Genomic DNA, 68,480 nt, shown 5'->3' with positions numbered 1-68,480 from the left:
GGCGAGGGGGCTGTGCCGCGCAGGCACCGAGGCTCGGAGACCTGCGGGAGGGCAGCGCTTCCCCTTACGTGATCTCGGCTGCGTGACCGGGTCTCGCAAGGGGAGATATTTATAGCGCTGCTCCACTAGCCCGAGGTTTGCACGGCCTGGAACGGGGCTGGCAGCTGCTGCCCCCCATCCAGAAGCCTCTGGATGCAGCTGAGCCGTTCCCCGGCAGGGCTGGGGTGGGTGGGAGCCCGCAGGGCTGAACGGGCTGCATGGAACCTGCTGGGGCTCGCTGCCACGTTACAGGCTCCTGTGTGCTCTGCTGCCTGCAGTGCTGCCTGCAATGCTGCCTGCAGTGCTGCCTGCAGTGCTGCCTGCAATGCTGCCTGCAGTGCTGCCTGCAATGCTGCCTGCAGTGCTGCCTGCAGTGCTGCCTGCAGTGCTGCCTGCAATGCTGCCTGCAGTGCTGCCTGCGTGCTGCAGAGGCCTCGCAGGGAGGGTGCCTGGAGCAGCTTTTGCTTTGGCTTGGGCCAGCCAGGCTCTGGCAAAGGAATACACCCCTGTGCAAGGATGGGGACCAGAGGGAGAGTTCATGTTTTGACTTTGCCGTGAGACACAGATTGGCCAGAGCTATTGTGGAGGAAGGTGAGAAGGCAGGTGGAACTGCATACCCAGGAGTGTTTGCCACATGCTTTGTCCCTGTGATTCCAACTACCGTGTGTTCCCAGACCCCAGTAAAGGGAGATGAGAGGTCTGGGAACTGCCCTGAGTCAATCCATGCTCCTCCATACCCTGTGCATGGAGCAGCCTTCTCTTGGGTCCTGCTGGAGCCACCAGCACATGGTGACAGCCAGTGCTGGAGCCATGTTCCCTCTTTGTGTCAGATGGTCCCACAGACGTGGTCCTCTCCTGACCAGACATATGCTCTGCTGATGTCTCCAGGCTCTTGCTTCCCTGGCACAAAGCCTCGCAGTATGTGGGGACGCCTCTGTGCGTGCCCCGGCTCCTCTCCCAGTCCCCTGATCCTCACTGTTTGCACGTGCCATCCAGATGCCATTGCTGTGCTGCTGTCACCACCCCCCTCTCCATCTTTTTTACCTCCTCCACCCAGAAATGCCAGCACCAGGCCAGCAGCTGTGTTGTGCCCTCCTGCCATGCTCATGGGGTGTGTGGCATCTGCTCGCTGTTGGGTGGGGGGAAAGAGTAGGGCAGGGAGAGGCAGGAGTGGGAGATCAGGGTGAGGGATAAAGCCAGGCCTATTTTTATACTGCAAAGTAATTACCAGAGCTTTCCAATCCTTAATCTGCTGAGAGCACCCTGGTGCGATTGGATCCTTCCCCAAGCCTGGCAACAATTCCCCCATCACACATCTTCTGCGTCAAAGCCCCGTAAACTCCCACACTTGGGCTCACACTGGGATACATGTGCTGTAGAGCTGCCAGCTCGTCTGCCCCCCACTTCCAGCAGCCCCTGGCTCAGGAACAGGGATGGGACCCTGGCTGGAACCCTGCTTTACAGCTGGGAGGATCTCACTGCTAAGCCAGTGGAGTAGGATGCAGCCTTGGCCACCTGGCTCAGCTAGATTTGGGTCCCAGCACTGTGAACACACTAAATCCATGTTTTCCCCATCAGCTGCCTCCCAGGAGGTTTTGGTTGAGATTAGTGGCCCACACAGCACCCTCCAGCACCCATCCAGCTTGGCTTCCCACTGGCACAGACAGGGTTTGGGGTGCGTCTTTCCCGACAGCGCACAGGGTGGTTCTGGATGGCAGTGCCAAGTCTCGGCTGGCTCCTTTCCCAGCCTCTCCCTGCCCTGTCCCTGTTCCAGGGGGCTGCTGAAGAACCTGTTCCATAGCTCCCGCCATGGAGGAGGAAATGACGGGTGATGTTTGCGGGAACACCTTTCATCCTGGGGCTGGGGAACTGCTTTGCCTCTGCCTCTGTGCAGCTGGCCCCAGGGTAGAGCATGGCATCTCAAGAGCCCAGGGATGGAGGTGAGGACTCACCTTCCTCCACCTGCCCTGTGCCCACCAGCTCTCCGACACCTCACCCCAAAGTCTGACTCGGCTGTTCAGCCCTGTTCCATGACAGGAAAAGGGGCTTTTTGTGCCACAATTCTTCCACTGTGGAGTTTGCAACACTCTTGCCAAGTATTTGGGACTAGCCCTCGATCCATCTGTCTCAGTGTGCGGCAGCAGGCACAAAGTAAACTTGGAAGTGTGCAGGATGCAGTGCCCCCACAAACGCTGCTGTTCTACACAAGGACCCAGTGCCAGGCATTGCCTGGGTGAGACGCTTTCAGGGCATCCCCAGGTGACCCCACCAGTGTCCCTTCCCCCTGCCTGGCAGGGACCCGGCGCCCTGCCTGAAGCAATGGCCATAAAAGGCCCTGAAATGGAGAAGATGGGCTGGGCGGGGGGGCGGGCTGCTTCTCCAGCCTGAATGGGATCTTCCCGTCTGCCCACGCAGGTCAGAATTGCCAGGAAGTGGGAATGGGAGGCTGGACGGAGAAGAGCAGCTCTAGCAGCCTGGAGCGGGTTCAGGAGGCTGGGGCACACCGTGCTCCCCTCCACCTCCCCCTGCTTCCCTGGAGGGCCCGCTTGGACCTGGCCCAGGATGCCGGGGATTGCCTCCCACCAAGGGCTCAGGGGGATGGATAAAGCTGCCTTTTCACCTGAGCCGTGGGGCAGTGGGGGCTGGGGGTGAGGGGCGCTCAGCGGGCTCCCCCGCCGGCCCCCCAGTGCCTCTCCCCAGACAATGGCCACCCTTTGTTGGGGTTTTATGCGTCCGGCCCCCTTCCCCGTGGCCCAGCTGGTGACATTTTACCACCTCCACATTCCCATGGGGATTCAAAGGGCACAGATGCACCGTGAAACCACAAAGCGCAGCCTCCCCCCTCAACGCTCCCCCTCCCCTGTGCCTCAGCATCCCCAGGGAAGCAGAGCTGGGATGCGCAGAGGGGATGCTCGCACTGGGAACCTTCCTTTGGAGCTATTTCAAGGGTGACCTGCCAGCCCCTGGGAGTTCCCTCCATCTTCCTGCCCTTCCCTTGTCATCAGCTCTCCATCCCTGTCCCAAGAGGGCTTGGCATGCCAGACCCCCACTGATGGGAGAAGAAGGGAGGCAGTGTGGGCACCATTTCCAGGCTGGTGACACTTGACCTTTTGGAGCTGGAGCCGTGTGGGTGGTACCCACCCCTGCCCTGGAGGCGCCCGGCTGCCAGGGCAATGCCAGGCAGGGCTGGTGGTGGCAGACCTGGTGTTGCCTTGGGCTCCTGGGTGTAGCCAGTCTGTGGGTGTAGCCAGGCTGTGGGACACACAGTGGCCTCTGTCCCTTCAAGAGAGGTCCCAGCATGCAGGCATCCAGCCCCTGCCCCTTCCCTCCTGCTCCCAGACTTCTGGGGGCTTTCCCTCAAGGATCTGGGCAAATAGCCCAGTTCCTCCCAACCAGTCATTGCCTCCGCAGGGACCTTGGGAAAACAGCCTGTAAACAGGCAGATGGAGAGCGTGAGTCACAGTGACCGAGAGGGAAATAAATGCAGGAGGGGAATTTGCAGCATGCACTGGGTCATGGGGATGAATCCAGCCTCTCCCAGGGATGGTGAGTGGCTGGCACGTAGGTGCTCTCCTGTGGAGCCAGCTGTCCCAGGAAAGGGTGTTTATCCCACTGACGGGAATGTGTCCAGACAATGCGTCCAGACCAGCTGCAAAACAGATCCAGTCCTCTTCCCCCACCAAAAGCATCCCCTGATCCTTGCCACTTTCATCCCAAGGGATGAGCAGTCGCTGCCCTGGAGGCAGCAGCGTTTCAGCACGCAGCACCCTGCCCGTAGAGCCATGCAGATCATTTCCCCGCTGAAAGTCACCCTGCCGTGGTTATTTTTGGCTGCCGGCGGGGCCGGAGGAGCTGGCTGTCTCCCAGCTGCTGCAGCGCCTCCCGTTTGGAATTGCGTCTTGCGTGGTGGGTAGCGCTTGGGTGAGCAGGCTGCCTCCAGCATCCCGCTCCCTGCTGCCAAGTACCTGCAGCTCCCTCGCCCTGCGCAAAGCAAGAGTGCAATCTAGTGGCTAATCCCTCTGGGGACACCGGTGACGCTGGGAATTAACTTCTGTAAAGGTCCCCGGTGACACCGGGTGCCTCTCTGAGCGTCACCTCACCGTTCCAACTCGGGGACAGGGTGCCGAGAGGTTTATTGGGGGTCCAAAATCGCTGTCCTTTCCCTGGCCTCATTTGAGGCTGGAGGGACAGCCGGGGCTGGGAGCCACGGCGGTGTGCAGGGCCTGGGAGTGTGTTTGCCGCGGTGAGAGGTGCCCTCGCTGGGGTGGGGGGAAGGATGCAGCTCCCGGGGATGAAGGGTGCGCCTGGGTTTGCCTGGGGGCAGCGAGCAGCTCGCTGCAGGTGCTTCGCCCAGGACATGCTCTCACCCGCTCCGCCCCGGGAGCACCCAGCCCAAACCTTTCCGTGCTTCTCCATCGGGAGCCGCTGTTGCCGCGTCCCCCACAGCGCATCAGCTCCGTCCCCTGCCCAGCGAGGGGGGCACCCGGGGCGGGGCTGGTGCTCCCGGGCGGCGTTGGGGTGCTGCTGAGCGATGCCGAGAGTTTTGGGGGCGAGGGGTGTACGTTACCTCTTTTTGCCCCCCGAGCCCCCCGTGAGATCCGGCTGGGGCTCATTTCCCGCTCTGCCCTCCCCGCCCCCGCCCTTGGCCGCGCTGGGGGTGACGTCCCTAAGATACGCTGATTTATTCACATTAACCCTTTTCCCGCGGGGCTTGGGGGACCTCGGGCAGGGGGTGGCAGTGGGGCAGGGGGACTCCTTCGCTGCCCTGGCCCCTCCGGCCCGGGGTCCCCCGGCGAACGGGCCCTGCCTCCCTCCGTGCCCCGCGGGTTGCCGTGGGAACGGCGCCGGGCCTCTGATGTCACCGGGGCTGTTGCTACGCGACCGGCCGCTCGCCCGCCCCGTGTGAGGTCACTGTCGCCATGGCGACGGCCGGTGCGGCGGGGGCGATGCGGGGCCTCCCCCGGGGCCGCGGCCGCGGAGCTCCCCCCGCGTACCCCCGGGCGGGAGGCGGGCACGAAGGCGGAGAGGGTGGTGTCCTCCCAGGGGAACGGCAAAAGCTGCTCATTAAAAGAGTGAAAAAAGGAAAATAAAGCTTTTTTTTTTTGGCTTGTCCCGAGGTATTATTTTTAGAAATCCTGGCGGAAAAGCTGCCTGCGTCGGGAACGTCCTCTCGTTCCACGGGAAACGCGCTTCCCCGCGGGAGCAGGCAGCGCTGGGCTGGGCTCCGTGGGGAGGGGGCACGGCAGGGAGGGGGCATCGGGGGGCTCAGCCACGTCCCCGTGCTGCAGCCCATCTTCTGCTCTGCTCCCAGTCCCCGCGGCGACTCGGAGACCGTGGGTTTTACATCTCTCCGGCTTGCATTCCTGCTGGAGGCGGTTTATTCCTAAACCCTTGGACATCTGCTCCTTGGAAATCGATGGAGCTGCTCCTTCCGAGGAACAAATCCCTGCTCCTGTCCTGCCGCTGGCTCTGGGACCCCGGCCAGGCCAGGCACCATCACAGCCAGTGGCTTTGCTCATGCTCCTGCGGGCATGTCCACTCACTGCCCCTTTTCCCTGGGGACCTGCCCCATCCCTCCCCGCTGCCGCCCCCAAGGCTGCTGCCCTCTGGTGATCCCGCTGGCCATGGAGCCACGGGGATTAGCAGCTTCCTCTGGACAGGGATTTAGCCAAAGCTACTCAGAGCCACACGGGGCAGGCAGCAGCCAGCTCGGTTGGAGAGAGGGAGATGGGGAAAGCCAGGACACGCAGCCTGAGCCCTCCTAAGGGTGCTGAGAAGGAAAGGGGCTTTCCCGGGGTTAAATGCTCAGCATCTGCTGGTGGAACTCTGGGTTTGGCCAAACCATGTGTCCTGCAGTGCCTTCCCTTGCCCCGGTGAGCCCTCAGCCTCTGTGTTATTTCCAAAGCTTTGTGGAGACCTTTGAGCCAAAAGTCCATCCTGTGCAGGCGGGCTGGAGAGGACAGAGGGACGGGAAGGGGCAGACGGCGCTCACATGGCGCTGCCAGCCAAGATGTAGGACAAGAGCTGGCAGATGGAGGCGGGCAGACAGGAGTGTGAGGCTGCACCCAGACGCTCTTTGCTGTGACGGGATCTTGGCTCACTGCTGTTCAACAGCTGCTGAGCTTCCCGGGGCTGGGGGCTGCGGGACTCCGGAGGGACAGAGGACATGGGGATGGGGAGCTCGGGCGGCTCCCCAGGGAAAGGAGCAGCTGGGGAAAGAGCAGGCAAAGGCTTTCTGCTGAAGCTGTGGAGATGAGGGGCCTGGCTGGAGCTGTGGCTGGGGGATGGAGCCGGGGGAGAGGGGGCTTACAGCCCCATCTGGGACACGTTCCTGTCCTGCCGATGGCACAGGGACCACCGTGTGCACCCCTGCTCTGTTGGACCTCCTGGATCACTGCGGAGACCACGAGGAAAACTCCACACCCAGCCTGTGTAAAACTTTGCAGCAGATGAAGCTGAGAGCAGTGGGAAGCCCCCACCCACCCTGCCACAGCACATGGGCAAAGCAGGAGCTCCATCTGAGGGACCCTGGGCCTGCTCTGGGCTCTTCAAAGTCCCCTCTGGTGGCCTTATCCTCTGCTAACAGGATCCTCTGGTACCTTATGGGGAGAAGTTCAGGGGAAAATCTGGCTGCAATGAGGGGATAGGAAGGATATCCTGTTTCCCTAGGGAAGAGGTCATCAGGTAAAGTAGCCAAGGGAATCCTGTCCTGCAGAGCAAAGGGCTGCTCTGGGGGTTGAGGAGAGCCTGACTGCCCACTGGAAGGTTTGGGGTCAGTCCTGCTGGCACTGAGCCTGTGCAGGCCCCACTGGGACCCTCACAGAGCCTGTGCTTCAACCCAGGTATTTGCAGGGTCACCATTATCACAGTCCTTACGCTCCCAAGCCCTCTGTGGTGGCTCCAGCCTGGCTCCTGCTCCTCACTCAAACTATTATGGGATAGCACAGGATGGTCAAAGCTCTCATCTGCCAGAGCCCAGGCAAGGAATCCTGGTGCTCACTGAGCAGCCCCCAGGTGCCCTGTCAGCTGCTGGAGGACAAGGGAGGACCCTCAAGCTCCAGCTCCCCTGCACCCACCTCTTCCACCCACTGCCTCCCTCTTTCCCAGGGGTAGAGGGAAAGAGGGTAGAGAGGTAGGAAGCTCTGTCCCTGGCAGAGAATCCCTGCCAGGCAGGGCAGCTCTGTGCACACCTGAGCCAGGTGAGGCTTTTAGAGAGGAGGCAGAAGATGAAACGGGGATGAAGCAGAGAAAAAGGGTCAGGCTTTAGACACCTCTCCACTGTTTTACACCTGGAGCAAAAGCAGGAAGATCCAAAGCTGGAGGGATGCTGAGAGGAGCTGCTGGCAGGGAGCTGCTGCACAGCTCGTACCCTCGAGTGGGGCACAGCCAAAAAAAGCCCCTAGATGAAGGATCACGCAACTCTAAGGCTCGGGGACAGGGTCCTGCCATGCCACTGTGGCTGGGGACACTGCTCCGGGTCTGGTGCCATCGTGTGGACACACGACACTCGCACAACCCCCTTGTCCCTTTCCCTGGTGGAGAAACCAAGCTTGGCAGCAGAGCTCCCCCGGGCTGTACCGGGCACCACAGTTTTTGTCCCACTCTCACCACCCCAAGTCTCCCAAAATCTTGCCCACTGTCTGGATCTCCCGCTCAGCTGTCAGTGCTGAGCCTTCCCTGTCCAACCCATCAACCCCATTGCTGTACCCCACCTGCTCTGGCCACCCCCAAATTGTGACTACATTCAGGGGTCACCTGCTGATCTGGGGGGGAATCCCCCAAACCCCCTGGGCAGGGGAAAGGGGGAAAATAAATGACAAGTGGCCAGAGATGGAAAGATATGATGGGACTGGGGGGAACCTGCTCTGCTCCCCGAGTCTTAAGAGAGGCTCTCTGCCACGTGTAAACTTTCTCTCCAGATTTTACATCCCTTCTTCCCCCGTTTAATACTCCTTCTTGCCCATTTTCCAGGAAATCCCGTGCACCTCTCCATGGACAAACCCAGATGTGCTCCAGGCCCCCCTTTTCCCCGGGGCTCACCGCGGCAGCACATCCCCAGGGTGGCCCATCGCCGCGCCCCGCCTTGGGGGTCCCGGGGGGCTGCACTGAGCGGCCACAACAGGCGGCCGAACGCCGGCCCTGCCCGGGAGCCCCATCCCGGCGGGGCCCCGGGGCTGCCGGACACGCCGGAGCTCCCAGCAGAGGGAGCCCCAAGGACGCGGATGGGGGGCGCGGCCACCGGGCACGCCACGGCCCGGGGAGCGAGCGGGGACTGCCACTGTCACCCCTCCGAGCGTGAACTGCCACCCCTCCGAGAGGGAACTGTCACCCCTCCGAGAGGGAACTGTCACCCCTCCGTACGGGGACTGCCACCCCTCCGAGAGGGAACTGTCACCCCTCCGTACGGGGACTGCCACCCCTCCGAGAGGGAACTGTCACCCCTCCGTACGGGGACTGCCACCCCTCCGAGAGGGAACTGTCACCCCTCCGTACAGGGACAGCCACCCCTCCGAGCGGGAATTGTCACCCCTCCGTGCGGAGACGGTCACCCCTCCGAGAGGGAACTGTCACCCCTACGAGTAGGGACTGCCACCCCTCCGAGCGTGAACTGCCACCCCTCCGTGCGGGGACTGCCACCCCTCCGAGCGGTTCGCAAATGCCCCCAGACCTCCTTCCAGCCGCCGCACACCCCGCGTGTCTGTCCCTCCGTGAGCCATCCCTGTCCGGGGCTGCACCCCCTGCCAGAGCTCTCCTCCAGCCCAGGTGCCTGTGCAGGGAATTTGGGGCCGGACATCGGAAAACAGCGGCTGTGGCAGCAAAGAGGGTGTTCCCAGACTCGGGACAGCCCCGAACAATCGCTGTGACAAGTGGATTTCCCCCAGTTGAAGCCATCACCCGACACCACGTCCAAACCCAGAACACGGTGAAGCCTCTCTGCTCTGATCTTGGATGTAGTTAGCCTAAATTAATGCAGACGCAAAGCAGCAGACAGGGAGGGTTTGAAATGATGCTCCCGGTGCTTTTGGAACGTCGGCTCGTGGCATTGCACCAGAAGATTTCCCGTTCACACCTCGTCGTTCCACAGGTTTGGGCACCGTTGGACACATTGTTGGGGGGAAAAGGGAGCAGGATGGAAATAACCTGCCAGATGGGGAGGGGAGATGGGAGATAGAAGAAATATCACAGGCAATGCTTCATGATGTCAGAGGAAAGTCCCTCCCATTTGCCCAGCATTTGCTCCTTTATTTAAAGCCCATCATTAGTGGCAGCCATGTGGAAAGGGATTTAAACCAGTCCCGAGTGAATTAGGTGCCATATTTTGACCATGTGTCTAATCTACCAAAGTCCTCTCCAAATCCTGCTTTCCCCTGAAAACTGCTGCTTTCTTCAGCAGCCAGGAGGTCTGGGGGCTCCAGCCCTTCCCCTGCATGAGGGAAATTTTGGGCACTTGAGAGGCTGGGGCTAAAAGCAGGAGGCTGCCACAGTGTCAACAAGAAGTAGAGAGGCTGTGGGCCAGGGAAAATCATGGAATAAATGGGATCTGGGCCAAATCCAGGCAGACAGTGCCAGGCTGCTACTCAGAACTGCTGCCAGAGCAGTCTGGCACAGACAAGGAGAGGAAATCCCAGCCAGACCTGGAATTTAATCCTGACTTCCTGGTGAAGTGGCTGAAAATGTTCAGCTTTCGGGGACTTTGGGGCACAGAAGTAACCAGAGGCCAAGGCACTTGAGGAAGGCCATGAAGCTTGGCTGGAAACCCCAACATGGCCATCAGGAAGAAAACACTTCTATGGGTTGAGTTTGTGCCCCAGACTCTTCACAGCAGTCCCGGAGATGCTGGAAGCAGGGTGTGCATGTCCCAAGCCTTGTGGTGAGACAGCTGAGATGGGGAAAGTTGCCTGTCCATCTGGGGAACACCTCAAGGAGGGAAGAGAGGAGAAAACAGGAATTTCCTTAGAACTGCCATGGCAGGCAGGAACACAAAGGGAAACTGAGGCAAAGGAGAGTGGACTGGTGGGACAGGGCAGTTGAAATGCGTGGATGCAGAGCTGTCCCAAACCCTCTCCTCTAGAGCTGCTGGTGAGGGTGGCATTAGGTGGCTGGCAAGCGTAGGGTTAACCCAGCCCATCCCTCCCCGGGTGCTGCCCAGCCTGGCCCAGGTGGTGCCAGGACTATGAAAGGGCTGGGGGAAGCCTGCAGGAAGGGCTGAGGGGGCAGAAGGGAGAGGCTGCTGGCTCCAGGCTTGAAAGGGGGTGGCAGCAGAGCTGTGCTGCCACACAGAGCCTGTTCCCTGCCTTGAGAGCTGTTGCACTGCACAGCACTGGGAGTTTTCCTGTGGTGTGACTGTGCCAGCCTGATGGCTCTCACCCACTCACCACCATCCTGCTGGAGATGGGAACTGGACTGGCTGGACCTGTTGTGCTTGTGAGATGTGGGTTTGGGATTATCCTTAGTGGGTGCAGGTGGGATGTTTAATTTTTCCTTCCAGTTTCCTTCAAAGTGTGAAGATCAGGCTGAGAGTCTCTCCACTTAGTGCCTCCACTTAGAGAAGAACTTCATGCTGAAGTTCCCATATTACTGTCTCTGAGAGCCCATGATGTTCTTTGAGCTTTAATTCTCTCTATATGCAGCATAAACTTTCTGATGGAAAAAATGAACATCTGCATGTGTCTTACTTTTTTGTTTTGTTTTTTTTTAGTGGATTTTCCTCTGGATGCAAAACAAGAGTGGAAAAGTACAGCCCTGAAGTTTATTGGAACCTGGAAACTGAGGCTCAGAGTAAAATCCTGTTACAGGGACACGGAGCAGAGTGTGATATTCTTGCACAGGGAAGGTGCACCCCAGCCCTTTTTTCTTCCAGTGGAGCAGCAAAAGTTCCAGCAACCAGTGAAAGATGCTCCCACCCTCCCCAGCTGCCAGCCGTTGCACTGCAGAGAACAAAGCGATAAGGAAAACTGTGGTGTCATTAATGTGATGATTAAATTGGCATCTGGAGGTGTCAGCATGAAGAACAAGGCTCTCACATCCTCATCCCTGCCAGCCCCATGGTCCTGCCCCTCAGCCCTGTCCCATGCCAGACCTGGGAGATGCTCCTTTGCAAATAAATTCATGTGAAAGAGCTGCAGGTCCTGTGCTGAGTTTCCCCCTCTATCCTGCATTTGCTGCCATGCTTGTGCTTCATTGGGATGTTGTTGTGGCTGATTGGGGTTTCTTTATGGCTGGAGGTTTTGATCTTGGCTTGCAGAGTGAGTCACCGCATGGCAAATGGGATCCCATCCCAGAGATGTCATTTCCTCACCCCATGTTCTTTGCAAATGAGGTTTTGCAGGGCTTGAGCAGCTGTTTTTCCTTCCAGCTGAAAGCCTCTTCCCAGGCACATTTAAAGACATGAATTGGGTGCTGATATTAATTCCCTGCTGCATAGGCAGGGAATTAATATCTACCATGGCCCAGTGGGAGATGTAACAGGTCCTGGCAGGCCCGGGGGCCACCATGAATCAACCTGTGAGTGCCAAGTGGCTCTGAACCAAGGGGAGGGGAGAGAGGCCATCCCTGTGCAGTGCCATGTTGTTACATGGTTTTGATCACTCAAAAAGGAGGAGACTTGGAAAGTAGCAAATAAAGGCATGAAGTGACTTCTTGGTGCCTGGTAAAATGCCCTAGACCCAGGCTCCATTTAAATGTATTTTGGAGATGGACTTGCTGTAGATGAGGTGGTCCCAAGCTCATTATGTGTTGGCCAAGATGATTTCAGCTGGCAAAATGCTCCTTTGGGTGTCCCCTGGCTTGGCTCTGCTGCTGAGGAAAGGCAGGGCAGCTTTGGCCCGGTGCCGAGTGTGCCACAGCTTTGTCACGGAGCAGATCTCAGCCAGGATGAGGGATTTCCATCACAGCTTGCTTGCTGCTTCTGGGGCTGGCAGAGCACTCTGCTGCAGCCGTGGGACCTGCTGCGGGCCACCTCTCAGCCTCCCCAAGCCTGGCTTTTTCAAGTTAGGAAAATGCGGTGGTAGTGTGGGACTGAGGCCCAGAAGACACCCCCTCCTTGCAGCTGCATCTGTCTCCTCCAGGTACAAAATGCCACCTCCATCACTGGTTGCAGTCCCAGTCTTGGCTCTGCTACCTCTGATGACCCTGCGAGGTGCCATGGAGCAGCATCCAACAGGAGCCCAGAGGTGGTCAGGGGGAGACGGGAAAACAATGTGCTATCAGCAAAGCCCTGGCCCACAGACACATCCACAGCTTGGGGTGAAATAATCTGACCCTTTTTTGATCTTGGGTGATTCATTCTGACCTCGGTAAAAAACCACGGTCCCCAGCCTCGTGCTGAATGGAGGGCACAGAGCTGGAACTGTGCAGATCCTGTCAGGGTGCCTTGGCCTGCAGCCAGCCCTCATCCAATTCCATCACTGCCCAGGGGGCACGGCCAGGGCAGCAGCCCTGGCTAACTCAGCCTAATGGCCAAAGCCCAGTGCCCCTGCCAGGTGAAAAAGCACTTCAAGTCTGTGCTGGCCCTGATTAGCAAAACTATGGTTGCCATGGAGCCTGAATACCTGCTAATGGAGTGCCTGCCTTCCCTGTCCCCTCTGCAGACCCGGGGGACACAAGCTGCGGAGCAGAGGCCAATTTTGCTGCTCCCTAAAAACATGATTGCTTCCATCCCGGTGAATATTGAAATGTCTCTTATGTTTTCTTTTTTCCTTCCTTCTTTCAGCCTCGTTTGGGGTAGAGGAGAAATATCCCTCCCCAGCTGCTCCTCAGATGAGCTGTGGGGCTCTGGGGGCAGACTCTGCAGGGAGAAGCGCCAGGCTGTGAGCAGGGCACCAGCCCAGGGGTGCTGTCCCAGGGCAGCAAAGGCTCCCTGCTGTTCCTTTACCAGATGCCTGCACTCTGGAAAAGGTGCTGGCCAGTTTATGAGCAGCTCAGAAAAAGGGATTTGGAGATCGAGAAACAACTGCCACTGCAGTGAGAGGTTAAGATGTCACCTGCTTAGGCCGTGTGAGAGGGGAAGAGAAGGTAAAAATGCTGAGGTGAGATTTTTGGGAATGGGCACAGCTGTTACAAAGTGAAAAAGGCCTCGGGAGAGTTACTGAGTGGAGATGCACAGGAGAGTGATGGCTAAAAAATTATTACAGGAGGGTGTCCCACACAGACAAGGATGGGTGGATGGGCTCTGCTGGGTAAAACACAGCAAGGCTGCTTTGAAAAGGCTGCCTCATTGACCTGTCTGTGCAAAATTATTCAGATCTGGGCCTGTTTGGCAGGTCTGTGTGGCCTTTCCTGGCCTCGAGGTCTAAAAAAAGCATCCTCCTGCTCTCTGAAATGCATCCTCTAGGCTTCTCATCTCCAGGTGACCAAAGAGGGGCAGCTTTGAGTAGGCAGCTCCCAGCAGAGAGAGAAGGCCCTTTTACATCCTCCCTGCAAAAGATTTGCTTCCTCTGCAAGGGGAGAGGGTTCATTCTTGCCCAAAATCTTCATGACCCTGTTCTGTCTGTGCTGGCTGTCCCTGCCCTGGAAAATTTGCTGCAGCAATTCCCTGAGAAGGGGCTGCTCACGTGCTTCCTTCTGTGGCAGCAGAATGCAACCCGGAGACTCTTGCCTGCTGCAGGATAGCATAGAGGGGACAAGGGACTGTCTGTGCCTCAGTTTCCCTCTTGGATGCAATGTTCCTCTGTGGCTTGGTGGCTTTTTGTGTTCAGAACCAGAGGGTGTTAATTAAATCTGCAAAGTGCAGGAAGAAATGGGGATGGAGCACAGACAGCTCTGCAAGGCTGTGCTGGGCTGCCCTGCAGTTACTGTGTGATGCCCTCTTGAGAGGACCCACACGTGGATGCAGTGGGTTATTAGGGATCTGCCTCTCGAGCTCTGAAACTGAGGTTTGCTTTCTCTTTTGGCTTCTTAATTCTCCTGGCACAGCTGCAGAGCTGGGCCTTGCTCAGCTTCTGTGTGGCAGCCTTAACCCACTCGTGGGGAGAGCCGGGTGCCAGCAGGGACAAGCTCTGCCCTGGCTGGCCCTCTGGGAGGGAGGGGGTACAGCAGGGAGCAGCAGCAACACTGCAGCTGGGCTTACAAAGGGAGCCTCATGGGTGCCCTTGCTTTGCTTGTCTTCTCCCAGCCTAACCCAGAGGTGCTCTGGCCATGGAGAGGGCTGGGGCTGACAGGCCATGAGGAGGAGCAGGTTTTGGTGGTGTGCAGCTTGCCATCCTCCCTGCCACCTCCCCAGGCAGGGTTAATATAATAAAATACCCAACCAGGGGAATGGGCTGAAGGATCAAGCTCCCATGTGCAGTTTACCCTCTTTTCAGCAGTGGGGGAGCAGTAGAGGAAGAGAGGTTGTCACTTGCTGGTCATTTTGCTTATCAGAAAATTAACAGAGAGAATGGATCGTTCTAAAGGACTGTTAGATTTGTGAGGACTTAGAGGTGGGATGCAGGAAGAAAGAGATCCAAGAGAAAGAAGTGGTATGCAGCCAGTCCCTGAGAGCTGCCAACTCTTCCCAGAGAGATATGGCAGCAGGTAGGGTGGGAGCAGCTATTGAGGCCCCAGTGATGTGGGATGCTCCAACAGGCTGATGTGAATGACGAGGGAAACGAGGAGGCAAAGGGAGAAGGATCCCATGTCCCGTGGTTCTGGTGTCCCAGAAAAACTGGGGCTGCAAATGGGACAGAGAGGTCTGCCACCACCTGGAATTCTGGATCTGACAGCCTGGTGGGGATGGAGGGACTCGTGGGTCATTTTGGAGAGAACCAAGCTTTGTCTTGTCCTCGCTCCTTGCAAACCATCCTTCCTACCTGCCTGTTGTCCTCAGGAAGGAAAGGAAGGTTTAGGAAAGCAGATGCTGAAGTTTGTCAAGAGCTCAGCAACATCTCCACTGCTTTGTTCCAATCCAAGCAACCTCCAAACACCCCAGTGCCTGCAGACATCCCCTCATGCTCCTGGGAGTGCAGGACACGTGAGCCATGGGCGTTCCTGCAGGGACAAGGACAGAGGTGCAGAGCTCAGGGGGCTCCCCAAGGGCTGCCTTGAGGCAAAGCCTGGACAGAGGTGAGGAACAAGACAAGAGGTTGAAGGAATTGTGGCTGTGTGCAGGGAACAGCCTCTGCCCCAAGGATGGGGAGGTGGCTGTGTAACAGTGCCCAGAGCTTGGGGAGCACCTGGACTGTGCTGGGAGCTGGCTGGGTGTGCCTGTGCTCAGCACCTGGGACTGTGCTGGGAGCTGGCTGGGTGTGCCTGTGCCCAGCAGCTGGGACTGTGCTGGGAGCTGGCTGTGTGTGACTGTGCTCAGCACCGGGGACTGTGCTGGGAGCTGGCTGGGTGTGCCTGTGCTCAGCACCTGGGACTGTGCTGGGAGCTGGCTGTGTGTGACTGTGCTCAGCACCTGGACTGTGCTGGGAGCTGGCTGTGTGTGACTGTGCTCAGCACCTGGACTGTGCTGTGAGCTGGCTGGGTGTGCCTGTGCCCAGCAGCTGGGACTGTGCTGGGAGCTGGCTGTGTGTGACTGTGCTCAGCACCTGGGACTGTGCTGGGAGCTGGCTGGGTGTGACTGTGCTCATCAGGGCAGTCAGAAAACAGGGGGGGAATGGAAGGGAGTGAGTTTTCCCGGAATGCTTCTTTCCACGTTGTAATCCCTGAAGTGGGCTCGTGCTGAGGCTCCTCGTGCCTCTGCACTGGCACAGATCTGTTCCCTGCCTTGGGCATCCCCCAGGGAAAACAGCCTGTGCACAGTCTGGAGGCAGGGAAAGAAATCCCTGCCTCATCACTTACTGTTTGTAGCTCTGCCACCCAGGGGGTGTGACCTGACGCGTGCCACTTCCCTGGCACTGTCACCCATCCTGGCATCTGCCGAAACAGCCCTGCTAAGCCCTTGCCAGCATCATCCTGCTGCTGTCCCTGTGTCCTGTCCCAGCTGTCACCAGCACCATGCCATAACCCTGTTCTACTGTGTCTCCATCCCCGGAGGGATGAAGTTTCATTTCCTCGCTTCCATAGGAGCAGGCAGCAACTCTTCTCCTTCTCCCTCCCAGTTTCAGACACCGTTTCCAGTTTGTTGATTTCTTCCCTTGAGTAATGTCTTGTTTACACTCATTTACCCTCCAGGCCTTTGGCTTCAGCAGTTCCTCTCCTTTGGGGGAAAAGATGGTTTCCTGAGGAAAGTCAAGGCTCAGGGCAGCCATAGACCCTTTGTGCCTTTGGAGTGTTTGCTCTGCCAGCTCCCCTCTGCTTGATACTTTTTTTGGGCAGGGAGCAGAGGTAGGTCCAGGTCAGGGGTACCAAGACAGCCCAGGGCTTTGCTGGCCTTGTCCTGTGATCCCTCGCCTGCTCTGGAATTTCTGTGAGCAAAGCCAAGGAGGAGCGAGTGGTACTGCTCCATCTGCTGTGTGCTCCGGCATCAGGAGGAGCATTGGGCCCTGCGGACCCCAGGGGCTGTGTCCTGGTGCGGGAGGCCACCAGATCCAGGTAGCTCCTCACATCCTGGCCACAGGCAGCAGGCTCGGCAGTGCAGCCAGCTGTGCTGGGGCTCAGCCCGGTGGGGCTGGCAGCAGGGCTCTCCTGGCAGGTCTCTCCAGGTTCCCTCTCCAAGATCCCTGGACTGCCCGCTCGAATTCAGCCCTGCTGGGGCTCTTTCAGCTCAGCCTCTGCGCAGGGTGGGATGGCGCTGGGACACGCAGAAGGAGGTAAGTCCCGGGATGCCAGAGCCCTTCAAGGTGTCATCCCTGGGGGGACCGGGTCCACCCGCGCCCTGCCACCCTCGGAGGGGATGAAGGGACCGGAGTGTGTCCCTGTGCCCAGGGGCGCCTCCCGGTCCCGCGGGGTGGCAGTGCCAGCAGCGGAACGATGCCGACCCCGCATCTCCGCCCCGTCCCCACCTGCGGGGCTGGGGCGGGCTGGAGAGCCGGAGCCGCGGAGCCCCCACCCCGCGGGCGGAGCGGGAGCCCGAGGGCTTCTCTGGCTCCGGGCGGTCTCGGACCGGGCCAGCACGTCCAGCGGAGGAGAGAGGAGCCGCGGGCGGAGCGGGGACACGCAGCCTTGACCCGCAGCCTTGACACGCGTCCGTGGGGCTCAGGAACCGTGAGTGGGTCTCTGTGTGCGCGGCGTGTTACGTGCGTGTGCGCGGGTCTGCGCGACGGCCGAGCAGCAGTTCCCTGCCACCGGGGTGTCACCACGGAGGACGGGCGGGAGCGGACGGACGCGGGGCGCGGGGCGATGCTGCGAGCGCAGCAACTTCCTCGCACCCAGGTGCGACGGGAGCCGGCTGGAGCCACCTGCTTCACGGGGCGGTGATTCGGGTGACCCAGGGATGGCACGTCTGGAAGTGGGAGACCTCGGGAACCCGCTGGGTCCACCTGCATGTCCCCGAGATGAGCCCGGACGAGCGGGCGCTGCACAGGCTCCCCGGGGCGGCCGCGGGGCTGATCGATGCTTTACTCACCGCCGAGGCCGCGCAGATGACAAATGCCGGCGTTGCGACGGCTGCCGGAGGGGCCGGAGACGTCTGTGCCGCCCTCCCCTGGGACTCTCAGAGTCGATGGAGTTTATTACCTTAACGTTATTTCCTCTCTCTGAAGGGCAGCTTTTTGGCAGTGCTGCTTTGCAGATAAGGACCCAGCCCCCGGCAGGGGCAGGGTCTCGGCACGGCGATTTGTTTGGCCAGCGGTGGGAAGGGAAGGAAGCCCCTGGCACAGCCCCCAGCCTCTCAGCTGACAGCCGACAAGAGGGAGAAGGTGGAAAAGGGCAGGCGGTTTCTCCGAGCCGAGCTCCGAGGGGAAAGCAGCGGCAGGATTTCATTTGCCTGCCTCTTAAGGCAGTGAAGTCCCCATCCCCTCCCACGTTCCCTCCCCAGCCCTGACCCTGGGCGGCGCAGGGGTGGTGGGACCTCAGCGTTCCTTCATCTGGAGTTTCCCAACGAGCCGTAAGTCCTTATCATGTTGGAAAATCAATTTTCCCTCTGGCTGTTTTATTGGTTGCCCTGCCAGCCCTTCTACATACCCAGTAGAATTGCTGCCAGGAGAGGTTTTTGGGGCTGTATCCTGCTCTGCTCACAGAGCAGGACAAGAGAACAGCCCTGCTGACATTCCCCTGATGGGGCAAAGGGGCTGAGGTGGACTGGGGAGCTGCCAGGGTTGTTTTCGGATGGGAAATGGGGCAGGAAGCACTTGGGAAGCCTGAGGGAGTTTAGGTGGAGGTTTTGTGTGGTTTCACAAAGGAAAGGCTGTGTCTGGGGCAGGATGGGTGCAGAGTGCAGAGCCCTGGTGATCAGCAGAATCCCAGCACCCTGACAGCCGTGGGGAGAGGGACAATGGGGGCAGGGGGAGCAGAGAAGTTGGGAAAGCATCCCGCAAACCTCTCCATCTCTCCACAGCCATGAATCCCTATGTCAATTGCTCCAGTTCCGAGCAAGACTTCCTTGTGGAGCCCATCAGCCCTGACCTCAGCAACAGGACTCACCCAGAGACCTTTTTCGACCCTAAGGATGCCAACCTGACAGAGGAGCAGCTGCGGGATAAGTACCTGGGACCTCGACGGTCCAACTTCTTTGTCCCAGTCTGTGTCATTTACCTGCTGATCTTCCTGGTGGGGGCTGTGGGCAACACGCTCACCTGCATCGTCATCCTCCGGCACCGCTTCATGAGGACGCCCACCAACTACTACCTGTTCAGCCTGGCCGTGTCCGACCTGCTGGTGCTGCTGCTGGGGATGCCTCTGGAGCTCTACGACATGTGGAGCAACTACCCCTTCCTGCTGGGGGCCAGCGGCTGCTATTTCAAGACGCTGCTCTTCGAGGCCGTCTGCTTCGCCTCCATCCTCAACGTCACGGCCCTGAGCGTGGAGCGCTACATCGCTGTGGTGCACCCGCTCAAAGCCAAGTACGTGGTGACCAGGAACCATGCCAAGAGGGTCATTGTCACCATCTGGGTCTTGTCAGTCGTCTGCTCCATCCCCAACACCAGCCTCCATGGGCTGCAGCCTCTCTATGTGCCAGGACGGGGGCGGGTGCCCGATTCAGAGATCTGCACCCTGGTGAAACCACGCTTGACTTACAATCTCATCATCCAGGTCACCACCATCCTCTTCTTCTTCCTGCCCATGGGGACCATCAGTGTCCTCTACCTTCTTATTGGCCTGCAGCTCAAGAAAGAAAAGATGCTGGAAGCCTTGGGAGCCAAGAATGGCAGCAGCCGCAACTGCCACAACCCCCAGGGGCAGAAGAAAGTCAAGAGGAGGCAGGTCACAAAGATGCTGTGTGAGTCGGTGCTGGGCATGGCAGAGCCAGGGACTGTCTCCCAAGGCTGTGTTGGGAGGGTGCTGGGGGGAAACTGAGTCATGGGCAGTCCAGAGCACCATGGCTGGGCCATCCCAGAGGAAGGCTGTGGGTCTGTCTTGTGGCGTGTTGGGGCAAAGGCAGATCTGGTGATTCTAGTCCAGCAGCAAGGATTGCTTGGCCCAGCTCCCTCCAAGCTATACTATATCCCTTCCTCGAGGCGAGTGCAGGGTGAGAAAGAGAAAGGAGGTGGGTTGGGGTGGGGGAATTCACTCCCCATCCCTCCACCCAGACCTCAAATGCTGGTGGCAGTGGTGGGGTTTCCCAGAAGGACAGCACTTCTGCCCAGCCCCACAGCCTCTGTGACCTCAACAGGGCAATGACCCAAGGCTGGATTGAAACATCCTCTTTCCCACTACTCTTCACTCTTGATCCCCTCTCCAGCATGGTTCCAGAGCCTCTGGCCTCCTTCCCAGGAGTGGGAGCTGGCTGCCCACCTCTCCCTGGCACACTGACCTCCACACGCTCCCAGTCCCGTGATGGCACAGCCATGGCAGACTGCCCAGCCCAGTCCAACAGCGTGGCGAGGCTGCTTCTCTGCCACCTCCCAGACAAGTGGTAACTCTGCTTTCCAAGGCACTTGGGCTGGGCTGGGGACAAAGGGGAAGCTGCCCTGCATGCCACAGAGACGCATTGTGGCATGGGTATGGCAGAGGACCCCAGGACTACCTGCACATATACATACCTGCACCCTTCCCTTTCCATCAGGAGAGCTGGGTTATAAAACAAAAAAACCAAAATCAAAACCAGAGCACAAGGAAAGGTCTCAAATAGCTCATGCTCCTTGGACTTTGCTGGTGAAGGTGGCAGGTTTCCTCAGGCTGAATGCTAACTGGGCAGTGAGTCCCCCAGCGGTGCTGCATGGCTGTGACAGGGCCAGCTGCCTGACAATGAGGAGTGGAGAAGTGCAGCACAGAATTAGCACTGGCAGGAGATGGAGGGAGGAAATCCTGTCCAGACCTCCAGCCCTCCCATGACGAGTCCAGAAGGCACTGAGGGGATCTTTCCCCTCTCCTTCCTCTCTCTCGTGCTTCTCTGCTATGGCCAAAGCTGAAATGGGGCAGTTCTTGGCCAGGGACTGGAGATCTCTGTGGGGTTGGTAATCCCCATCCCCCCAGTAACACCAGCTCCTTGTGTCCCCACAGTCGTGCTGGTGGTGGTGTTTGGCATCTGCTGGGCTCCCTTCCACACCGACCGCCTTGTCTGGAGTTTTGTATCCACCTGGACCAGCAACATGCTCCACATGTTCCAGTACGTCCACATCATCTCAGGCGTCTTCTTCTACCTGAGCTCGGCTGCCAACCCCATCCTCTACAACCTGATGTCCACCCGCTTCCGGGAGATGTTCAAGGAGGTGATGTGCCGCGCCGGCCGCCGCCCGCCGTGGGCACGGGGACACTCGCCCAGCGTCACCCGCACCACCACGCGCAGCACCGAGTGCGAGCCCGTGCCCGGCGCCAGCGGGCTGCCCCTCCCTGACGCCGAGGAGTACGAGCTGGAGGACGTGGAGAGGGGTCACCAGGCCACCACCCACGCAATGTCCCTCTGCTGAAGAGTGGGAGGACAGGGAAGGACTCTGGGACCAGCTTTCCTCACTGCCAACATCCGTCTGACTGTGGCGCTCATCCTGTGGCGGGGAGCGGGGCGGGAGCGAGGGGGGATCCCTGCCTCTCTGTGCTGGTTGTATCAGCAGCACTGCTCCAGGGACATGGTGGCAGTGACCTTGCAATGCATCCCACTGTCCTCAGCACCAGGCCTGGCCAGGGCCAGGGCATCCCTGGTGGTGTGGGGACAGCTGACTTTTATCAGGGATATGTCAGCAATCCATCCCTCGTGGCCCAGTGGGGTGAACCCACAGGTACTGGAGCTGGGGCTTAGGCATCCCAGGCTGTTTTAGGACACAGGCATAGATGGGTGCCCCCAGAGGTGCTTGCACCTGGGCTGAGATCCAGGGCTGTGGGAGAGGTTTGCATGGGACTGTGGAAAAACCCCCTTCATGGGGAAAAAACAGCCTGTGGGTGCCTTGTCCATTGAGAGCTCTTCAGAGCTGTCTGGCACCAATGTAACCCTGATTTTCTGGCACATCTCTTCAGTGGTGCCAGCTGGTGCCTGGCTGCAGGGTGCTGGAATAGCTCCTTGCTCCCTGCCTTTCTCATGCCCTGCATTCCCAGCCCTTTGAGGGCAAGGGAAGGAGCATGGCTGCTCCCTCCAGAGCTGGAGTCCAGGGCGGGAAAATATGGGACAAAGGGATGTCCAGGCTGTCTGTAGTGCCAAGGCAGAGCTCCATAGCTGTCACATGAATATGCTCCCCTCTCCCCTCTCTGACCAGCATGTGTTGGGTGCCAATCTCTTCTTCCTCTGCCCACCGTGGTCACCTGAACTTGTGGGGAGCCCTCCTCCATCCCTGCCCTGCATGGGCTGAGCCTCACTGAGAATTAAAAAAAGCCACTGGCCTGATTTGTGCCCTGCTCGTGTCCCCTAGCACCCAGCTCTGCTCCCAGCATGAGGCTGAGCCCAGGCCGTGCTCCTGGGGAGGGTGATGGATAAGCCACGTGCCAGGGTGATGGACACCTGGGCTGGTTCATCAGATCTCCCTGGGGGCTCTGCTGCTGTGGTGGGTCTGCGGGTCCAGGGACACTGAGGGCATGGCAGGGAGGGCACAAGTGGGATGCCTGCACCCTTCCTGGCCTCTCAGGCTGAGCTAGGGCTGGGCCCTGTGCAGAGGGACAGCTGCCTCTGGAGCTGTGGCCATCAGTCCTTCCCCAGACACACAGCTTAGAAAATGTCACGAAAATGCCAGGGAGCGTGGGCTGGCTGGTCATGCTCTCCTATGCTGGAGGGACCCATCGATTTCCTGTCTGAGATCAATGCTGCTGCCTTCCCCGTGTACACCAGGTCCTGCAGGATGAAATATTGAGGATCTGAAATGGGAGCTGAGGGACTGCCCAAGCAGTTTGAGCTCTTGTTTTGCACTATTTATTCAACCCCAGCTCCCTCACAGCCAGCTCTGGAGGCTCCCCTGGCTCAGCATCACATGGCCATTCCTCTGGTCAGCATGGCCTTGCCTGGGGCTTGCTTGAGCAGAAATACTGGATGAGCAAGCCCCAGGAGAGCGCTGGCAGCTGCTCCTCTGCTTCCAGCCCCTCCTAAGCACATTGCATGGGACCATAGCCGGGCCAGTGACCGAGAAGAGGCAGGGTTTGGGGCTGGCACACTCCCCCTGCCCCCATCTACCCAGTCCCTAGTTCAGAGGCAGTGCAGCTGGCTTCCCCTGCTCCCTATCCCACAGGCAGGTCTGCCATGGGCAAAGCCCTTCCTTGGCCCTTGAGGGGTCCTGGTGGGTGCTGCAGGGTGAGGGTGGGCATTGGGCAGCAGTAACTCTGTGTTTCAGGGTCCTGCTGACTGCTTGCAGCCTCTCTATGGAGGATGCCAGTGTGACCCAGGGCACTGAGATCTGTCTGTTTCATCCTCTGTCTCTCTCCTGTCGGTGATGGTCCTGGCAGGGCACAGCACCCTGGCAGCCATGTGGGGCCCCTTGTGGCTGCTGCGTGGGTGGATGTGACTGATGCCTCCTTGATGGCCATTACTGCCCCGTCTCACTTCACCCAGCTGCTTCCTCAGCCACAAATCTCCAGGGAATGGCTTTTTAATAGGCAGTCAATAGCATTTTATAATGCAGGGACAGACGCCCGTGTGGAGTTTCGGGTCCCTCGTGCTGCACGAGGGCAAACCTCTCCTGCTGTTCCTCAGCAGCCAGGCTGTGCAGGGATACAGCTATGGCTGCTGCAGCTCAGGTGCCTTGGCCAGTGGCAGAATGTCTCAGAGTGTGTGTTCCCAGGGCTTTTTTAAAGGATCCTTGGGTGCAGCACAGCTGGGATGGAGTACAGAGCAGCCAGAAAGGTGAGGCACTGGCTTTGCCTTTATCCAGCCTTGTGTTCCCAGCTGCCCAGACACCTCCTGACCTGCACTCCCCATCCTCCTTGGTGTCCCCAAATTCAGACATCTCCTGACCTGGGACTCCCCATCCTCCTTGGTGTCCCCAAATTCAGACATCTCCTGACCTGGGACTCCCCATCCTCCTTGGTGTCCCCAAATTCAGACATCTCCTGACCTGCACTCCCCATCCTCCTTGGTGTCCCCAAATTCAGACATCTCCTGACCTGCACTCCCCATCCTCCTTGGTGTCCCCAAATTCAGACATCTCCTGACCTGGACTCCCCATCCTCCTTGGTGTCCCCAAATTCAGACATCTCCTGACCTGCACTCCCCATCCTCCTTGGTGTCCCCAATTTCTCCTCTCTGAGACGCACAAGGGGAGTGTGCAGCTCAAGCCCTGATAAATTGGGTGGTGCTGCTGGGGCTGCCCCACCACCCACTCCACGTGCACAGCTGGGCCAGGATCACCCCGCAGAGCATCCCAAAAGCCTCTCAGGGATGTAGCTGCAGCACGGCTGGTGGCAATTCCTGGGTGGAGATGCACGGGCAGACTTTGCTCCCCCAGCTGGGTTTTGATGATGTGGAGGCTTCCCAGGTACCGCATGCCAGCCGGGCTCCCAGGAGATGCTGGAATCAAAGGCTGCTGGGCAAGTCCTTTAATCCTATAATTAATGAATGCACCAAACCTAATAAAAAAGGAACTGGTCTCCTCAGGGAGAATGGTTTCATGAAGAGCATTTTACACCTCTCCACCACTGGGAAGGCAGTGGTTGAGGACTCCTTCCTGCCTCAGGCTCCCTGCAGCCCCCAGGAAGGGAATTACAGAGCTGTTTGCTCCAAGAACGATGCTCCCCACTGCCCTGAGCCCTCAGGGCCAGGCTGGCTCTGCCACCTTCCCAGTATGAATGAGAGGGATTATTCCTCCCAGGGAGATGATTTAGAAGCAAAGGGCCCTGTGGGACAAGGAAGGCAAGGATGGGAAAGTTGTTCCCACTGCTCCCACCCCTGGCCAGGGGAATGACTGGTGCTTCAGGATGGTTGGGCAGAAGGAGCATTCCAAAACACTGCCTGGGCATCAAATAAATATTTCAGAGCCTAAGGGACCCCAGATGGGTCAGAGTAGAGGTAAATTGAGGGGCGAGGAGATGCAGGGAGCGTGTGGATTCCATTGCTCCGTGTCTTTGCTCGGAGCTGGGAGAAGCATCTCTCTGTCCCTGCAATATGGAGCACGTGGTCAGGTTGGGCTCCATGCCACCATCTCCTCTCCAAACACTTTGTTTCTGAAGAGCTGTTCCCCAAAACTTGTCCATCTGTCCTCCCAGACTTAGAGCAGCTTCTGTCCAACTGCCAGCTCCTGCCTAATCACCTGCTCTGGCTGCAGGAGAACCCTCCTGCCCCCCGTGCCAGCTCAGCTCCTGGAGCTGTTTCCCCCACGCTGCTGCATGCCCTGAGTGACACAGTGTCTCCAGAGCTTCCAGTGAAAAGATTTATCACCATAGCTTTGGGGATTAAAAAGCAATTCATCTATGAGGCTGCCCCAGCCTTGTAAGGCTTTTTTTTTGTGCTGTGATTATTTGCAACAAGCATGGGGTGGGGTTTTTTTCCTTTACAGAGCCAAACTCGAGTTTTACAGCAATTGCCTTGTATATCTGTAGCCATGATAAATGGCTCCACGGTGTGCCAGCAGATTTTTTGCTGCCCCTTTTCAAGGGAAAATGGTTTCAAGGGAAGAGTTGTTTTTCCCTTCCTTCACACAGCTCTGGGATGGGGTAAACTCATACAGTGTGAATTGGGAAAAGCCCTTGTGAGCCTGGGAATGAGCAGTCCCTGTCTAGGGCTGGGCAGGGGGGCAGGTTTGGGCTGCCCAGCCATGGATGCAGCACAGCAGCCTTTCCCATCAAGATCCCAGTCTTTGTTAATGGAGGAGGGAAGCAGGAAAATGTAGATGTCAGGAAACTGCGCTGGGTTTGAGCTTAGGCTGCTTTTGGAACCATATTTCATTTGTTCCCCTTGTTCCAGGCTGGTGGTGGTGGTGAAAAGCCAACACACAGTGCCTACAGATAGTGATGGGCAGCACGAGATAGGCAGGGAGGCAAACAGACAGCAAGAAATCACAGAATCATGGAATAGTTCAGGTTGGAAGAGACCTTTGAATGTTTTCTAGTCCAGCCCTTAGTGCCTATATGTAGAATTTGATTCCGCTCCTCAGGGACATGTCTGGGCTCAGTTTTAGGTCCATACCAGAGGCAGCCTCTCCTCCTGCCTGGCTCCTCAGTGGCTTCCCCAGGAGCCAGGATTCTCACAGAAATCAGCTTCCAGGCGGGCTCTGCAGGGAGGCTGGGAGGGGCAGGGTGGGGAGCACAGCCCAGCCAAGGGCCTGGATGGAGGAGCTCAGGTGCAGCTCTGGATGCTCAGGCTGACTCAGCAGTGGTGCACTGTGACTGTCACCTGCACTAGGGACAGTCTCCTCTATGTCACAGCAAACCCAACAGCCCTGCAGGGACGAGGCCACGTGCTGGGAAGCGATGGGGTCCTTGCACCCCACCTCTTCCGACCTTGGGGCACACAGGGGAGGAAAACACTAGAGCCAGAGGGACAAAGGGCATCTCTAAGGAGTGAAGGACTGTGTGCTGTTCCATGTCAGAAATCCCACTGTCCTGCTGGCAGGGTGAGGGGAAGGACAGAGGTGCCATGCACAGTGCCCTTCCCCACAGGCCAGCAGGGACAATTAAAGCCACTGGGCACCTCCACAGGCAGCAGCTGGGGCAGGGTTAAAACACGGGTTAGAAGAGAGAGAGGGGCTAGCCCACATCGTCTCCTGTAGCAATTGTGGTTGCTGAAGATGGCAGAATTTGTGTCAGAGAAGCCTGTGTGATGCTTAATTTTGTTCATGGGGACACTTTGGTTAAAAAAAATGAAAGTGAGGAAAGATAATTAGCACAGCAGTAAGTGGATTAAAGTCGGCCGGATGGCTGAGCTCTGAGGCAAGTGGGGACTGCTAACAGCTGGCTGTGATGGCTGGCAGGGCTGGGGGAACTGGGCTCAGGGCCCTGAGACTGACCCGGAGGACAACAGTCTGCAAAGGGCTTTCCTACAGCCCCACAGGCTGTGCTCAGGGTCCCCAGCACACACATCCCAGGCTCTGCCCTGGTGCCCTGGCTGGGATGTGGTGGATGAGGGGGCATCAGCCCTCCAGCTTTCATTGGGGTGGAGCAAATTCCAGCATGAAGAGGAAGGCTGGGAAGCCCAGACTGAAAAAAGCTAACTTTTATCTAGTGTTCTATATATTTAGGACCAGTGAAACTGGTCCCTGCCCAGTCCCTGTTGTCTCTGCCCAGGCTTCTAAGGACAAGGGTGTAGTACCTCAAGGGGAAATGCCTCCTTATGAACCATGTGCTTTTTTAGAAGGTCAGCCCCTCTTCAAATACTGTTTTGAGTGTGTTTGCTTCTGCTAAGGACTTCTCTGCGTTACAGGCAGGACGGGAACAACAGCCCTTGCTCCTCCACTCCACCATGCCCAGATGGCATTTCCCCTCCCTCCTGGCACCTGGCAGTGCTTGGGCTGAATCTCTCCAAACTAAGTTTGAATGAAAACAAGTAAAACCCAAGGTATGGACCCAGGCTCAGGGCTAGACTGCAGCTGTCTCTGCTGCAACGTTATTACAGTGGCAGACTTTAATTACGTGGGTTTATCACTCTTTGTGCTTATCGTGGCAGCCAGGGCGAGTTTGTCTTCTCAGTTCGGGACTATTTAATGTGGCACATTGGAGAAAGCTGTCTGAGAGGACTGGGAGGCCAAACCCATCTTTCTTGTTATCTTTCCTGGGCGGGTGGAGTGACTGTGTCACATTAATGACTATCTCACATTAAGGATGCTGAGACTGAGCATGAGACATCCCCCCCCTGCCCACCCCCGGAGCCTGCATCAGGCACAGGATGGTTCCAGCGTGCCCTGGGGCTACAAGCCAGGTCAAAAGCTGTATTTCACACAGCAATCAGCCTGGGGCTGCCAGGATGGGAGGACACAGGTTTCCAGCAGGTATTTGGTAGAGACTGATGGACTGGTTCTCCAAGACCGTCTCCATGCCCTGGCAGGGCAGGCAGTGCCTCAGGGGCAAGAGCTGCCAACAGAAAACGGAGACACAGACATAGATCTGTTTTTCCTCAGCTCCTGTGCCTGGCTTTTTCCAGGACAGATGATAAAAACTCCTTGCTGCCTGAGACCTGCTTGTACTGGCTTGCAAAGAAGCTCAGCAGCACTGTCCTCCTTCATCCCCAGGCAGGGAATGTTCCTTGGAGCGGGGAATCCCTGAGGGGCTTCCATGTGTCCTCCTGCATGACAGCAGCCTCAGCACACACAGGGCTGTCCCCTCCATGTGGCAGGAACCTGCTTTTCAGTGTCCTGCTTGCAGGGAGAAGCATGAGCCCTGAGCCCATTTCTCCCTTCCTGGCATTTCCTACCATCCCCATGACTGCATCCCATCCCATCCCATCCCATCCCATCCCATCCCATCCCATCCCATCCCATCCCCCCTTCCTCGTCCATCTCTGGCCCAAAGCACCCCCTCCCCTGCAGGCCAACCCCTCCAGCACTCGGCTTGTTTAATTCCTTTTAATTTCTCATCCCTTGCTCAGAGCAGCTGGGGCCAATTTGCTGCTGCTGTCACCAGAAAGAAATCAAGTTAATGACAAGAAAGACATTATAATTTAGGAGACCCATCAAGGCTCACCGCTGTATTAATAAGGAGCAGGGAGGATATTGCTGCTGCCTGCCCTGCTCTTGTCTCCCACACCTACAGCCCCAAGCCATCCTGGGAGCCAGCCAGCAATGCCAGGCTCATGCTGACTTTTTTGCATCGTGGTTTGCGAGCTCTTCACTCCTCTGGTGTTTTCCAGTGATTTCTGCTCTGGCTAAAGGAAGATCCACATCTCTCTACAGCTCTTCACTTCTCCAAACTTATCCTGGCGTCAGCGCCAAACCTCTCTGTATTTCAACAACCGCCTCGCACAGATGGAAAAGCAAATGGTTTGAGCTGGGTTTCGTTCCTATTTTTCCGTGGCAATCCCGACCGACAGGCGGTGAGTCCATCTGGCAGGACCCTGAAACACAGCAGCAAGTGCTGTGCTCAAGCATCATCTGCAAGATGATGGCTGGGTGAGGACTCCTTCAGGCCCTTCCCATGGAGGAAGGGAGATAGATAAGATGCATTTCTACTGATTCAGTCAAGGAGGGTTGAATTAGATGTACAGCAGCAAAAAGCTAAAAGAAAGACAACGCAGTAAGTGGTAATAATTGGGCTGAAAAGCACCCATCTGCACCCAGTGGGGTGGGGTGAGTGTGGCAGTAGAAGCATTTAAAGGTTTTTCTTCCTAGTGCAATTTTTGTCTCTGTGCTGGTTGTCTTTGGGCAGACATAGCTGGGAGATATAACAGTTTAACCCTATTCCAAAAGCCAGTCCTTGCAGTAGGAAACCACCTACCCTTGGAGCTGAGATTGGTCTGAAGGGTGATGCTAGGTATCTTAGGGTATCTAAGATACCTATATCTATACCTTAGATATAGGTATCTATACACCTAGATACCTAGATCTAAGGTATCTAGGTGACCTTAGATAAGATAAGGTCTCCTATCTTATCTATCTGTATCTGTGAGCATCTCCTCAGTTGTTGGGAGGAATTTTCTGTGTCTTCTTGCTGCTCCTCCCAGCTCCTGGTCTGCTTCCTTGCCTCAGAAGTTCAACATCTCCCCAGCCCAGCAGCTACAGAGCTGAACAGGTCCTTTGGCTAACACTGGTACAATTTTATTCTGCAGGCGTGTGTTGGGAGAGGCTGGGGTCAGCAGTGAGGCATCCTCTGCATTGTCCATGGTTTCCTCTCCAAACATACTAGAAACAGGTTTGGGGATCTTCAGCCCCGTGCAGGATGTCCCAACACTCTGCTTTTCTGTCACAGTGATGATTTTGGTCACTGTGCTCGAGCCAGGAATTGGGAGAACAATTTAAAACAACAGGAAAGACCAGGCCAAGCAATCTGGTATCCTTTTGATTTAATAGCCAGAGGGAGCCAGAGCATCTCCAAGCACAGACATGGTCATACTGCAGTCCTGCTCTGCCAAGGGACTTGCTTCAGCTGTGTCCCCTCCTTGCTGGTGAGGACAGGTCCCCTCCTGTGCTGCAGCACCAGAGGGTGTGAATTCACAGGTCACCCCACAGCAACTGCTTTTGGTAGCTGGGACACTCATAAGTGTGATGTGGCCAGAGGACACCTGTTGGCATCTTCAGGACCTTCTGCTTTAATTTTCCCTCCTCCAAGAGGCTGCTCTGTGCCCTACAAAACCAGGCTTATCTCACAAAAGAAGGATTTTTTTTTCCAGAAAAAAGGCATTTTGCTGTGACCCCCCCCCCAGGTTGCTGCTTTACCTCTGAACCCCCCTGTTCACTGCCTTCACTCCAGACCCTGGTGGCAGGAGCAGGATCTCCTTTCTGCAGGTGAGAGCAAGGGCAGCAGAGGTCAAAAAATGGGTCTTGATTTTGTGCCCCTTTGGTCTGAGGCACTGGGCAAAAGAGAGATGGCTCAATATGAGTAAGCAAGGTGTGACTATTCCTGCTTGGTGCATTTCTGCACCCTCCAGTCATTTCTGTGCTAAATGCACCTTTCAATACCAAGAGGGTGAAGCTCGGGCTGCACTAACCCTGCAGTCATGACAGTGCAAGTACAGCTTGGTGCTCCTTTACACTCACCAAGGTTTGCCTTGAGCTGGTTTTCCAGGAAAGCTGGTGTCAGGGCAGGGACCTGGGGATGCACTTGTCTCCTCTTTCTGTGTTAGAAGTGGGAACAGCTCTTGATCCCCCCATACCTGGCCAGTCTTCAGGACCTTTTCAATTGCCCCAGCCTGTTTTTTTGGCCAAGGATTTGGCAGGAGATGGTTGGTGAGACCAAGTTCTGTGTTAACCCCTGCACTGCTGCAGGTGTTCATGAGAGCCCAGGGCAGCACTGGACAGAAACTGCCTTTGTCCTCTCTGCACAGGCAGCCTTCCCCACAGTGTGATGGGGCCAAAGAAAACCCATTAAGATAGAGAAATCTGGCACCATTGTGGCTGGAAGTGTTTGGACTTTCCCTTAAATTTCCCCTTTTTCTTCTGGACCTTTCTCCCAGTGAGATATCCTTTTGCAAACAGGTTTGTTCCCTCCCAGGCTGTGGCTCATCCACCGGGGCTCTTTTATCACCTTCAAGGTCTGGAGGATGCTGGTGCTGCAGCAGGAAGCACTTTGTGTGGAGGAGCTCAGTTTCCCTGGGAGTGATACCCAGAGCCAGGGTGAGGATCAGGCACAGGATGAGCCTCAGCAGGTGGCAGGACTGGTTTGGGCACTCCTCAGCCCAAAGGCACAAGGTGATGCCACCTGCACCAATTTCAGCAAGTTTAGGCGTGAGGCTGTGAGGCTCCCAGCCCGGAGGGTGCAGGGTTTGGCACCCAGAGTGGAGATGATTCATTCTGCTCCTGAAAAAGGGTGCAGAGCAAGCACTGCTCCACAGCACATCCCCCAAGCTGCACAGGCACATCCCAAAGCCTCAGAGCAAAGGAGTGTGGAGACAGCGATGTGTTCCCTCACCCTCACAGCATCCTCAGGAAATGCTTCTTTCCTAATAACCCCACAACGAACCCTTACTGAGGCTCTTGTGAGGTGTGTATTCTCAGTGTCAGAAAGGCTTTTCTAGAGTGAATGCAGCAGCTCACCCAGTCAGGGCTGCCTTACCTGGGGAGGTGGGACACTGGGAAGCACCAATGCTCCTTCTCCCAGGGCTCAGTGTTCCCCTTCAGAAAAATCCAAAGCACCAGAGGCACCTTCTTCCTCATCCCTGAGGCTGTCAGAAAGCACCTTCCCTTCTTTCTCTCCAGACTTGTTTTTTTTAAGACTCTGTAAAGAAATATACTTAGACAGGTTCAGTTTCAAACCATGAATCAAATGTTTGGGAGAATGGCAACCTCAGGAAGATAAATCAAGCTACAAACAGTGCTCAGAGGTTATTTACCCCTGAGAATGACTGTGAAATCCACTTTTTCCAGTCGGCAGTGTACCCAGGGAGCCCGCCCTCCCAGACAAGGCAGGAGGTGCCAACTACTTGTAAATTACATTCATGGACCGTTTATTGGGCAGATGCTGCATTATTGGACTATGGCACAGGGCAGAGAAAGTAATGAAGGCAAACGGAGCCGAGCCACCAGAAAAACAAATCAAATAAGGGTTTGACAGCATGATCTGTACTTGGATTTGCTCAGAGAAAATTGCAAGTGCTTTTGGTTTTCATGCTGGAGGTCAGGAAGTGCTGTGTGGGCTCCCCTTACCCTTGGGCAGGGGGGTGTTGACATGAGGTGGAAATTTTGCCTCTGGTGGCTTTTTAGGCCATGTCTGCTGTGTCCCTGAAGTGGCTGCAGGTGGGGTAACCCAGTGTGCCATGGCTGGAGGAACAACCTCGATCCTGGAGAGGTGCAAAAGAACTCAGCAGAGGGTGTCTTGAAAAGGATTGCTCTCCCCGTGATGCTGCAGGTCCTTCCTTCCTCCATCTTCCATAAATGGCCCTTAAGCATCCCCCCCTGTCCACGGGACGTGGGATCCCTGCCCTGAGCTGGGCTCTGAGGTCCCTGCAGGTGGGAGGCAGTGCAGCCTCCATCCTTCACTGGTGAGACCTCCCTTGGGAAGTGTGCCATAGCCACCGGCACAGCACGTTCTGAGGGCTGGCTCTGCTTCTCCCAGCAAGCAAATCAGCCTCTCCAGCTTGGAGCAGGGCTCACTCAGCTCACTTTTATGTGCTTAATCCCAGGCAATGTGTAGCTCTGCCCTGTGCTCCTCATCATGTGCACAATAAACACGCTAAAGCAGACGGATAATTATTGGGAATGTAGAACCCAGCAGGGGGTGGGCAGATGTTCTCGGGCCTTTGCCATGGCTTGTTATAAAAGGGTTGTACTGCTCAGATTCATCTTCCTGATCCCATGGCTGACAACTTCCTAGAGCTGCGCTGGGGGCAGCACTGATGCTCAGAGCCCAGACTCTCCTCCCACTGCTATGGCCATGGGGAATTCCCTGGGGTAGGGGCTGCCCCATCCTCCATGGTCCTTCTGGCCCTTCCCTGCTCCCCTGCTCCCCGGGATGACTCTCACTCCTGCAGGCTGTCACAGCACTAATTCAGTCCCTGAGGTTTTTCACTATGTGCTCCCATCCCATGTAACTATCGTGCTCCTCAGGAGCAGCTCGTGCCCCTTCCCAGCCATGATATAAGTGATTATTAATGCATTAGTGTTGGGCTGCTGAACCATAATGTCTTTATAGTCAATAGCATTAAACATTTAATTACTCAGCGGGATGAATCGATGGGCTGCTTTCTTTGCTCTACAATTAAAACTGAGCAGGAGAGATGCAGTGCAATTCTCAGTGTAATTTTCAGTCTGCTTTAAGCTTCCTCTGCCATTTCAGACACAGGGAGATGAGCTGATGGCTGGTACAGGATGGGAAGGAGGGGACTTTTCCCCAAGAAACCATGTTCTCGCCTCCCTCCCAGGATACAGACATCATGATCACAGCTTGCCCAGCTAAATGAGACACCACTGGGTCGTTCAGGACTAGGTTTTTCAGGTCTGAGGCACCAACAGTGGGGAAATTATTGCTCTGAGTCTTATTTTTAACTATGGTCATAGGAAGTTTCAAAGCAATGGTTTCATCTCACATCCTGCAAGTGGGAATTTCTGTGGCGAGAGCTGGTAAGTGAAACAGCCCAGTGGGCTGCTGGGATGAGGCACAAACAGTCTGAGAGTGGTCTGGGCTGGAAAAGCACTTTCAGCTCTTACTTTTGACCTCCTTTTGATGGAGCTTGCTGCAGGGGGCAAGATGGATGGTGAAATCTGGATGGGCTCAGTCTCCCTGACTCCCAAGCTCCAACCTCTCCCAGGCTCACAGGTGATCTGTAGACCTTGACACCTGCCCAGGTTGCTTCAGCTCTGCAGGCACAGTCAAGTGCAAAGTAAGCCCTTCCAAAAAGCTCAGCCCATGGCTGGACCACGCAACCATGAGAGCCCTTGGGGTGGCTGTTCCCTCATAGAAGCAACTGGGACAGGGCCTTTGTAAACTGCATGGATGGGGCTCAGTGGGCAACTTTAGCTGGGAGGGCACAGGACAGAAGCTCTAGGGGGAATGATAGAACATTTCCCACTGAGCTTAAGAAGCCAGCCAGCGCTGGCACTGATGCCTGTTTCCTAGAGTAGTTTTGGCTCTTGCTCCCTGGCAGAAGCTGGGACATGCTACAGTGGGGACATGTGTGTGTTTGTGTGCGTGGCTCTGCTCTCCCTGATGTTATTTGGTTCTGTTCTGGTGCCAGAGGTGAGGACTCGGGGCAGCCCCAGGTTCACCATGCCATGCTGCCTACTGCCTTTGCTGAGTGATGGGTGCATGTGGCTCCCAAGCAGGGATGAGCTCACCCCCTCACTCAGATACAAACACAAAAATAAACTGATATCACAGAATCTTCTGAGTTGGAAAGGACCCACAAGAATCATTGAGTTCAATTCTTAAGTCAATGGTCTCTATGGGGACCAAACTGGTGACCTTATAAGGGGAGTGAAAAGAGACTCCTGCTTTTCCAGTTTGAACTCAACAAAGATTCAATTTTTTTAAATTTTTTTTTTTTTTGATTGAGGAGGAAAAAAAGAAAAAAAAATCCCCTGTTTTGGGTTTGTTCCAGGCAGAGCGTCTGCCTTCCACTGGCCTTGTGCCCGGGAGCTGCCGTGAAATGGAAATAGCCCAACACAGGCCTGGGAGCAGAGGGAGCTTCCAGCAGGTAAAATGGGAACAAACTGAGACAAAGCCCCAGGTCACTGCTCTGTGGAGTTGTACCAAGGGGCAGATGTGCTGAGCCACAAGAGTGTGCAGATGTTTTACCTGAATGTCTTGACAGCCATCCCTGGAGACCCAGTGCTTGTCTGGATTCTATTCCCTGTTACCCCAGCTCTGGGAGATATAGGATACACAGAAAATGCTCATGCAAAGAGGAGCTTCCTCCTCTGGGCTGTCTCCACAAAGGTCCTGGAAAGCCTTCCCAAATGCTGCAGGGCAATGCAGGAAGATGTGCAGTTGCATGGAGGTGTGATGTGCTCTGGCCGCTGGCCTGGCATTGCTGAACTGGGATCACCTGTAGCTTCACTCCAGATTGACTTCCCCTGGGTTATAAAGGATTTGCATGCATTGCTTCAAAATGCCTGCCTATTCCCATCTCACTGACTTTCCCCACTTGGAGTTTCTCTACTCCAATGGAGAGAGAAGGGTGCTCCCAAGGTCTCCTCTCACCACCCAAATCGCTCCACATGTCCCAGTCCTGGTTTGTCTTCTTTATCTCACACCTACTGCAAATCCTCTTCCAGTCCCACTTTTCTCTCACACATCCTTTTCTCCAGGGCTGCTCTTGTTCTCCTCCTGAGCAGATCCAGAGGGGACTCCACCTGGCTGGGAGGTTCTGGGTGGCTGGGTGGGCTTGCTGGGGGCTCACAGGCAGAGCACAAGATCCTGCTGCCAGCTCCAGGCAAGGGGTGTTCGGGAGAGGAATTGGCCTGCCAGAAGGGACATCTTAGGGGAATTGGCTCCTTCTGGAAATAAAATTCCCCCTTTTTTTCTGCAGTGTACCAGAAATCATCACTACCAGGAATACTTGGAGGTCATGTGGAGACTAAATCTGCATGTACAAAACTGCCTGTGGGAGTCACCTGTAGGCTTCCTTGTCCAGGAACCCTTGGAAATGGCACAGGGAGCTGCTGGGTTATCACCCAGCATCTGCCAGAGTGACAATGGATATGTCTGGCTCCAGGGGCCTGTGCCAATTCCTGCAGCATCCCACCTCAAGAAAGGATACTGGCCAGAGAAGAAATTCCATACTCTGCCAGGCACTGTTGACTTTCATCCCTGCAGGCCAGTGTCTCCCAAGCTGCCCATTTCAAGGCAGAGGATGTGCACTTGTCTGTGACTACTTGAATTAAGTGCCATTTGTCACCACAAGCCCTGCACCCACTTCATACTCATCATCCTTGAGGACTCTCCTCTTGGCACAGCCAGGGGGATAATGAAGAAAAGATTTAATTAGACTGCTACACAGCCCCATCTCATTTTCTGTCCTGCATTAATCAGGGCCTGGGGAACTGTGCAGTTGGGAAGAGAGAGGACAAGCCCTGAGTGCCTGGTGCTGCTGGGTCACCATCCATCAGCTGTGGTACCTGCTGGCACAGCAGCACCATGAATGGGTGACAAGAGGAGAAAAAGATTTGCCAGTGGAATGGGGTAGTTCAAGAGGTTTTGAACAGCACCTAGACCTGGGATTGGTAAATTTGCTTTTATAGTGGATTGGTGTGTTTTGGTTTTGGGGTTTTTTTTTGTCACCTTTGCCATGCCATATGCATCAGGGCACTGCTCAGACCACACAGCAGGTGATGTCAGGTTGGGATGCTCAGGGACACATTTCATTGCTTTTCTAGCTGGTTTCCCCTTCTCTGAGCACCCACTGGGTGTTGGCTGGAGATCCCGGGCAATTTTTTGGCAGCAGACGCCTGCAGCAGCCACAGGTAAAACTTTTCTCTCCCACCTGCACTTGGCTGCTGCTCATATCCGGCGAGTAACAAATGCGCCCCGGGCTGTCCCGGGAGCCTTGGAGGAGGCAGGGCAGGATGTCCCGCTCTGCTGCGCCCGGGAGGCGCTGGGGGAGCCGGGTGTCCCCGCGGGCTCTCACCCGGGACACGCAGCTTTTTGTCACCATCTAGTGGAAACACGCAGCTGCGACCGGCCACAGGCTGAACGAGGCGTTTGGAACACTCACCTCATCTGTGACTCCTGCGGGGTTCCCCTCGAGCTGCCCACCCCGCTTTCCTGGCTTTTGCCTCGCAGCCCAGCTCCCCCCCAGCCCTGGGCAGCAGCAGCCGGGTAAGGTGTTCCCAGCGCTGCAAGGCTCGGGAAAAGCACAGGAGTGAGCATCTGCTATGCCAGAAACTGAGAATCAATGGCGAATCCCTCCTGGGGTCTCCACTCAAGCAGCTAAATTCTCTTTAACTGGGGAATTATATCAACACTCCCAAGCCACAGACATGCAACAACAAGAGACAGCCATAAAAGGACCTGAAGTATATTTACTGCACAAATAGAGCTGTCAAACCTGCTCTTTTGGCCAAATTACCCTTCTCACTGATGCTTCTCTGTCAGACTTCCCTCGGCTTTGGAATTCCGGTGCTGCCTGCAGAGGAGATGGGCTGTGCAGTGCCACAGCAGGGACAGCCCTGCAATGTGGTGTGTCCCAGAAAAAGGCTGGCCTTGCTCCACTCTGGCATCATCCTGCCCAGTGCTAGGGCTGAAAAATCCTGGCCACACATGGGATACAGGGAACAGCCCAGCCTAAACACTGGCATCTGCAATGTCCTGGCTATTTTCCTCTCTGCAGAATCCTGGGCCATTTGGCCACAACAGCAGCTGGCAGGGTTGGGCCGTATCCGACCTGCTCAATGGTGCATGGATAACAGTGCATGGATTGACATGGAGCATGGATTAACACAGTGCATGGATTGACATGGAGCATGGATTAACACAGTGCATGGAGTGACATGGAGCATGGATTAACACAGGGCATGGATTGACAAGGAGCATGGATTGATATAGAGCATGGATTGACATGGAGCATGGATTGATATGGAGCATGGATTGATTTGGAGCATGGATTAACACAGTGCATGGATTGACAAGGAGCATGGATTAATACAGAGCATGGATTGACATGGAGCATGGATTGGCATGGAACATGGGTTAACACAGTGCATGGATTGACATGGAGCATGGATTAACACAGTGCACGGAGTGACGTGGAGCATGGATTAATACAGAGTATGGATTGACAAGGAGCATGGATTAACACAGTGCATGGATTGACAGACAGCATGGATTGACATGGAGAATGGATTAACACAGTGCACGGATTGATACAGAGCATGGATTAATACAGTGCATGGATTGACACAGTGCATGGGTTGACATGGAACATGGGTTAACACAGAGCATGGATTGACAAGGAGCATGGATTAACACAGAGCATGGATTAGCACAGCCCCGTGGGCAGCGCTGGTTCTCACTCCTCTGCACAGGGTGCTGTGCTCCTTCCCCCAAACACTGGGTTCTGCTGCAGCCTCACAGATGCCAGAGGCAAGGACAAGCTTCCAGCACACTGCTGGGGAAAGGGACAGAACACAGGCCATACTGAGAAGTCCCCTGCTGGGCTTGGGAACCAAGAGTGGCCAGCTGCCAGCCCAGCCCTGTGCAGATCCCACTGCTGGCACTGTTACTGGACACATGCAGTGTCCCAGCTGCCAAAACTGCCCCTGGCTAAAGCAACAGTTGTACCTTTCTCATGACAAACCAGCCTCCCACAGCACGTGGAGGAGCCAAGGCCAGCCCCAGCACAGGCAGCAGAGCTGTTCAGACAATCATGGTACACGATTTCGTTGCACCACATGCATGGTGAGGAGAGTGCAATCAGCTCTTGCTTCGGACAGTTAAAAATCACTTTCAGGTCTCTCTGTCTTCCATCACTTTGCATCCCCTTGGACCACACTTGGTCTGTGTCACTGCTTCCCCCATGCAGTGTCCCCACCTGGGGACAGCTCCTGCAGCACACAGTGGGACATGAGCCAGACATTGCTATTTCACAGGCAGAGTCCAGCTGTCCTACATGAGGGCTTTTCCCCGGTGGGATCCCCATCTGCCTGCACGTGTGTGACCAGGGCTGGAACAGGGGCAGTATCCCACTCCATTCCTGCTCCTTCCCTCCCCATACTGGCTGATGGTGGCAGGCTCTCCACAGGCTTGGCTTACTTCTGGAGAGGCTGATGATGAGGGTGCCTTTAACTGTGGCTCAGCTTGCCTGGAAACTGCCTCTCCTTACCCAGCAGGGGAGAAAGAGGCACCAGGACAGCCTAGGAGCCAGGTATACTGCCTCACCCACAGTGTGTCCCTTGCTTCAGGTGGCACTGAATAATGCTGGGGTGTGCCCTCAAGGGCATCAGGGCTGTGCAGGACAGCATTCATTGGGAGTCTGCATTTTTATTCTAGGACTCACTAGGATCTCATGTTCTCCAAGTCAGGTGCTTATCTCAAGTAGGCCTTGGAAGAGCAAACTGCTAGTCACCCGTGCCTGAGTCAGGAGCCCCCAGGAGCCGGCTGGATGCCCAGTTTGAAGTGGTAGGGGAGGTAAGGCAGTGGGGAAACCCCAGCAATGGAGGCCAGTCTGTGTCAGGTAGGGGCAAGGCAGCACCCAGCCCTGCCAGCAGAGTGACAAGTGAAACAGGGATACCGATTCTGCCCTGGGGTCATTTCTACCTCGACTTTACAGCCACCGGGGAAAAATCCGACAGGGAGAAAGGTGGTGTCTTCTTGCAGTGACTGAATTCAAAAGCATCCATCAGGCAAGCACAGGCTTATTTTTTTCTTCCACTTTGTGCCTTTTCTTCCAGCCTGAAGCAGTGGAGGCTGGCAGCTGCAGAGTGCTCCCGTGCCAACTGCAACCTCAGCAGCAGCAGCAGCACTCTGACCGGCACCTACTGATGCTTCTTCAAGCTGTCCCCGGGTGCTTAGTGCCTCCCGAGGGTCGGGGAGGGGAAGCGGGGCCGGGCGGAATGGGTGACAGCCCTGGGGCACAGACAGCGCCGCGGCGAACCCAGTTCCAAAGCGGAAGGCAAAAGCGTGTTCGGGCACAGCTGCACGCCGGACGCCGAGCTGCCGCAGGGCCGGCCGGCCGGGCCGCGGGACTGCCGGGGAATGGCAGCGTCTCTGCCCGACCCCCGGGACCTGCGGGACCCCCGGTCCCCGCCCGACCCCCGGGACCTGCGGGACCCCCGGTCCCCGCCCGACCCCCGGGACCCCGCCGGCCCCACCACGTGGCCGCCGCCCGCCACGTGCTCCCCCGCGGCCCGGCCGCGCCGCCCAATCGGCGCGCAGGCGCGGAGCAGCCCCCGTGCCATTGGCGGAGGCCGAGCCCTCCCGGGCGGGCGGCGCGTCCCCCCGCGCTCGCCCCCGCCGCCCGGCTGTAAGGCGCCCTCCGGTTGGCCGACCGCAGAGCGCCGGCCATTGGCGCGGCGGCTCGAGGGGCGGGGGCTGCGATTGGCCGGGCGGCGCGGCGCGCGCGGCGATTGGTCGGGGCGGGGGCGGTGGGGGCGGAGTCTGGCGCGGGGCTAGCAAAGGGGGCGGAAGGGGCGCGCGCTCGCTCTTTCGTGTCAGTGCCCGGCCCGGCCGCCCGCGCGTCCCCGCCGCTCCCGCCGCCCGCCCGCGGCCCGATCCCCCCGCGCCGCCGCCCCGCCGGACGCGCCCGCCCCGCTCCCGACACAGCTCGGCCGCCGCCCCTGCGCCGCCAGGCACCGCCGCCATCATGGTGAAGATTACCAAGGTGAGGGCGTGGGGGGCGCAGCCGCCTGGCGGGCGGCGGGCGGACGCCGCCGTAACGGGGCGGGCGGGTGCGGACGGCGGCGTACCGGGGAGGGAGCCGGGCCGCCTTCTCGCCGCCGTGCGCTCGGGCCGCGCGGTGGCTCCCGGCCTCCTCTCGCTCGCCGTGAAGATGGCGGCGAGGGGAGGGGCCGCGGGCCTGGAGGCAGCGGATTCGAGCCCCCCCCCTTGTCCCGCTCTGCTCCGTGCGGCGGGCGGGGGCGCGGGGCGGGCGGGGAGCGGGCGGCGGGGAGCGGGGTGCGGGTCCGTGCGTGTGAGGGGCGCGGGTGGGCCCCGCGTGCGAGCGCGCGCGGGGGGGGGGCGGGGCTACGTCACCGTGCGGCCACGTGGGGCGCGGGACAGCGAGCACGTGGGAGCGCGCGGGGCTCCCGGGAAGGCCCCCGCGCTCCCGGGAAGGCCCCGCGCACCGGCGGGCGCGACCCCGCAGCCCCCGGCCCGCCCCCTGAGCACCGCGGGGGCCGGAGGGCGGCCACGTGGTGGGGACAATTGCCCGCCGGAGCGAGCGCTCGCCGGCAACCCGGGTGAGCACGGGAGCTAAACGTGCTGCTCCCGCTCTCTTTCAGACCCCGAAGAATCAGATCAAACAGAAAAAAATGGCTCCTCCCCCGAAAAAGTTTGAGGAAAGTGAGGAAGAGGAGTCCTCTGACCTAGAAGAAAGCAGCGGAGAAGAGGTGATTGAGCTAGACATGGAGTCAAAAGGATGCACATGTTACAGGAGTGTCGTGAGGGTTGTGGGTTACACTGTAACAGGGCATTAATAAACAGTCGGTGTTCCTCACTAAACTGGCTAAAGAATAAACTGGATTTTATAAGGCTAAAACAGCGTGGGGAAAAATAGCACAACTGCTAAGTCTGTACTTCCAGGCTTTTGGAAGTACTGCTGGGGTCTTAAAGCTGTCCTAAAGCTGATAAGCAAGTGGGTACCTGATTACCCTAGTAATCAGCATATTAATACCCTATCAGCATACTGATACCCTAGTAATGAGCAGTATGGCATTTGTCACATGTGGTTAATGTGCAAGTGTAAAAATTCCAAGATGCTGTATGCAAATATACACTGCTGGTTTGGTTCAGGAGCAGGGAATTTAGAGGTGCTTTGATGTTCCATAAGTAGGCTCCTGAAATCATGAAAAAGCTGAGTTTAAGCTTTACTGATTCATCAGGGTGAACATTTGAGGGAACTTAACAGAAACTGTCAGAAGGATATTCTTTAGATTTCACTTGCTGTATGTTTGTCTGATAGTGATGTTCTGGTAGATTAAAAAGACCAGCATGAGTTTTACACTAATGTGTCTTTCAGATGATCCCCCAGAAGAAACCACAAAAAGTTGCTGTTACCCCTGCCAAGAAGGCTGCAACTCCTGCAAAAAAAGTTGCTACTCCTGCGAAAAAGGCAGTTACACCTGCAAAGAAGGTTGTGGCTACTCCACAGCCCAAAAAGGCTGTTACTCCAACTCCTAAAAAGGCTGCTGTCCTAACCAAAGGAGCAAAAAATGGAAAGAATGCCAAGAAGGAGGAGAGTGAAGAAGAAGATGATGATGAAGATGATGATGAGGACGAAGAGGAGGATGAAGAAGATTCTGGTAAGTTACCTTTGAAATATGCATTGATTTAAGGTGGTTCAATCAAGTAATTAAATATGAGTACCTTTTGAATTGAAGGACTTGTATGATTTATTACGCGGGTGGGGGGTTCATTGATTAAAGATGGGTTATGAAGGAGAGGTGGGCAGTGGGTGAAATTTGGAGGAGAGCTTTTTGCTGCAGCTGCCTTACACATACCCTCTAAAACATCTCCTCGTTTCTTGATTGCTCTTTCCTGAACTTATGGACAAAATTTTGGGAAGTACCTTTTACCTATACCACTCATTCATTGAACCTTTGTAGTAAAGACTTGTACTGTTGGTGCAGATGAGGAAGAGGAACCACCAATGCCTGTGAAGCCTGCAGCCAAAAAGCCTGCAGCAGTACCAGCCAAAAAGCCTGCAGCTGTGCCAGCAAAGCAGGAATCTGAGGAGGAGGATGAGGATGAAGAGGACGATGAGGAGGACGATGAAGAAGAGGATGGTATAAGATGTTTATTGTTTATTATCAAACACTTACAGGGACCTGGGGGAAGGAGGTAACTTAAAGGATAATGGGAGTGATGCAGTGTGTGCTCAGCTGGTTTTAGCTGGTTGCTGTTGTCCATGTTGCTGAATGGGTGTTAATTTCCCTATTGTCAGTAAAACTTTACTGCTGGTGAACAGGTTTTGTGGGGTTTTTTAATGCAGTAAAAGTCAAGGGAAAGACACATCTTTTATAAAAATCAAGTGTATTAAACTTTTTTCCTGGGAACATAAAAATTTCAGGAGGCATAAATATTTTGCTCCAACAGCATTTTGTTTTCTTAGTTTAAAAAGATGCTTAATGTGGAATTGTTTAAATACTGTGCTCATCTTGTTTCAGAGTCTGAAGATGAAGCCATGGACACAGCCCCTGTTCCAGTGAAGAAAACCACTCCAGCCAAAGCTGCACCAGTGAAAGCCAAGGCAGCAGAATCTGAAGATGAGGAAGATGACGAGGAGGATGATGATGAGGATGATGATGAAGAGGAGGAGGATGAAGAGGATGCTGAGGAGGAAAGTGAAGATGAAAGTGAGTTAAAGTTTAAAATCTCACAGCTGCTGAGTAACAGGAGGTCTTGTGTATGACTGGTGTAGAGATTAATGCTCCTGTGTTGATTCTGTTTAGGAAAAGTTCTGTATTTTTCAATGGTTTTTGTTTTCTGGCACAGAACCTGTCAAGGAAGCACCTGGAAAGAGGAAGAAAGAAATGACCAATAAAAGTGCACCAGAGCCCAAGAAAAAGAAAACAGATGGTAAGTGGTGTGGGATCATGATGCTTGTTTAACGGACTGTGATTGGACTCTGTTGCATGAGGAATGTAACTGTGAAGGTCCAGGATGTCAGGGGTGGGGTTTTCCAGCACAAATGATGATTACAAGGGACTTAATACTGAAATATGATGTCACTTTTGAGCAAAAGCTGATGTGCTAAAGCTGTCTGGACTCTGGCTCCCAGTTTTAAAAGCTGCCTTAAAAACCCCCCACCTTATTGTCTTTTTGTTTAAAGGGCCCATATCAGCTTTCTCTGTATTTGTTGGAAATTTGGTCTGCACGAAGGAGTTTGAGGAGCTGAAGACTGGCCTCAGAGAATTCTTTGGGAAGAAGAATATTGAAGTTGTAGATGTCAGAATCGGTGCTTCCAAGTGAGTTCATCTGTGGAATTTTGCTGTTAATTTCTTTTATTTGGCACTAATTTGTTCACAGGGGTCCAGGTGTGCTGGTTCCCCTCAAGATGCTGGGGTGGTTGCTTGGTGGTGCTGAGGGTTTAACTTTGTGTGGAACTTGACCAGCCAGGACCTCTCTGGTGCTAGGTTTGTGTTTGTGGTCTCTGCTGCCAGAGATGGATCAGAGATCTCAGGGATATTGTTCTTTCAGACGGTTCGGCTACGTGGACTTCTCATCTGCTGAGGATCTGGATAAAGCTCTCCAGATGAATGGGAAGAAGTTAATGGGTTTGGAAATCAAACTGGAAAAAGCAAAGAGCAAGGAAGCTATGAAAGAAGACAAGAAAGGTACGGCCCAATTGAGAGTTTCTAAAATGCTTGCGTACAGATATACAAGTTCAGACTGGAATATCTGCAAATGTGATCCCAAGAAATAGTTCATATTGGGAGGGCTGAGGAAGAAATACATTTCTTTCTGAAGCTTTAGGACCTGTTTTTTGAACTTGATGCCCTTAAGAGAAGCACAGTGGTTCCGTTAACTTTTATTACAGTTGCTTTTGCAGCTTCTGAAAACGCGAATGCTTGCTGTTAATTTTTGCTGGATCAACTTGCTGAGTCTCACTGAACTGGCAATGTAGATGAGGAGGGAGTTTTAGCTGATAACCTGAAAGTAACTTGTCTTTGCAGAGAGAGATGCCAGAACGCTGTTTTTGAAGAACCTGCCCTACCGCATAACCGAGGATGACATCAGGGAGGTGTTTGAAAATGCATTGGAAGTCCGGATAGTGATGAACAAGGACGGGAACAGCAAAGGGTGTGTAGCTGAGAGGACTGTTGTGTGTTATGCTGTTCCTTTAGCTCTTGGCATATTCTGATAAGCTTATGTGTCCTTTGGCTACCTTAAGGAACATGCTGCATTGTCCTACTTTTTGCAGCATTTTTCTTTTACATCTTTCCCCCCCATTAGCAAACTTTGTTGTTCCTGGGAGGAGGCATTTGCTTACATTCTTTTCTGTGTTGTAGGATGGCCTACGTTGAATTTAAAACAGAAGCTGAGGCAAACAAAGCTCTGGAGGAGAAGCAGGGCACAGAAATTGAGGGTCGTGCCGTGGTCATTGACTTCACTGGTGAGAAGAGCCAGCAAGATCATCATCAGAAAGGTACTTTCCATACTGATAACATGCATACAGATGGCATCCAGGATTCATTTCCACTTGCTTCATAAGTTCCTGGGGGTATGCCAACTTAAAATACTGCAAGAAGGTTAAGATACCACATCTTTTGCCTGACTTGTGCTCTGCATCCTATGCACTTTGTCTCTACTGCATGTTTCAGACAAGGGGCAACTGGTCTCTGTGAATAAAACAGGGTTGGATTTTGATTTGTGCCTCACATTGAGGTGAGGAAAGGGCAACAAGTATTCTTAACCCCTTGGCAGAGTCTGGTAACTAGAGAACAAGAGCTCTCCTCCAAACCTGCACTTAACAGCACTGACTTTTCCCCACAGCAGAGTCGAAGACCCTAATTGTCAACAACCTCTCGTATGCTGCTACAGAAGAGACTCTCCAAGAAGTGTTTAAGAAGGCTTCTTCCATCAAAGTGCCACAGAACAACCAGGGCAGGCCTAAAGGGTAGGTTGTGCCTTCCACTTGACCCCCAGGCAGGCATTGCAAGTGACTTGCCTCCAAGGTATCCCTTGTTGTTCCCAGGCTGACTGCAGTCTTCCTCTCCACACAGGTATGCATTTGTAGATTTTCCCACAGCTGAGGACGCCAGAGAGGCACTGAATTCCTATAACAACACAGAGATTGAAGGCAGAACAATCAGACTGGAATTCAGTTCGCAGAAAGGGAACGCGAACGCACGAGGAGGAGGATTCGGTCGTAAGTGTTTCATGTTTGATCTCCAGCTGTGGCAGGAGAGCACCATCCAGGCAAATCGGGGGCTGCTTTAAAAAACAAAAAACATGCCAAATGTGTAAGCAAGTGTGCTGGATATGATGACTGATTATCTGAAATACTGATGAAACTGTTGTCAAATTCCTCTAGATAGTCAAGTGCTGATCCAGCAGTGTCTGTACAGTTAGTTATTATCATTGTTAGTAAGGTGCCAGCATCTATTTTTAAAAAAGCAGTGGGCAAACTTAATTTGGCAGTATCAGGCTGGCTGATGGAAATCTTTTGATGTCATGCTCTAACTGCAGTCCTGAAAAGGTTTCTGTGGGCACCAGGTGCTTGAGCTGTTCCTTGAAAACCATCCCTTTATCCCTGAGAGCTGTTCTGGGAGCCAGTAATGCAAGCTGGATGTGATATTATGAAGCTGAAGGTTGCCTTGCTCAGGCTGAATGACTTCTGACTGTGCTTCCTTTTCACAGAGCAAAGCAAAACATTGTTTGTCAGAGGCCTTTCTGAGGACACCACAGAGGAGACGTTAAGAGAATCGTTTGAAGGCTCAATAAGCGCAAGAATAGTCACAGACAGAGACACTGGATCATCTAAAGGGTGGGTTAAACATCACCTGGGCTAGGTTCAGGTGCTGCAGAGCACCTCCCTTTAGCTGACCTCTGCAATTCAGCGTGTTTCTCTGGCTCATGTGGGTGGTTCTATGAAGCTGGTAAATAGGGTGGGAGCAGAGAACACACACACACAGCTTTGGGTCCACTGGTGGAGGGCAGCACATGCTCACTTCTCACCTCTTCTCAATGAGCTCCTTCCTGCCAACAAATCTCCGTGGCAGCTGATGGATTCGCACGAGAAGAAAATTACCTGTACAGTACTGGCAAACTCACAGTGGGGCTCCGTCGATTGTGATTAGCCACTGCTGTCCTACAAGTGACACATCCTGGGGGATGCAGAAGTGCTGGTGTTTGATTCCGAAAGGAATCTGTCAGGAACCTGTAGGTGGTGCTGCAGCTCGTGAAATGTGACTGACTGTTGCTCTTGTAACCTGTTTCCTAGGTTTGGGTTTGTGGACTTCAGCTCTGCAGAAGATGCCAAAGCAGCTAAGGAAGCCATGGAAGATGGAGAGATAGATGGAAACAAAGTGACCCTTGATTTTGCCAAGCCAAAGGGTGACTTTCAGCGTGGCGGTGGATTTGGTGGTCGTGGTGGCAGAGGAGGTGGCCGAGGAGGAAGAGGTGGATTTGGTGGCAGAGGTGGTGGCAGAGGTGGATTTGGAGGTAAGAGGAAGCAAATGCTGCTGTTTGGAGGGGATGTGTTCCGAAATGAACCCAAAGCCATTCTTGGCGTTGTGGTGTAGAGCTACCAGAGAATATTGGATGTGAATTATTTTCTGTCCTGTGCCAGGATGGGTTTGAAAAGGCAGTGGTATAGATATACCACTGCAATACATTTGTGTGCATATGATATAAATACTATAGTGATAACTCTGCTTTTTGCAATAATTTTCTTTCTAGGTAGAGGAGGTGGCTTCCGAGGAGGCAGAGGAGGAGGTGGAGATCACAAGCCTCAAGGGAAGAAGATCAAGTTTGAATAAACTTCCCCTTTCCTTTCCCTTTTCCTGCTCTCTGAGACTATCTGAAAGGACTCCGGGGGTTTTTATTCTCCTTTGATCTTGGCGGAGCCTTCGGAGGACATTCCAAGAAGCGAAGCAGTACTGTGAGCCACTTGGAAGACAAAATTTTCATTTCAAGGAAGAGAGAGCAAGCCATTTTGACTGCTTGCCTGTTCAAATGAACTTTTTAAAACAAAGAGTGATAGATGTGGGAATTTACCCCTTGTCTGTGAGTTGTCTTGAATTTATAATGTTTTACCCATGTACAAAAATTTTTTTTTTCCTATAAACTTCTGTAGCATTTTTGCTGTAAAAATGCAGAATGTTTTATCATTTGTGCTTTAGCACCCTGTCTTGGACAGATTAAAGGACCTAAACTGGTTCGTGTTACTTCTGTGCCACTAAATGAAGCCAGGCTGTGAAAAACAGGCTGTTTGTAGCCTTCCCTCTTTTGGGATAAGGTCATTGGTGTCACAGCAGCTGCTTCTGTCCTGCTCTGCTCCTGCAGTGTATGCATGCTCTTAGCAGGAAGTAGGGGAAAGGATTATGATGGCCAAGGTAAGCTCTGTAACCACAACTTTTTTTTAATGGAAGATGCTGTGATGGTGCTTGCTAGCCAACTGCTTTTCTACTTTCTTTTTAAACTAAGTAAATCAGATCTTGTACTAAGGCCCTGCAGTTCAGTTGCTCTCTCCTACAAGTGTTTTCTCTTGTGCTTCATTCCAAATTGTCTCCTCTTGCCCCTAAGTGTGAGCAGGAGGTTGGGCTAAGTGGCTGCTTGTTTGTAACCAAACTCAGGCCTGCTGTCCTTCCTCGCACAAAGTCAGGCACCAGCGTGGCGGTGAAGGGCCTCAGTCCCACTTGGAGTCCCTTCCCAGTGGCAGTGGTCACTGGCTGGTTTTTCTAGCCCGGCACAGCGTGCTGCCCTGCAGTGGCAGCGGCTGGAGTGCATGGGTTTCCCAACTGGTGGGTGCAGAAAACAGGCACAGAAAGCAGGGCAGTGTAGCTGAGCATTCCTGCGCAAAGGGTCCCTTAGTGTCATCTTCTGCCCTGGCATTTGGCATGTGGCCTCTGGCTCTGGTCGTGGTCAGACTGTTCCACCCTCCTGGCACACTGCTGGGACTGGCACACTGCCCTGCCCTGCCGGGCCTCTGCAGCCGCTCATGCTGCTGTGGCCATTTCTCCCTGGCTCCCCGACATCGAGCCTTGCCAGAACTAAACCAGTGGTGTCGGGGGTCGCTCCAGCTGGGGAGCTGTGCGGTTTGTGTGCCGTGTGTCACCGCCCCCGGCCCTTGCCCCGGCTCTCCCGGCCCTTCACCATCGGCCATTTTGGAGCCGCCCCCGCGGCCCGGCGGCAAATGGTCGGGGGGGCGGGCGTGGCCGCCAGGGGGCAGCACCGCCCGCGCTGCGCGTCCTTCCCGCCCTGCGGGCCGGGGCCGCTCCTGAGGCGCCGCCGGGAGCCCCGACTGGAGCCGCTGCCACACCGCACATGGGCCCGGCTCCCGCTGCCGGACACGTGGCACGCAGTGACATGTGACAGTGAGGGAGAGGGAACGGGCAGGAGTATCCATGAGTACATCCACTGAGCGCTTGAGTTTTGTCCACGCGTATGAAATTTTTGGTGACCTGGGGAAACCAGCCCCAGTGAGATGGCCCGGCTGCCAGTACAGTGTGCCCTGGTCCCCTTCGCTGACCTCTCTGCTCCCCAGCACCCGGAGTGGCCGAGCTGGGTGCCAGCCCTGGAACCAGCCCCTCGGTGCCCAAACACCAAGGTGAGACCCGCGGGTCTGTGGCTTTCCTCCTCCTCACCCCAGCCACATTCGAACCTCATGGCCAGGGGTTGTGTTACCCCATGGTGCTGCTTCGGCTCTGGAAGTGAGCAAGGTCCTGCTGCGGGGAGGGTAACAGGGACAGGAGGTGCCCATCTCCTGCTGCACAAGGAGAGAGTGCTGAACAAAACCAGTGAGTTTCCAGCCCTGCTGAGGTAGCTTTTGCCACAGAGGCTGGCATGAGAAACTCCTCTCTGCAGGGCACCAGGAGGATCTGAAGTTTGGTTTGAGATGAAGGTGGAAGAGTGCATGAAAGAGAGAAAATAACCACCAGCCTGGTTACCATGCCTGGCTCCACAAGGAAGCTGTGCCAAACTGGAACAGGGCAGCTTCAGTCCCCAGATGCCCATTCCAAGGAGTTAGTTTTGTCACTGTAGCACATTGCCAGGTTTTGTTCCTGGCAGAAACTCACTAGTAATGACATGAGGTGAAGGCTTGTAGGATTTTTTTTCTTCTTCTTTTAACCTTTATTTAGAAACTAGAATATTCACCAAACTCTACAAGGTTTCTCTGTACAGGTCCCACCAGGTGAAGAACAACACTGAGAGATGTCTGCACACAGCCCTGGCTCACCATACACATTGCTACAGAGAGCGAGAGCTGACCCTGCATCCAGGATGAATGTACAGCCTAAAGTACTGTACCTGACATGAATTATGGAGGTATCAATTTGGAAAGTGTTTTTGAACTCACTCCTGTTGGAAGGAGGGGCGGGGAGGGGAAAAGGAAAGAGTTGTGTGCTGCCTAAGCCCAGTGGGTACCAAAAATGCCCTCAGAACTGTGCCCTGCTGCTCCAGGGACCCGGTGCATTGTACATCCAGTTTCACAGTATCACCACCAGCTGAGTCCTGGGCAGCACTGGCTCCTTCTCTTCAAATGTGCATCTCATCTGAACAGGGCCATTTTAAGAGTGGCTTGGCGTGTGGGTGCCCTTTTTGACTGGTTTATGCTCTTTTATTAGTTTGTTTTCTAACCTGGGAAATGTACTTGGAGTAAATGAAACAGGCCTGTTTCCAAAACGCATTAAGAAAATAAGAGAAAGGAAAAAAAAAAAAGGCACTGCACAGGGGGACCTTTGAGGTAGTAAAATTTTTTTCCTTTCAATGTCTGGCACCAGAGAGGGAGAGAGAGTAAGGGCATCTGTGCCCGTGTTTCGCTGTGCGTGGTCAGGGCCATGGATGTGGCTCTGTGTGTCCACCCCCTGCGGGGACATCTGGGCATGCCAGCCCTACACACAGGGACATCTGTGCGTGTAGAGCCTGTGCCTGGGAGCACGTGTGTGAGCATGTGTGGCTTTGCACATTCCTGTGGCCTTTGCTCATGCCTGCAGTCAGTGGCTGGAGTGCATCCGTGGCTCTTGTGTGGCCACATGTCTCTCTTTTGGGTGGTTTCCACCAAAGCAACCACCCCAGGGCTTCCCTCAAGAGCTTGTGGCCCTTTCAGCCCAAAGAAAAAAGGCCATGTCTTGTAACACCATTTCCTGTCATGCTCCTGCATCTCAGCCTCTAGAATAAAAACTCCAACAACCCTGAGAGGAGCAGACGTGTGAAGCATCAGCTTTTCTTCACTTTGCCCCCTTGGACCCTGCTTCTCATACCAGAGCAGGACCAATGTCTCCAACCTACCCTGGAGCATCACAGTTGCTGATAAACCAGGGCTGAACCCAAAGCAGCCACACACAGAGCCTTTGGGGCTGTTGTCCCCCTGCAAGGCAAAGCCATGAAGGCAGTTGTGCAGCACGGAGAGGGTCTCCCCACAGCATCCCCTGGGATGCCCAGGAAGTTGGGTCCCAGAGGTGACAAATCCCTGGGGCACTCCAAGGGGAGCCACCACTTTCCTCCACCTCTTCCTTGGCCACAGGCAAGGGCAGCTGGCCTAGTCTCTTTCCTGCCAGGAGGAACAAATCCCTGAGGAATTTCAGCTGGGTGCATTCCTCTGAGGACACATGCAGTAAGGCTGCAGAGAGGCTGGGGAGCCAGGCACAGCCCAGGCTGGTGCTGGGAGCCACCGTTGCCTGGGTCCCTCTGACAGGGACAGTGACCCCCAGTTCCCCAGATGCCAGGCTGAAACCCCAATGGGGACTCAGGGCTATTGAGGGCCAGCCTCGGAGAAGAGCTCCTTTCCCCAGCTGCATATGGGGACACAGAGGACTTTGGTGGGGGTGAACCCAATGCACACAGGGTCAATGTTACCAAGACCTTACAAAGAGGAGAAATTTGAGATAATAAATAAAATTCCAAGATTTTTGAGTCAGGAGCTGTTGATGCACTTGTAATTGGCTGAACTCCCTTGGAGCAGCTTCCCTGGATAGCCAGACCCTGAACATCTCCAAAAAATGCCAGTGCCACATCCGTCCCTGCCTCCCTCCACTCCTCCACTCATCATGCTGCTGTGGAGGAGGTACCTAAAGCAGAGCACAAACCTCTGCCCTCTCTCCATTTTGTGCTAGACTTGTCATATTTTGTTGGGTTTTTTTCTCTTTTTCATCAACCCCCAACCCAGCTGGAGATACGTGAACCACAATACAGTACAGGAACAAACCCTGCCCGTGAGCACAGTGTCTCTGCCCTCCTCACCCCAGAGGGCAGTGCCCCTGAAGGATTTGTGTGCCACCAGCAGAGGCTCACCCCACCCCAGAGCAGGGATCAGTTGTCCCAGCTCCTGCAGTCCCAGCTCTCCAGAGAGACTGAGCTAAAGGACATTGAGTTTTCTTGAGCATGTCAAGTTGCTGTGGACCAAGTCCCACATTTGGAGCAATTCTGGAGGCAGCAGTTTATGAACCACCAACATACTCCGGTAAAAACATGGCTCCTTGTTCATCTTGCTGTTCTTGTTTTTCACAATACCAAAAGTCTTGAAGCCCTCGTGCCCAACGGGTGACACTTTAAGGACCTCCAAGCACATCCCTAGGAATACGTCATCGATGGGGTACAGCTCCAGTGTCTCTGAGGCCTTATGCAGCCTCTTGGCCAGGGCTCCATCCATGACGAAGCCCCCACCCCCTGCATAGGGTGGGTAGATGTTTTTGTTGTAGAGGGCACTGGGGATGTAGTACTTGTTCTCCTTCTTACGGATTGGCCTGGCCCTGTAGAGGACATCCCCCACAAAGAGGTCCTCTCCCTCCTTCTGGTCCTCCAGGAACTCCAGGATATTGCTGGGACTCACAAACACATCGTCGTCGCCTTTGAAGATGAAGCGGATGTTGTCACAGTAGATGTCGACCCACTTCAGGAAATGGACCTCTTTGAGGGTGAGGTTGAAGAAGCTGTCCAGGAAATCCCACTGCAAGATGTCCCCATAGATGTGGTTCTCATAATCTAGCAGTTTCTGGTGGTTGGCTCTCTCCTCCTGCTTGGAGGCAGTGCCCAGCAAGAACAGCGTCCTGATCCTCTTGCCCTCCACCTCCTTCTCTTGGCCCCAGGTCCTCCGGATGGCCTCGCGGCGGTCGTGCTGTGTGATGATGGACTTGACCACGATGAGCAGGTAGACATCCCCGCTGCACTTCTCTGGGTGGTTGATCAGCATGGGGAAGTAGCGGCAGTGCCGATAGAGCAGGAACTGCTGGAAGTTGGGCTCCAGCCCTTTGAACCAATCCACCTTGCTGAAGTTCTGGTTGGCTGAGCAGTTGGTAGTGGTGACATCCCAGGATTTTGTTTGCTTTGCCGTCACGGTCTCCTCCTTCATAGGAGCTTTCTCCTTCTTGGTCTTCCAGAAACCGCTGCTGATGGAGAAGGAGTTGTCTCTCTTCTGTGATTTCAAGGGCTCTGAAGGGGGCAGTTCTTTCTGCTGCTGGCCCTGCATGAACTGGTTTGGGGCCATTCCACGCTGCAGCACCGTCACTGTAATGATCAGCAAGAAGGAGAGACAAACTGTTTTGTAGATGGTCTTCTTCCTAAAGGGAAGAGACAAGGGATTAAGGAGAAGAATATACAGGCTTAAAGAGGCTTGCCTGCAAAAGCACTTCCTTGAGAGGTCATGGGATACTCATAATCTGTGTTCCATCACCTTTTGAGGAGGAAAAACCTTGTGGGAAGAGCTGCAGGACACCTCAATGCATACTCTTCCCAGCTGCATCCTGCTTGTGGGGTGGCTTTGGGGCCATACTTAACTGTAGGGACAGGCACAAGGTATGTGCGGGTGGTTGCAGAGTCATCTGGTAACCCCAGTACTAAGATCAGGGAAGGGTTCACAGGAAAAATGAAAATGGGCTGAGAGAGAGAGAGAAGTCAGAGTGAGAGTTTCAGCAAGGCAGCTGTTTCAGAAGAAAGTCCCAAGGAAAACTGCTGTTTCAGCCATCTGAAAATTGTAGTTTAGAACAAGAGCAGGAGGGAATTATCTTTTCCACAGAAGCCTTAGCTCCAAGACAGACATACTGTCCATGGCCTAGACTGGCATCATAGGTTACACAGCACTGAGAAACCAGAGCTGGGAAGACCACAAGAGTCAACATGAAACTAGCATTGCTGTTTAATTTCAAAATGGCACATCAGGGCAAAAAAAGAAAGCTATTTGAGTCAATTTTCATGGTTCAGTGGGAAAAAGACATCCCTAACCTTACAACCACCTGGGGAACCAGTATTTCTGGGGGCACTCCTGGGCATTTGGCAGCTCTTGGGTCCCGTTGCTTCCTTTGTGGTGATAAGGAACAGCGGATGCAGGGCAGATTGGGTGGGCAGATTTTCCCAGCCTGTGACAAATCAGGTGTCTGCATGTCCAAGGTGTGCAGAGCATGAGTAAATCAAACCCAGTTCTTCCTGGGGCCATCCTGCTGCTCTCCTCTGCTGCAGATCTATAGCCCTGGGAAGCTGCTGGCTTAGGGACAAACCCTGGATGGAGTTTGTGGGGAGCTTAAGCGGGATCTTCCTGAGGTCCTTGGGACTGCGGGAAAGCTGCACTTGGAGATTATTGATGCACAATTCCTCCCCAGCCTGCTTTTCCATTCAGCTAAAGGTGGGTTTCTCATCCCACTGCCACAGAGGAGGGGAACTGCCCTTTCTGCCCAGCTGCACAGCTGTAGCTCCTGAGCGTTCAGCTTCCCTCCACAGCTGTACCAACTTCCTCCTGCCTCAGTCCTGCGTGTTCCAGCCACCTTGGGCCATCTCCCTGTGCAGATGAGCACTGGGCATGGGAGGAGGGCAGCTGAGATCCTTGTCTCCACTCCCAACAGCTTCCCAAGGGCAGCCCCATCTCTGTCTGCTCTGACACAAGGTGCTTGGCAGTCCCTGGACCCTTTTCTCCCACCTCTGGGTTCTGGAGCTGATGGAGACAGATGTGGCACTGGTCTTGGGATGCCCCTGTGCCTGTCCTGTTCATGTCAGAAGCACGTCCCAGCCTGGGTGACACCCACTGGGGACAGCCCTCAGCCCTCTGCTACCGTCAGAGCCAGAAAAATACAAAATCATCTCTAGCAGGCAGATGGCACCTTCACTTCAGGACAGTCCAGAGAAGGAGCCTGGGGATGAAATGAAACATTTAACCCAAGTATTTTCCAGATAGACAAAAAAAAGCCCCAAAAAGCCCCAAAACTCTACAAGACCTGGGGGCTGGATTGTGATCAGAACCACCATGAAGCTGCTGGAGTTTTGGGCCTCAGGCTGCACCAAAACACTTATGTGACACGCCATAGGTCATCAGACTCCCCAGGGCAGGAGATAACACTGTGCTAGGGGATTCCACTCACCCTGAAATGCAGCAATCCCAGATGGGAACCAGGAGCTTTCAGGAGCTCCTGTCTCTGGCTTCGCTCTGAAGCACAAAGAACTTTTGAGCTCAACGTTGTTGTGGGAAAACTGTGATCACTAGTGTGGACTGTGGGAGCGAGCATGGAAATAAGTAATTAAGGATAAATGGATAGATATTCCTCATCCGGTTTTGTATGTGGCCACTCATCTGAGACTGATGAGGGAGCAGTTCTGATTAGATCTCACCATTCCCTTAACCCTCTCCAGCCCTGCTTGCACAGCTTTGAGCTTATTCTTACAAACCCTTCAGTTCCAATACAACTTTACTCCAAGCACAGCCAAGCAATGTTTAAAACCTCTCATCCATACCTGACACTGCTGCAGAAATAACCCCTGTCACCCTTGTACAGTAATTTCATTTGTATCAATCCCCTCCCATCCTGTCCTGTACCACCCAAGGACAACAAGCAATAAAATACTCAGCCTGAAGGATGGCCAAAGGTTCCCCCCAAGCCAAAGGGCAGGGAATTCCTGATACAAATTTTAATAATTTGCATAGGTAAGTCTGTCACTAACTGGCACAGATGGTCCCAGCCTTGGCAAACTCTGCCTAACAGAGAGGAGCTGCATGGGTGCACTGACCCCCATTACTCTCCTTGGGACAGAAGGTTCTGACCCAGGGCTGAGGGGACAGCTCCAGCTTTTATTAAGAGGTGGAGCGAGAAGTGGCCTGGGAATGTTTATAGGTGAGGTGTTGCACAACAGCACAGAAACTTATTCCTCCTTCCTTCAGTGGACCCTGTTTCCCAGTTCTCACCAGTGCAACTCCTGCTTAGTTACAAGAACCTATTTGGGATTTTTTCCTATGGGTCTGACTACAAACCACGGGGTCCCACCAGGTCCAGCAGGAACCAGGAGACCCACAGCCACCTCGGCCCTGCAGAAACCCTGTCCCTGCATTGCCAGGAAAGCGGCGGGGACTCTGAGCCACAACCGCAGGCAATTCCCATATCAAACCAAGGATTTGGGGGGGCTGCCATCGGTGCCAGCCAGGTCTGTCTGCCCCAGCTGCTGGTGTTGGTGCCATCAAGAGAGCTTTGAAAAGGTCTTAACACGCTCCTCCTCTTCCTTTTAATCCACCAAGGAAACTTCAAAAGCCTCCCTGTGAGGTGGCTTTGCGACCAGGCAGTTAAACATAAACTCCAAATTAGAGGTGGGCAGTATCCCTTTCAGGTGTTGATGCTCGAAGGCAGATGAGGCCCCGGGAGACAGGGGCTCTCTATCCCTATCCCGTTCACTTCGGATTCACGCGAAAACCTCTTTGATCCGCCAGCACTATCTATTTATGTGACAGGGGCTTTTGCTGGCCCCTCAGTTAGACCCAGTCACTGGAGGCACCGCCAGTATAGAGTCCTGTCTGTTGGCAGTGCCAAGGATTTGGCGAGGGGATCTTATAAAGGGGCAGATGCTGGGCAGAAAGAACCCAAATGTCCCCAGAAGCAGCCTGTACAATAGCTGGGTGCAAGCACCAAGCGGGGCCGCAGCTCGCCGTGGGGGTGGCCCGGAGACGCGTCCCCTCCCCATAAAAGCCGTCTGGTTAAATACAAGGCCGTAAAAACACGCTCTGGGGAAGGGGCAAGAGCCGAACCCCCGGGTGTTGCCTCTGGCGAGGGCATCTGCCCCCAAGCTGGCGCTGCCGTGGGACGGGACCCCACCGGGCAGGGCTGGAGGCCCTGCTGCCCCCGGCCCCTCCGCACAAACCAGCTCTTTCCAGGGAAAAGCTGGGAAAGGCATCCCCAGGGGCTGGGGGCCACCAACCGGCCGCCCCTGCCCGTTGCCCCCATCCTGCCTCCCGCCGGGCCGGAGCTCCGGTGCCCCGGGATGGAGAGAAATTCGCGTCGGGAGCGGACCCCCAAAGAGCCTTGTCCGGGGTACCGCGGCCAGCGAGACCCCGCCGGGGAGCCCCGCGGAGCCGCGGCGGCGGGAGGGTCGCTCCTGGGATGGGGACAGACGGACAGCGGACAAATGATACGCTCCGTCCTCGGTCGCTTCCGCATGCCCACCGTCCCCACCAGCGCTGTCCTTCCCCGGCCAGCCGCCCCCGGGGCGACTCTCGAGAGGGACCCGGTGGGGAGGGGTCCTCGCAGTCCCCCGACTCCGGGCAGGACGCAGCGCCGGGCAGCGGCAGCGCCGGGACGGCAGCGGAGGACACGGGACGGCGGGGCCGGGGATACCGGGATTCGATGGGGAGCGAGGCAGGAGCAGGGCTCGTGCTCCGCGCTCCCCGGAGATCACTCACCACTGGAACATGCTGGGAGTAGGACGGGGCGGCCGCTCCGCTGCTGGCCGGGCTGCCCGCGGTCCGGGCGCTTCTCTCTGCACTCCTCCTTCTCCTCCTCCTCCTCTTCTTTTTTCTTTTTTTTTCTCCTACTTTTTCTCTTTTCCCTCCCCTCTCTCTCCGAGGTGGAGCCTAGAGATGGATGGCAGAGCAGGTAGGTGTTTAACTCTTGCCCTGCCCCTCTGTCCCGTCCCCCCCGCCCGCCCCAGCAGACAGACACCTCCCCAGTGCTCCCAGGGCAAGGAGCTTAAAGGTGACACCCCACACGTCCCCCTGAGGAGCCTCTCCGCTGCTGATGGCACACTCACCAGGATCTGGGAGCTCAGCTCGGGGGCGTCCTAGTCCGGCTCCTCGTGTAGTGTGCCTTCTCTGGGGTGCATTAGCTCTGCCCCAGAGTCTTTAATGCCCCTTCTGGGTTACCCACCTTCCCTGGGACCCATCCTTCCCCCCACGACCCACATCTCAGGGTCCACACCTTTATTAGGACCAATACTCTGCCCAGGACTCCAGTCTCACCCAGGCATCCATGCTCTGCCCAGGACTCACACATTTCCTGGGACCCACAGCACACCTGGGGGTGTAGGGAGTTGACAGGGAGTTGCTGCAGCAGGAAGGTGCCTGCTCAGCATGCTGGGACCTCTCATGGGTCAAATTTCCAATAGCACACAGCAGGTGAGGGGTCCTTTCAAAATGTTCCTTCAGCCCTTGTTCAGATGCAGTTTCACCAGCATTCCTGCTAGAGCTGTATCAGCATGGGACATACCATTGCCCATTAAGAAGCAGATTAAAGACCTTCCTTTCCTTTTAAGCATAACATTTCAGTTGCAGGTGTTTTCAGCCATAAAAATCAGCCCTTCTAATTTCTGATATCTCCCTCTTTTGTCACCCTCCCAATCCCACCAGCTGCTCATGTCTGCCATGAAGTCTGCAGGAAATTTGCAATATTTCCTTTCCTGTCCAGCAGAGATATCCCAGTCCCTTTATTAACAGTTCCTCTGCATTTTTCATGATGAGGGTCAGGGTCTCCTACAGCTCTCACAACCCCCTGGACACACTAAGCTTCTCATGGGAAAGGCTCTTCCTTCAAAGGCTGGACTTGTAGAGGGACCCACACAACCTCTGCTACTCAAACAGCACCAAGAAAACTCCACGTCCAGCTCAGTTTGGGGAGGAAGATTGCACTGCTTTCTCCAGATCTGTTTCTCTCTCCTTATCTCAGCTTATCGCTTTCCCAGGTGCCCTGCAGCTCTGTGTCCTGGGGCCTGTGAAAGCTCCCCAGGAAACATAGCCCAAACAGGCTGCACCAGCTCTACGGCATCCCATGTCCTTATCATCACCAAAAGTCCATACATACCTTTCCTGATTCCTTTTAGCCTGTTGCCAGTGCCTATAGGAAAGTTTGTATTTGCTGCATTCATGGCCCCAAGAAAATCATGGCCATGAGATTCCCTGAGCATCAGCTTGACCAGAACAGGCTGTGAGAAGGACCCACCTCATCCCTGCAGATGGTTAGGTGCATGCCAGCCCGTGGCTGGGAATTCACCCCGCTCTGCAAAGAGGGGCTCACAGTGGAGGAGGACCCCACTGGAGAATGGCCCTTGCACGAGGGGATGTGAACAGGAAAGCCCCAAGAGCGCAACAACCGTTTCATCCCTGCAATTTGCCCTGGGACCACGATGGGGACAGGGATGGCAGCATCCACTCGTGGGGAGCTGCAGTAAATCCCAAACCGCAGCCCGGGGTGAGTGCTGCCATTGCAGGGCGCTCAGCAGCTGTGGGTGTGTGGCACTCTCCCGGGGCGCTGCGGATGCCCCAGCAGCAGCGCATCCAGCTGGCAGGCGCAGGGCTGGCCGTGCTGCAGCCTGTGGGCTGGGCTGCTCCAGCATGGCAGCGGCACTGCCACAGGGTGAGGAGGGCTCCTGGCAGCCTGGGGCAGGGAGCTGTGCCAACCCTGCTCCCAGTGTCCCGCCTCTCATGGCTGCTTCCGTGCAGGAAAGCTGTAGGGCCACAAGCACAGGGCTTCCCGGATGATTCCATGCTGCTCTGCAGGGTTTTGGTTCAAATAACCTCCTATGTCCCCCTGCGTGGGAAAAAGATGCACATCCCACTGCATGAAAGCACTGCAGGCCTAGGGTGTGAGGGCTGCATAAAGCTTTACCTCTGATAATCATTAAAGGCTCAAATCCTGACAGATCTGGGGCTTCTGATGCCTGGGATACACACAGTCCTGGGCATCCCTGGCACCACCAGCTCCTGTTTCAAGGATCAACCTGAAAATGAAGCAGAATTGTTTATGATTTTTTTTTCATCATTACATAGAAAAGTTTAGGACAAAACCAAGATTTCTGCTCTTCAGATTCACCCTGGGAAAGCAGAAAAGCAGCAGGAAGAACAAAATCCAGCTGAAAGCATATTTCTTTAAAAAAGTCTTAATCCACACACATTCCCTTTGCCTCTTTTCAGCACCCAGCAAGAACAGGTTTCACATGAGCAGCCACAACCATTCCGCTGAGAATGAAAGACGAAAAAGAGAAACCTGAATATTTTTATTCACCCCAGCAGACTCAGCCAGCAGCATATCCCTGCCATTCCTGCCCAGCCCTGCCTTCACCAAAGCAGCTGAACCTGGAGCCTTGCCCCTCCTTCTCTGCAGCACCCATCACCTGTATTTCTTAGGTCTGAGCCATTAGACTGAAATTTGGAGGCACCAGGCGCCTTTTTGGCACTGTGAGCAGAGCTGCAGATTTCTGGATAAGTGCTCTTGGGTGGCAGGTGCTGCTTGAGCATGGAAAAGCCGAGAGTTCCTCTTCCTTGCACAACACCAGTGACATTTGAGGTGTGCCAGGCCACAGCAGCCCAGGGAGAGCTGTGAGGAACGGCACTTGGACATGCTGTTGTTGCATTGGACAGGCATGTAGAGGGGAAGGCAATGCACGGATCTTCCTGGGTGACACCCAAGTGACAGCCAGAGGGACACCAGCTCCTGCTGGCAGCAGCCATCTCCACATTTGATGGCTCTTATGACCCATTTGGAGAGAGCCAGTCCCAGTGCCACACACTCACCCAAGCATTATCCCAACTGTTGGCACTGACGGAGATGGGGATTGGCAACCTGTGGGGACAACAAGGCTTTGGAGCTGGCATCAAACAGGGCTCCAGGACATTGTCTGGGTTAAGGGAAAGGACGAGGACTGGGGTGATGCCCAAGTGGCTCATTTAGATGTTCTCAAAACTAACCACAATGCTTTCTTTGTTTTAAGAATCCTCTTTTAATTTCAAAGTGGACCTGAACTAAAACGTTTTATTTTAAAAAATAGTACAAAGAAGTAAGTGAGCTTTTTTTATTAAGTTTATGTAATCCCAGAAGACTGGCTAGTGGCAGATTGACCTAGCCAGTGTTTTCCCACTCATGGTTTGGAATTTGTTTCACTGGGGAAAGCTAGACTGGTTTCTTTGATATGGTTTTTTTTTTTTTGGTGTGTGTGAGTGTTGTTTTCTGATTTATTTTCATTCCAGCAAATTATACATACACAGAAAAAACTCTCACTTCTTCTTCCAGGAATTCTCACACCTCCTGACCGCTTGTGCCAACACTGTGGTCCCTGGGCTGGGTTTCCCATACAAGCTGAGGTCCCGTTGCCCTGCAGAGACACACAAACCAGCCCTCTCCTCCCCAAACCTCTGAGTGCCTGGAGCAGGACCAAGGGCTCAGCCTGACCCGAGAGCAGCTGCACAGGGTGGTCACACTTGTAGGTTTTTCTTTGTTAAACCACTCACCTGTGGTGTACCCTGGAGCAGGGAGGGAGGTCAAGGCTGCAATTTGTTTGGCTGAGCCAGACTCGCACCACATCAAGACTTTGCACACACTCAGGAGCAAACATCCTGGATGTGATAGGACAGGGAATGTTCCTTTCTCCTTAGATGTTTGTTTTATAAGCACCTTTCATGATGCTGTGGTAAAGAGCAGCCCTGTGAGACTCGCCCATCACCACGGCTCTCACGTGGAATGCTGGGAGCTGTGAGCGGGACCAGCTCACAGGGAAGGTTCCCCAGGCAAGGTTGGGATTAATTATTAACCTGATTTATTGCTGCATCTTGGAAGGTGGAGCAGACGTCACGGACTGACCAGTCTGACGTGGGACACCGGGAAAGATATCCACCCCCACAGAAAGCTCCCTCTGCTTGCCCACGCTAACAGAGCCATAAACCAGACCCCGGGCGGGGTGAGTTATTTACTCATTAACCCCAGTGCCCCGTGGCTGTTTCCATCCCAGTGCCTCTGTCAGAGCAGGACCATACTGGCACCCGGGATGCAGGAGGAGGTTTTCTGCCTTGCCACAGCCAGCTGCTCCATCCCATCCCATTGGCCTCGGCATCTCACACACTGAAACACTGGGGGCTGCTGAAACACCTTGAGCCACGGCTGAAAGCCACACCCTCTGTCCTGCCTGGAATCAAACACTCCGGGATTTGCAGGATTTCTTCCAAAAAGAGGGGAGGAGTGTAAGTTGCTTTGCAGGGTGATGGCTGGGCCAGCCCCTGTTGCTCTGGGGTCCCCAAGGTGCTGTTGCCCTTTGCAGACCCAACCGTGGGGTGCAGCTGGGGCTGGCAGGGAAGTGCTCTCCTGGTCACTGTGCCAGGAGCCACAGGAGCAGGGCAGGAGGAGGCACTCAGCAAACCTGGATGAGCAAATCCCAGACCCAGACCCACCCAAGGGTTTCTGTCCTTGTGCTGCCCCTTCCTCACTTTCCCCAGTGAAAAGGCCCCCTCCAGCCTCAAGGCTGCTGCCCACTGAGGATGCTGCCTTCTCTTCCCACGGGATTTAAACCCCCGGGACACCTGGGGGGCCCTGTGTGGCTGTGCTGTTGCTTTAAAGCAGCAGCTGGATCCAGCTGTGACTGCGAGTAACCCTCACCACAGCCTTGCCCGGGCCTTTTATGCATTTTCCAGCGGTTCCAGAGGCGCTTGGCGGCAGCGCGCAGGGGAAACCGGACTCACTGGCTGCTGGCGAGCAGAACGGGAGGGGAAAGGGAAAACATTTCCCTTCCCAGAGGAGCAGGAGGAGCCCAGTGCTGCAGCTTGGGCAGCGGGCACAGAGGGGGCAGGCTCTGGGGCGTGATGCAAACAGCCTGAGGCTGGGCACAGTGAGCCACAGGCCCTGGCTTGTCTCTCCCAGCTCAGTGTGCCCCAGCGAGAGGTGCTGACCCCAGTGTGCCTCAGTTTCCCTTGTGCAGAAAGTCCCAGGGTCTGGGTTTTTCCTGAAGACCTGTAGTAGGATGGCATCCAGGCACTGAAAAAAACAAGCCCATGAGGGCATAAGATGGATAAATCTTACGGGACGTGAATGTGGGGTTTGAGGTGGGAGACACTCTCATGATGCCCAAACCCAGAAAGGAAGGAGGAGGATGGGGTGGTTGGAGGACGGTGGTGGTTGGGAAGGGAAAGTTCTGTCCTGGTGCTGAAGGATGATCATTTCTATCCTGGACCCTCCAAAGAGGTGGAGAAAAGGAAATCAGGAGTGTTAGGAAAGCAGTGTCATGCCAGCAGTGAAATCGGGAGTCCCGCCTGTAGAGATGCTCCTGCCCATCGCAGGGACCATGGGCCAGTCCTGCCCAGCCCTTGTCACCCTGACTTTTCTGCCACACCAGCTGTGGGCACAGCCTGAAGGTAAAGCCCTGGCTGGGCACCATCCCATGGAGCCACTCTCCCAGCTCCAGCCTGGGAAGAGCTACGCTCCAGGTGCCAGCACAGCCCTGGGAAGCTGTGCTGCCTGGGGACTGGCATGGGCCCAGAAGCCATGAGCTGCAAGGAGACAGGAGACGTGTTTTCCGTTGGGCAGGAGAGCACTCGCGACGTCTCTCATGAGTCAGATGGAAAGGACGGCTCAGGAGTCACCTGAGCCTGGCGGCTGCCTGCCCACGGCCCCTCTCCAGCCCAAGTGGAAAAACATACAGCCCCATCCATGCCTGCTGAGACCCTGAGCTCTGGCCGAGCCCCCTCCTAGGCTGGCAGATGCAGAAATGCTCACATTAGCCTTTTTTGGCCAAATTGGTTTAGGAGAGAGGCAGAGACAACTCAGACGTCCCTGGCTCTGTGGCTCTGCTCAGCATTAATCATCACTCTGCTGCTGCTTGGCGCCAAAACCTGGGCTCTGCTACAGCCACTGGTGGATCTGTCTCCAGCAAGAGACAGAGAGAGGGAGAAGGAGGGCATGTGGAGTGCAGACTTCCCCTCTTTGGCTGGGGCTACTGGACTGAAGCCATGGCAAAGCTCCCTGCACGCGCACGAAGGGAGGGCAGCACCCGCAGTGCCACCCCCGGGCAGGCACCCGCCGGGCACACAGGATGACCCTTGCATGGGCACTGCTCCCCAGCCCAGCTCAGGGAGCTGGTGGGAGAGGTGACAACAGCAATCTGCTAGCCTGGGAGTAGCTGAGACATAAGAGAGCCCTCTGGAGAGGAGAAGAGAGTCGGCACACCCAGACGCATTCCTGAGGTTTGGTTTCCATGGTGGGATGTTCACCCGACGGTGAAGTCATTCTATGCTGTGAGCTGAGATGGCCAGTGAGTTAATGCATGGATCCAGCTCCTTCCCTGATTCACAGCAGGCGCAGCCACAGCCCCGTGCCATCCCTTGGGCTGACAGTTCTCACGTGGCATTTCCAGTGTCTTGGTGCAGGGAGGCTCCAGACACCGCTGCTGGGTTGATCCCTGCCTCACCATGGGAAAACAGTTCCTGCACAGGGTGGAGGACAAACTGATGGCTCTCCTGGGTCCTTCCAGCCCATTTGTATCATCACACTGTGCTCCCCATCGTGGTTTACTTTCCCTTCATCCTCCTGCTGTCACTGGTGACAACAGGACAGAAATGCACCACCCTAAGAGGTCATTCCTGCAGGGCCAAAGCTTTGAGAATCTGCCCGACACTAGAGAGAAGTTGGGAAGGATGGAGAACTGGGCATCATGGAAGGAGCAGGATGGAAAGCCCATCAGTCCTTGGGGCGAGGTGGCAGGGACACTCCCTGGCACAAGCAGCTCATGGTGCCAACACCGAGTGTGGGGCTGCAGAGCTCAGTGACGGGGCTCCACAGATCAACAAACCAGAGGTGTGGTGGGTGAACTAGCCCTGAAATGTCAGCCAGCAAGTTGATAGGATTATTCCCAGCCTCTGGGGTGGTTTTCTGCAGGTCTGAAGGCACAGGGATGTGGCCAGGCTGCCCAGAGCCATCAGTGGCCATTTTCTCACTCTGCTTTTGGGCCGTGGCTATTTGTGCTAAAGGGCAGTATCTGATTTTTCATCAAAGTTCAACTCCCTCACAGTCCAGTCAGCCAAATCCCCATAAAAAGCCCTTTAGGATGCATCTCCTGATCAACCACCACTGCAAGGGCCTTCTGCACACTCTCTGCACCAGTGGTCCCCTCCTGCTCTTCCCAGCAGATGTGGGCTCCAGGACAGGGGCAAGCTGAACCCCAAGGAGCCTCTACTCTTCTCTTGCTGGTGTCTTACACAGGCACATGATACCTCTGGAAGGCAGTAGGACATGCCTAATCCTCAGATACACGATGGGTGACCTCTCTGGGTGGTAGCAGCACCATGTGCAGAGCTGTTTGCTTTTGAGATAAAACCAGACCTTCCCATACATGCTTGCATCTAATCTAAACCAGAAATCCCTCCTTACTTCTCATCTCACATGCAGCCAGGCACAGAGGTCCTAACTGGGACCACCAGGAAGCCACCCTCCCTTTGGGACTGCCCAGAGCTATGAGCAATGTTGCCTGCTCCAGGAAGTGACAAGTCACCTCCTGGCTCTGCCACTGCAGATGACATCCCCGGGGCCAGGAGGTGATGCTGGGGATGTGTAAGGTGCTGGCACAGCCCGGCAGCCGCCTGGGTGTGTGTCAGCCAGAGCGGGAAGCGCACGGCCAAAGGGAGCCAAAGAAAACCGGCAGCTCCAGGGACGTTTCACACCAGCCAGGATGGAGCCCCAGCCCTGCAAGCCAGTGCTCAGGGCACCAAAATGTGACACAAGACAGCTCCCTATCTCAAGGACCCCAAGGATCTTTCCAGGGCTTTCCCAGCCCTTCCCCAGGCTTTGTTTCACCCAAAGTCACAGGAAAGTCCAGTGACGGGGGCAGACAGACCCAGCCTCCACTGCCCCTTCCCGTTCTCATCCCTGACCCCTCGCAGACACCCAGGTGTGAAGCAAGGCTCCCTCCAATCCCTCCAGCCCTGGAAATCTCCTTCAGCCTCCCTCCTTCCCCGGGCCCTTTGCCCGCACTCCACGCTAATGAGATCCATTTCGCCGCCTTTCCCCGGGCAGCCGGCCCCTCCTGGAGCTCCACGCTGCCCTCGGGCCCGGCTGACTCACGCTCGGCACACACTGAGCCCTTTCAGCAGCCTCGAACACTGCCCCAGTCTTCGCAGCGCCGCCGCGCCGAGCCCCCCCAGCGCCCGCTGCCGCCCCGGCTGCCGGCCAAGGGGAGACATGCCCGGCCTCCTGAGAGAGCGGCTTTCACGGCCGGGGACCGGGGAGCTGCCCGGAGCGATCGCGGCCGGGGCGAGGCACGGGCAAGAGCTCGGCCCAAAGGGATGGACGCACAGACTGGGGCGCTTTGAGCAACGGGCAGCAGTTAAAAAAATAAATAGACGTATTTGAGAAGAAAAAGGTTTACAAGCTTCTAATGTGACCATTCTTGGCTTGGACTGATGAGACCTGTCGGGAGTCTTTTCCTCCTTTCTGCCTTCACCAAACTTCCTGTGACCAACAGCGGGGCTCTGTCTGTGTGGGGATGGGGCCGCAGAAGGGGCTTCTCTGTTGCCCAGCTCCCAAACCAGCAGGGGCGTGGGCGCCACCATCCAAACCACCCCTCGCCCGAAAACGTGTCCTCCATCAGAGGAGCTGCTGGAAAAGCCACTTGCACTTTCTCGGGGCCAGGGCTGTGCAGAGGATGAGCTGGAGGCACATTGTCTGCAGGGCAGCACCAACCCCTGCACTGCACTGGCTCCTGCTTGTGCAAGGGGACGCGCTGGCCCTCCCCAGAGTTTTGTGTCTAATGGCCAGGGGTGAGGTGCTGGAGCTGGCAAAGTCCATGCATGCAGTTGTAGGGGAGAGTGGTGCTCAGGTGTACCCCAAAAGGAGCCCTACCAACCTGCCACAGCCCAACACCAGGGCTTTTCAGCTGAAGGGCCTCTCCAGCAAGGCGCACATGCCTCAGGAGACACAGAGAGCAAGGTGAACTCCTGTGACCCTGGGTGACACAGAGGGGATGTGCACGAACACAGCAGCAACCTCCGGGCATGAGACTGCACGAGTATCTTCTGCCTCTTTCCTTCCTGCCTCTTGCTGTGTTTTTCACCTGTCATTTTCTGCTCAGTTTGCCAGAATGCCCAAAATACCTGACAAAACAGATTCCTCTGTCTGTCCAGGGAGATCACCTTTACCACAGCTCTCAGCACAGATGGGACAAAGGGGTCTCGCTCACCCTCGCTCCGTGGGCAGCATGGCAGGGTCACCAGTGCAGCTGAAGCTGTGCTGATTTACACCTGTAGAACATTTGGACCCGCACCAAGCTCAGCTCTGGGCTTGGGAACAGGGTTAATGGGAAAAACCTGCAACCCTGCCCGTGCTACACTGCAAGAGGCAGCTGAACAGGCTCAAGGGGAATCTCCACCAGGAGTTTGCTACTGACTGCCTGACAAACCTCTGCTCTTGCCCAGGCATTTCTCCTTGGAGGGTTTGTTTGTCCTCTTCCACAAGTAGGGCCGGAGAGGGGAAATCTCAAAATCTTGGTGGGAGGAATGTGGCAGCTGAAGGGCTGAGGTGTGCACCACAGCCACCCTCCCCTCTGGACGCTCGCCAGGTTTCGGTAGCAGTGAAGTCCCTCTTCAGCTCCTGAAATGAAACTGCAAATGAAACCACCACAATAAATGAGTGAGTTTTATAAGCCTGGAAAGAGGCATGAGGTTTTGTAAGCTGTGCTTAACCTGTGAAAGGTCACCTGGAAACTGCACTCCTGGCAGTGTGGGGTGAAGCTGTGTGTGTGGACACCAGCAGCAGCTGCCCCAGGGAAGGAGATGTCTTGTGCACAATGCTGTGCTGAGTACAGCCCACAGACCCAAACTGCCTCGGAGCAGAGAGCAAGTGCTGCTGCATCAGGCTGCAGAAACCCTTTCCTCTCCTCAGTTATCCTTCCAACATTGCCTGGTTTTGTTAAGGAGGAGGGGGATGGATCCTTTGAACCCCTTAGCCCAGCCCAAGGATTGTATGGGGAGGACAAGACCCAGCTTTCAGGGCAGCGGTAGCTGTGCCAGATACTATGAGGCTGCAGGAGGGTGGTGGCAGCCACGGGGGACAGTTCATGGGTGAGGTTTAAATATATACAGAGCCCTGAGATTCCTAGAGCCCAGAGGAACCCCATTTCCCAGGCCCAGTGTTGCTGAAATGGAGGAAGGGCCAGTGAGCATTTCCCACACCCAAGCCCTGCAGGGCACTGTGTGCTGGGGTCAGCAGGGAAGGAGGGAGCCCTGCCCCTGCAGGCAGCTCTGTTTTGGGCTGGTCCTGAATCCCAGGTGGGTCCCAGTGGAGCAGTTTGCTCACAGGGCTGACACAAATATCTCCACTGCTCCTGCTGGCCTTGGGATCACCCATCCAGAGGCAGAGCCTTGGGCCAAGCCATAGCTCTGCCAGCAACATTATCTCCACTGCTTGCAAAGGGAGAACCAACACATTTCACACCCAGGAAACACAGAGGTTCTTTTCTCAATAATCTGGAAAAGCGATTGATATATGTGTGGAGGAAGGGGAGAGGCAGAATAACGTATTTATGGAGCTTTATTCGTCACTGGTTCCTGCACGGCCAGGCTGGACAGCTCGAACCTGCTCGAACCTGCTCCTTTGTGGCAGAACGCATTGTTTGAGTAAAACCCAATACCAGCAATCTCACTGATGCAACAGAAACCTGACCAGATGCTGCCTACGCAAAACAATGCAACAGGAAAAAGTAAAATTGAGGCTTAGAGCAAAAGGAACAGTGCAGGAGGAGATGTGTGGCACTGGTACTTTGCACCCCATTAACTGGGGGTGGCAGAGCAAAAGAAAACCTGGGCTGGGCTGCACAGCCCCAGTCGTTGGCCTTTGGTGCATGTTCAGTGGATGGAGGAGGAGGATGTGGAGGAAAAGTCAGATCTCACGTAACAGCTTTTAGCTGGTGTGTGCAGAGCATGGGCTAAGTTTTTGTAGAAGCAGGATCAAGACTGATTCAATTTCACAGTGAAGTCAATGGTATGTAGGAGCTTCCCTCCTGAACCACACCATCGGGGGAGACGTGGTTGTCCAGACAAACACCATCTATTTCTCACCCTCAGGGTCATGCATGCTAGCTTCAAACTGTGCCTGGAAAAGAAAATAAGAAGAAGCTAGTACCGATCATGTTGACATTTTAAGTCTCCAGACAATCTCAGCAGCCCTCGTAAGCACAACACTGCTGCTGTTGCCCCAGCTGCAGCCAGCCTCCCGATGCACAGAGCAGTTCTTGCAGCCTCACCCTGCCCAAATAAATTCACTCTGCTGCAAGAACACAGGAGACAGCCCTAAGGGATCATAAGAATCACCCCTACCACCAAGAAATGGGACCCCCAGATTAAACAATAAGGATTAAAACAGGACCCTTCCTAAAACTCACCCTCTACCTTTTTGGGGTGCTGGTCCCCGCAGCCTCCCAGCCCTGCTGCCCACACTCCAAGGAGGCTCAGGGGGAAGCCCCATATCTCCCCTGCTTTTCTCTTGCAATCTCCTGTCTCCCCCGAGGCAGCTGCAAAGCTCTCTCTTGCTTGAAGGAGAGCTTTTAAGGAGACACTTTTAAACTATTACATTTGCATTTGAGACAAACACCCACCACAAAGGTATTCCTCAACTTCTTTGTGATGTGCAAGTTCTGAAGGTAGGTGTGGTGGTAATTCCGGAATCTTTACAGGCACAACCTCAATTTCATATTGATTCAGCCTTTCCTGCACCAAGCCTGTTGTATGACCTTCTCCATGGTTAAGCCTA

General features: G+C 55.2%; 3 protein-coding genes and 3 non-coding genes across 7 annotated transcripts; 5 read left to right on the top strand and 1 right to left on the bottom strand.

The window, feature by feature from the left end:
• Positions 1-17,012: 17,012 nt before the first annotated feature.
• Positions 17,013-21,177, top strand: NMUR1 (neuromedin U receptor 1). Its single transcript, XM_038145959.1, has 4 exons — positions 17,013-17,106; positions 17,604-17,947; positions 18,398-19,279; positions 20,503-21,177. The coding sequence occupies exons 3-4, from the start codon at positions 18,400-18,402 to the stop codon at positions 20,907-20,909; spliced, it is 1,287 nt and encodes a 428-aa protein (XP_038001887.1). The 5' UTR covers positions 17,013-17,106; positions 17,604-17,947; positions 18,398-18,399; the 3' UTR covers positions 20,910-21,177.
• Positions 21,178-39,500: 18,323 nt separating this feature from the next.
• Positions 39,501-47,011, top strand: NCL (nucleolin). 2 transcript variants are annotated; one of them, XM_038146344.1, is made up of 15 exons: positions 39,501-39,745; positions 40,365-40,472; positions 41,102-41,384; positions 41,712-41,867; positions 42,249-42,437; positions 42,577-42,660; positions 42,914-43,049; positions 43,282-43,418; positions 43,758-43,884; positions 44,094-44,230; positions 44,581-44,701; positions 44,808-44,953; positions 45,445-45,571; positions 46,028-46,248; positions 46,486-47,011. In XM_038146344.1, the coding sequence occupies exons 1-15, from the start codon at positions 39,728-39,730 to the stop codon at positions 46,563-46,565; spliced, it is 2,070 nt and encodes a 689-aa protein (XP_038002272.1). In that variant the 5' UTR covers positions 39,501-39,727; the 3' UTR covers positions 46,566-47,011. The 2 variants fall into 2 exon arrangements, with proteins under 2 accessions (XP_038002272.1, XP_038002271.1); XM_038146343.1 differs by having other exon boundaries at positions 39,502-39,745; positions 44,578-44,701.
• On the top strand, positions 42,766-42,835 carry LOC119704874. The gene has a single exon (XR_005258094.1). It is a non-coding gene; the product is annotated as a small nucleolar RNA SNORD82 (small nucleolar RNA).
• Positions 45,062-45,138, top strand: LOC119704817. The gene has a single exon (XR_005258039.1). It is a non-coding gene; the product is annotated as a small nucleolar RNA SNORD20 (small nucleolar RNA).
• Positions 45,763-45,903, top strand: LOC119704872. Its single transcript, XR_005258092.1, has one exon. It is a non-coding gene; the product is annotated as a small nucleolar RNA SNORA75 (small nucleolar RNA).
• Positions 47,012-50,891: 3,880 nt separating the features above from the next.
• Positions 50,892-56,537, bottom strand: B3GNT7 (UDP-GlcNAc:betaGal beta-1,3-N-acetylglucosaminyltransferase 7). The gene is made up of 2 exons (XM_038146439.1): positions 56,393-56,537; positions 50,892-52,304 (listed from the first exon to the last, which is right to left on the bottom strand). The coding sequence occupies exons 1-2, from the start codon at positions 56,401-56,403 to the stop codon at positions 51,104-51,106; spliced, it is 1,212 nt and encodes a 403-aa protein (XP_038002367.1). The 5' UTR covers positions 56,404-56,537; the 3' UTR covers positions 50,892-51,103.
• Between the last annotated feature and the right edge of the window lie 11,943 nt (positions 56,538-68,480).

Source organism: Motacilla alba, chromosome 9 (genome assembly GCF_015832195.1).
Source record: "Motacilla alba alba isolate MOTALB_02 chromosome 9, Motacilla_alba_V1.0_pri, whole genome shotgun sequence".
NCBI classification, from domain to species: Eukaryota; Metazoa; Chordata; class Aves; order Passeriformes; family Motacillidae; genus Motacilla; species Motacilla alba.
This window is presented reverse-complemented; position numbering and strand designations above follow the sequence as displayed.

Excerpts from the sequence above, each read along its gene's own strand:
- NCL (XM_038146343.1), top strand. Across the intron at positions 44,954-45,444 it reads ACGAGGAGGAGGATTCGGTC|AGCAAAGCAAAACATTGTTT; the intron begins GTAAGTGTTTCA and ends TCCTTTTCACAG. Across the intron at positions 45,572-46,027 it reads GACACTGGATCATCTAAAGG|GTTTGGGTTTGTGGACTTCA; the intron begins GTGGGTTAAACA and ends CCTGTTTCCTAG.
- NMUR1 (XM_038145959.1), top strand. The coding sequence starts at position 18,400 with ATGAATCCCTATGTCAATTGCTCCAGTTCCGAGCAAGACTTCCTTGTG. Across the intron at positions 19,280-20,502 it reads GCAGGTCACAAAGATGCTGT|TCGTGCTGGTGGTGGTGTTT; the intron begins GTGAGTCGGTGC and ends GTGTCCCCACAG.